This window comes from Leuresthes tenuis, unplaced genomic scaffold (genome assembly GCF_036924035.1).
Source record: "Leuresthes tenuis unplaced genomic scaffold, fLeuTen1.0.hap1 SCAF_21, whole genome shotgun sequence".
NCBI classification, from domain to species: Eukaryota; Metazoa; Chordata; class Actinopteri; order Atheriniformes; family Atherinopsidae; genus Leuresthes; species Leuresthes tenuis.
The window spans coordinates 17,073,196-17,143,448 of NW_027325375.1; the positions used below are offsets into that span (position 1 = coordinate 17,073,196).

General features: G+C 41.4%; 2 protein-coding genes, 3 non-coding genes and 1 pseudogene across 9 annotated transcripts; 1 reads left to right on the top strand and 5 right to left on the bottom strand.

Annotated features, from left to right (window-relative positions):
- Positions 1-7,136: 7,136 nt before the first annotated feature.
- LOC140280568 (U2 spliceosomal RNA) lies at positions 7,137-7,231 on the bottom strand (annotated as a pseudogene).
- Positions 7,232-7,538: 307 nt separating this feature from the next.
- LOC140280604 (U5 spliceosomal RNA) lies at positions 7,539-7,652 on the bottom strand. The gene has a single exon (XR_011909544.1). It is a non-coding gene; the product is annotated as a U5 spliceosomal RNA (small nuclear RNA).
- Positions 7,653-13,713: 6,061 nt separating this feature from the next.
- Positions 13,714-13,827, bottom strand: LOC140280627 (U5 spliceosomal RNA). Its single transcript, XR_011909566.1, has one exon. It is a non-coding gene; the product is annotated as a U5 spliceosomal RNA (small nuclear RNA).
- Positions 13,828-25,225: 11,398 nt separating this feature from the next.
- Positions 25,226-25,298, bottom strand: trnam-cau (transfer RNA methionine (anticodon CAU)). The gene has a single exon. It is a non-coding gene; the product is annotated as a tRNA-Met (tRNA).
- Positions 25,299-35,495: 10,197 nt separating this feature from the next.
- On the top strand, positions 35,496-38,280 carry exosc8 (exosome component 8). Of its 2 annotated transcripts, none has more exons than XM_072374366.1 (11): positions 35,496-35,540; positions 35,866-35,902; positions 36,035-36,098; positions 36,189-36,262; positions 36,534-36,579; positions 36,793-36,898; positions 37,011-37,056; positions 37,149-37,245; positions 37,406-37,526; positions 37,614-37,720; positions 38,057-38,280. In XM_072374366.1, the coding sequence occupies exons 1-11, from the start codon at positions 35,524-35,526 to the stop codon at positions 38,173-38,175; spliced, it is 834 nt and encodes a 277-aa protein (XP_072230467.1). In that variant the 5' UTR covers positions 35,496-35,523; the 3' UTR covers positions 38,176-38,280. The 2 variants fall into 2 exon arrangements, with proteins under 2 accessions (XP_072230467.1, XP_072230468.1); XM_072374367.1 differs by lacking the exon at positions 35,496-35,540 and adding an exon at positions 35,574-35,778.
- A 604-nt stretch (positions 38,281-38,884) lies between these two features.
- Positions 38,885-50,656, bottom strand: supt20 (SPT20 homolog, SAGA complex component). Of its 4 annotated transcripts, none has more exons than XM_072374363.1 (24): positions 50,536-50,656; positions 49,929-50,024; positions 49,733-49,768; positions 49,433-49,558; positions 48,679-48,805; positions 48,478-48,581; positions 48,196-48,312; positions 48,009-48,062; positions 47,746-47,885; positions 47,420-47,576; positions 46,853-46,909; positions 46,651-46,728; positions 45,610-45,779; positions 45,490-45,522; positions 45,267-45,378; positions 45,041-45,146; positions 44,629-44,787; positions 44,096-44,408; positions 43,899-44,014; positions 42,847-42,902; positions 42,109-42,219; positions 41,139-41,229; positions 40,378-40,466; positions 38,885-39,180 (listed from the first exon to the last, which is right to left on the bottom strand). In XM_072374363.1, the coding sequence occupies exons 2-24, from the start codon at positions 49,929-49,931 to the stop codon at positions 39,049-39,051; spliced, it is 2,487 nt and encodes an 828-aa protein (XP_072230464.1). In that variant the 5' UTR covers positions 49,932-50,024; positions 50,536-50,656; the 3' UTR covers positions 38,885-39,048. The 4 variants fall into 4 exon arrangements, with proteins under 4 accessions (XP_072230464.1, XP_072230463.1, XP_072230466.1 ...); XM_072374362.1 differs by having other exon boundaries at positions 38,885-39,195; XM_072374365.1 differs by lacking the exon at positions 40,378-40,466.
- Positions 50,657-70,253: the final 19,597 nt, after the last annotated feature.

The window sequence follows — 70,253 nt, forward strand, 5'->3', positions numbered from 1 at the left end:
ATCGACTTCAACAAAGTACAACGTTGGATTTTGCAGTAGAAGAAAGAGCAACACTGAAGGATCAGGAATCCGAGACTAAGCTTCTTTTCATACGCTCTGCATGATTTGGGATTTTATGGGTGGACATTCACACCTTCTTGAGGCTGAAAACCTCCACTCCTGCTTATGATCATGTGCGGTTTGATATTCAAAAATTTTCTTTCATGTTTTAAAGCAATTATTGATGGACATTCAGACCTTCTTGTAGCAGGACACATCCACTCCTGCTTTTGATGATGTATGGTTGGGCATTAGCACCCTTTTTTTTACTAATTTTTCAGGAATTATGGGTGGACATTCAGACCTTCTTGCAGCCGAAAACCTCCGCTCCCTCTTTTGATCATACATTGTCGGGCATTCGCACCTTGTCTTACCCGCTTTTTATAAACTTTAGTCGGATATTCACACCTTCTTGCAGCTTAACCACCTCCGCTTCCGCTTTTGGTGGTATATATTCGGGCATTCAAACCTTTTCTTACCCGCTTTTTACAAATCATGGTCGGACTTTCACACCTTCTTGTAGCCGAACAACTCCGCTCCCGCTATTGATTGTGTACAGTCGGGTATTTTCACCTTTTCTTACCCGCTTTTTACAAACTATGCTCGGACATTCAAACCTTCTTTTAGCCGAACACATCCACTTCTGCTTTTGATGATGTATGGTTGGGCATTCACACCTTTTTTTTACACATTTTTCAAGAATTATGGGTGGACATTCACACCTTCTTGCAGCTGAACACTTCCTCTCCCACTTATGATCATGTGCGGTTTGACATTCGAAAATTTTCTTTCATGTTTTCTAGCAATTATTGATGGACATTCAGACCTTCTTGCAGCTGAACACCTCTGCTCCCGCTTTTGATCATACATTGTTGGGCATTCGCACCTTGTCTAACCCGCTTTTTACAAACTTTAGTCGAACATACACACCTTTTTGCAGCCGAACACCACCTCTCCCGCTTTTGATGATGTATGGTCCGGCATTCTTACCTTTTCTAACACATTTTTCAGCAATTATGGTCGGAGATTCACACCTACTCACAGCCGAACACCTCCGCTCCCGCATTTGATGGTTTATAGTCGGGCATTCTCACCCTTTCTCATCAGCTTTTTGCAAGTTATGATCTGACATTCAAACCCGCTTTTTACAAACCATGGTCGGACTTTCACACCTTCTTGTAGCCGAACAACTCCGCTCCCGCTATTGATTGTGTACAGTCGGGTATTTTCACCTTTTCTTACCCGCTTTTTACAAACTATGGTCGGACATTCAAACCTTCTTGTAGCCGAACACATCCACTCCTGCTTTTGATGATGTATGGTTGGGCATTCATACATTTTCTTACCCATTTTTCAGTAATTATGGGTGGACATTCACACCTTCTTTCAGCTGAACACCTCCTCTCCCGCTGATGATGCTGTTTTTATAGTCGGACATTCAAACCTTCTTGTAGCCGAACACATCCACTCCTGCTTTTGATGATGTATGGTTGGGCATTCGAACCTACTTGTTGCCCGCTTTTCATTAATTATGGTTGGACATTCACACCTTGTCGCAGCCAAACACCTCCGCTCCCTGTTTTGATCATGTATGGTTTGACATTCGCACCTTTTCTCACCCGCTTTTTACTATGGTCGGCCATTCACAGCTTCCTCTCCACCATACTTGTATGGTGGGATATTCACACCCACTTGCATCCGAAGACCTCCGCCCCCACTTTTGTTGATATATTAGTCGGTCATTCGCACCTCTGATCTCGCTTTTGATGATGTAAGGTTAGGCATTCAGACCTTGCTTCACCTGCTTTTCACCAAATATAGTCGGACATTCACACCTTCTTGCAGCCGAACACTTCTGCTCCACCTTTTAGTGTTCTATGGGGCATTCAAACCTTTTTTTTCACCGCATTTTATAGATTATGGTTGGAAATTCTCACCCACTCTCATCCGAAGACCTCTCCTCCCGCTTTTGTTAATATATAGTCGGGCATTCGAACCTTTTCTTACCCGCTTTTTACAAATTATGGTCGGACATTCACACCTACTTGCAGCCGAATACTTCCGCTTCACCTTTTAGTGATGTATGGTTTGCATTTGCACCTTTTCTTACCCTCTTTTTATACTGATTGCTGAAGATTAAGTTGTTCTTTCTCAAACTACAAAATTTTTTTAATTATTGAAACTAGATTTGAAGTGGATAAATAAGGAGGACAAACAGTTTTAAGTCAGGCTGATATAAGGAATTAATTTTATGAGATGCTTATTGCTGAAGAAGTTTTCTCATTCTACAAAGTACAACGTTGTTTATCGTTGAAACTTCATTAGACATGAATGAATATGAAGGAAAAAGCAGTCTTAACTTGGTTTGAGTTAAGGAATTCGTTTTATAGGAGAATCCGAATTCGTGCATAACTCGTAAAATAGAGCTTATTTTCGAATTCCTGAAGAATGAGTCTGGTTCTTTCTCATATTACAAAGTTTGTTGTTTATTGTTGAAACTTCATCAGAAGTGAAGAAATAAGGACAAACCGTTTTAAGTCAGTTTGATAGAAGGATTTGATTTTATAGCAAAATCTGTATTTCTTCATATCTCCTCAAGAGAAGCTTTTTGCTGAAAATTAGGTCTGGTTCTTTTTCATGCTACAAAATACAGTGTTGTTTATTTTTTAAACTAGATTAGAAGTAGATAAATATGAAGGACAAAGCAGTTTGAACTTGGTTTGAGAGAAGGAATTAATTTTATTGCAAAATCCGAATTCATGCATAACTCGTCAAATAGATAGTGATGTGTCGTTCGTGAGCGATTCGTTCGATATGAACTAATTTTTTATATGACTCGGGAGTAACGAGTTTTCTCAGTGAGTGATTCATTCATTTTCATGCAGTACCCTTCCTCACCACATGGCAGGCGGCAGCTTCATAAGCTCAGTCAGCAGGACAGGAAACAGTATTGATTCGTTCACGACTCAACTCCTCGGGTGACGGGTCCTTGCACAGGAAACAGTATTGATTCGTTCATGACTTACCTCCTTGGCTGACGGGTCCTCGCACAGGAAACAGTATTGATTCGTTTACGACTCAACTCCTTGGGTCTTCGTTCATCTGTCACGTTTCAAATTCTACGTTTCATTTGACAGGCTGAAGAGCAGTAGGCACAACAGTTCGTTCACAAACCGGATCATTAATCTCATAGACTATTCTACCATCAACAACTTGGAAACCACAATCGACTCTCTAGATGCAGAAAAAGCATTTGATGGAGTGAACTAGAAATTTTTAAACGCAGCATTAAACAAATTCGGGTTTGGGTCACACTTCATCAACTGGATAAGGATATTATATAGCTCCCCAAATGCAAGTGTCAGGACAAATGATCAAACTTCTCCAAGCTTCAGTCTGCAGAGAGGTACAAGACAGGGTTGCCCACTTTCTCCCTCACTTTTTGCTATTTTCATCAAACCTTTAGCAGCTTCTATCAGACAAGATAGAAATATTAAAGGCATCCAATCCCAAAATATTGAGCATAAAATAAGTCTTTATGCTGATGATGTATTACTTTTCCTTCAGAACTCACAGACGTCTCTCACTCACACGATCACACTCATAAATAAATTCTCAGCACTTTCTGACTACTCTATCAACTGGTCTAAGACCACAGTTCTGCCCATTAACTGTAGGGTCCAGAATATACCTGCGATCACTTTACAGTCAGGAAATATTAGATATTTAGGCATAAACATTTCTTCCAGGCTCTCAGAGCTAACAAAGATAAATTATGTGCAATTATTAAAGAGAGTAGAGGACGATCTCTCGTTGGAAGTCCTTACCTATATCACTTATGGGGAGAGTTACAACCATTAAAATGATGATACTACCAAAAGTTAGCTATTTGTTCTCAATGATCCCCATAAAACCATCTGCTACTTGGTTTAAGTCACTAGATTCATGCATCTCCAAATTTCTGTGGAAAAACAAACCACCACGTATTAGTTTAAAAACCCTACAGAAGACCAAGGACAGTGGTGGATTAGATTTACCTCATTTTCAGCACTATTCCTTAGCCAATAAGTTACAATATATATCAAAATGGTTTAAACCTTGTTGTTGTCACAGTTCCCAGAGACGTTGTAATTGTTGAGCATTCTATATTCACCCCCTCATTAGAGGCACGTGTTGCAGATTGATGACACTGAATCTTCTTCTCTGTTCATTGCTAGCATCTTTCCCAGCATCGTAAGTGTTCGTGACATTGTTAGCCTCTTCTTCTGGATCTTGATATCAAGCATCCTTTTGTATTTCTGGTTTGTCAGTCCTTTCTCTTCGTTCACCGGAGTCTTTGTCTCTTTGTCCTTGAGTTTGGTGATTTTTTCTTCTTTTGATGCCTTGACACAGTGTGACAGGTGATACCACGTGGGAGATCTTTTAACTTGGACTGCTGTCCCTGTGCTGCGAAATGGCTGTGCTGCTAAGTTGGTCTCTCCTTCATCATATACACAGTTATTTATACATCACCTTCCACCATGAAGCATTGTCCCTTTTTGTTTCTCCCTTTGTTCTTAAAATGCTGTTATGCATGTCTAAACCAATCCATTAAATTAGATCATTTTGGCAGTAAAGCAATCTACAATGTGCTTGGTCGCAAAGCTGCTCATCTGTGGTAAACAGCTCTTCAGAAAGGCATTCTTCAATTGATTTCACTAACTTTATGTAATAATTTTGTGATTTCCTACAAAACTACACTTCTTCTTCCATCTGTCTGAGTATTTAATATTGTCTGGGTCCCGTTAAAACATGTATTTTTCCCATCTAATTCCTTGTTTGCTTTAAAACAAGTATTCCCCATTTTCTATCCCTTCAGTAGCCAACCAGTTTGTATGGAGTACACTGGAGCAACTTGACTGATCAGTAAAACACTGCTTTTGTTGTCACCGCAAGGCTTCCCCCGTCGGTTGTTTCACTGAGACACTACTGAGTAACTATAACTCAACACAGTTTATACACAAAACATTCATATACATACTAACAAACAAACAAACAATTATTTATCGCAATTTTCTCATCTCTGTTTGAACGTACACCCAGGTAAATATTCCTGTAGTTTTCTCATACCGACTATGGACCCATTCATTGTTTAACTTCACTGTTTTGCAAATCCTAATTGAATATTCCACATTGACATTGAACTTTACTGGATAAGCAGGTCTTCATTGCATTCAGCAGCCTATATGTGAGCATCTATGTGTAAGCTGTTCTTATTTGCATTTATCAGCAGCAAGCAATTCTTCATTGCACATGCAAAATAGTAAAACAATTCCAATGCGTTAGCGAAACCTTCTATATCAAGAGTGTCCATCATGATGCTGGGAATAGAACCTCTTTCCCAGAAGAGTTCAACCTTCATTACTCAACTGATCATAACCCCACAATGATCACATTTCAAAGTATCATTCCTCTACATGTATTCAAAAATCTATGTGTAAATGTTTAATATTTCTTATATTTGTTGATGTCATTCTGTGTGCATGTGGCCTAAACCCAATCTCTGTGTGGCAATTTTAATTTAAACAAGTTGAACTCTGCCTCTGATCATTTAAAAAAGGTGTGTACCAATATCAACCTTTCTCAGGTAATTACTGATCCTACAAAACCAAATTTAAGAGATCCTTCAAGGTTGTCCCTGATTGGCTCAATCTTAACTAATCAAAAGTAGAAAATCTGCAGTATCTGAACTTGGTGTTAGTTATCACTGCTCAATAGCCTGTATCAGAATTGCAAAAATGAAAACATTAGGTCCACGCTTGGTATCCAGATCCTGAAACATCTCCATGAGCAGGCTTTTTTTTTAACTGATCTGTTGAATAGTTATACTCATGACACTGTTAAAATCCCAGATGAAGATCTAGCACTTGACCATTTTTGTAAATCTTCTAATTCCATAGTTGATAAACACGCCCCTTTTAAAAAGTATAGAACTTAGAACAGGTCTAGTCCCTGGCTTTCGGCAGAACTGTCTTCTTTACTTAAAAAATGAATAAACCTTGGATGCTAGCTGGGCATATGAGGGACCCGGGTCATTGCCTTGCTTTTAGGAAGCTTAGAAATAAATGTACAGCAGAAATAAGAAAGGCCAAGTCTGATCATTACCTAAATTTGATTCCCAGAGCTTACTCAGATTTCACAAAAGTCTGTCCTACTGCTCCTGTTTTTAATTAGACTTCTATGCCTTCGCTGTCACAGATTTGTCACTCCTTTTAAGCTTATTGTATGTTCTAAATGTTGTTTTAATCGTGTCTTCCAAAGTTTTCTGTTTTTTCTGTCTCAGCTATTGTATATGAGATTATTTTCTCCATTTATCTCCAAGTTTAAATAAATGTTATTACTAGTGTGGCACTTTCTATGTCAAGGGGACAGTGGTGGTACTCTGTCCTGCATCATCTTTATTTCTGCTAATCCATGCTTCATACCATAAAATTGGGAATACTATAATAAGAGTAATGATTAATAATACACAGCTGGTTCCTCTTAACCCACAAAATCCTGGTAATCTGAATGGCTGCCACGGCCTTTGTCCATCCATCCATCTTATTTTAGTCACACCCTATGTTCTCATGTTAGCTGTTGTTTTCTTCACTGAGGTTGAGATGAACTCCCTCCTGTAGAGAGAATTCCCCTTTGTAGTCAGACTTTTGCCTCAGAAAACAGTGGTGGGTAACTAATCTTTCCCTACTTCTGAAGGTCGTGGTACAATGTGATAAGTGAATCCAAGAAGTCCTTCAGCTGCTGTGGGTGATGTAAGTAGTACCTGAAATGGACCTTCCCCCCTTGGGCTGGACCAGTTCTTTTTCTTTATCACTTTGATGATGATCCAGTCCCCGGGTTTTACTGTCTTCAGAGATTCCTTCACCGGTTCACCTGGAACAGACTAAACAGAAGAGATCTCTCTACTTGTTAATATTTGTATTCTGCTAAGGTTTCTTCTCTTTTTCTTTTTTTCTTCATCATGTCAGGTGATGACTGTTTTGACTGTGGGAGTACAAATGGTCTTCCATACCTTTTCTCAAATGGAGTTCATCTTGTGCTAGTTGGAGGATGCATTTTTAGGATGGTACACAGTAAACCCAATATTTCCCAGATATTAAACTGATAAGAACAGATACTACACTTGATCTCAGCCAAAAGGCAGAGAAGCGATAACTGTCCACTGGTTCACGTCCGAGGGCCCTTCCTGGCACAATGCGCACTTGTAGCGGTGTTCTTTTTATGGCCATAGGTGGACAGAGTGTCACTTTGCACCTCCGCCCACCCGCTGCACTGAGCACTCTTCAGTTCTTTTAAATGGTATAACTTTTCACTCCCGCACGCTCCAGCGAGCACCATTCAAGCAACAACTTTGCACTCCAGCTTCGAACATCGGCACAGTGCGACAAGTAAGGCGACTCTACTCAGAGAAGTCACTCTGCACAGTAATAAGATTTCTTTTGCACAGACAGAAAGGGCTTCACCCGCAAAGGTAAAGCCTGCCAAAAACAGAAACAACTCATTAGTGCTGCTCTCCACGGGAGTCTTTAGTAAAAGGCGAAAGACTTGTACGTTATGAAGAGAAACCAGAGTATGATTATCCGTCACTGCGGGAGCAGGGCATCAGGCTAGTTGGCATAGCCACCTTCCCCATGGTGAGCTTTGCTTGGTTGAGACGCTTGCTCCCCACCCTTGCTACTCGGCTGACCAAGTAGGAACAATCGGGCCCTATTCGATGGCTGCAACACCTGAAAGAGATATTGATGCGAGACCCGATCAAAAGCTTTTTCAAAGTCTAAATTTAAGATGACAAGCCGGGTGTTTCTGTCTCTAGCATAATCAATGATGTCTCGAATCAGTACGAGGCTGTCGGTGAGTTGTCTCCCTGAGATGGCACAAGCCTGGTCTGGGTGAATTACCTTCTCTTAAACAGAGGACATCCGTGTCGCTAAAACCTTGCTAAAAAGTTTACAGTCAAAGTTTAAAAGTGTGATGGGCCTCCAATTCTTTAGGTCAGTCTTATCATTTTTTTTATAAAGTAGAGTCACTATTCCCACTCTAAAACTGTCAGCAGTCGGTCGAGTTTTTCAAAATCTTTAAAAACATCTAAAATGTCTGATGATAAAAGGTCCCAAAAGGTCAGGAAGGGCAGGGCAGGAAGCCCGTCTAAACCCGGAGCTCGACTTGTCTTAAAACCTGTGAGGCATTTTTTTTAACTCTAAAGCAGTAAAATCCTGTGTCAAGTGTGCATTCTCTTTTACGATTTTGTCAACGAATTTTAAAATTTCTGCCGATGTTTCCAAGTGCACTGGTTTCTCTTTGTACATGTTACTATAAAAGGTATGTACAGTTTCAATCATCTCTTGTGTGGATTTTGTTAAAAACCCATCTTCTCTTATTAGATTTTGAATACACTCCTTTTTATTTATGACTTTCTTAAAAAAGTACTGCATTTTTCACCTTCCTCAATTTCCTGCTCCCTGCTTCTTACAAAAATTCCTTTAATCTTTACTTCTGCTAAAACTGACATTTCCTTTTTGACATCTTTGATTTCTTCATTAAAGTCTATGCCACACTGATTTAGTTTAAAGTAGCGCTGTAAGCGTTTCTGCAGTCCCATCATACATCTATTCTCTTTCCTTTTTTTATGTTTACCTTGCTGTTTAAAAAAAGTCTGGGTCGTTTCCTTCACCATTTCCCACCATTGTGCATGTGTTTTGTAGAGGTCTTGAAGGGTCTGCCACTCTTTATAACATTCCCTGTACTGACTGACTATGATTTCATCCTCCAACAGGGAACAGTTGAGTTTCCACAGATCACTTCCTACCGTCACACCAGAAGGGGGTGAAAGGGTGCAGGAGAGCATAAGGTGGTCTGAAAAGAAAACAGGGGTTAATCTAACATCAGTGGGTGGGCAATCTCTAGTAAAGAAATAATCAATGCGAGAGGCTCTGGTGCCATCATGACTAAACCAGGTGAAGCCCTCCGACGGGCTCACCACCCGTGGGAGGGGCCAAGGGGGTCGGGTGCGATGTGAGCTGGGTAGCAGCCAAAGGCAGAGGCCTTGGCGGTCTGATCCTCGGCTACTGAAGCTAGCTCTTGGGACGTGGAATGTCACCTCTCTGTTGGGGAAGGAGCCGGAGCTGGTGCGCGAGGCTGAGCGGTTCCGGCTAGATATAGTCGGACTCACCTCGACGCACGGCTTGGGCTCTGGAACCAGTCCTCTTGAGAGGGGTTGGACTCTCTTCCACTCTGGAGTTGCCCGTGGTGAGAGGCGCAGAGCAGGTGTGGGCATACTTATTGCCCCCCGGCTGTGTGCCAGTACATTGGGGTTTACCCCAGTGAACGAGAGGGTAGCCTCCCTCCGCCTTCGGGTGGGGGGACGAGTCCTGACTGTTGTTTGTGCCTATGCGCCAAACAGCAGTTCAGAGTACCCACCCTTTTTGGAGTCTCTGGGGGAGGCACTGGAGAGTGCTCCTACCGGAGACTCCCTCGTTCTGCTGGGGGACTTCAATGCTCACGTGGGCAATGACAGTGAGACCTGGAGGGGTGTGATTGGGAGGAACGGCCCCCCCGATCTGAACCAGAGTGGTGTTATGTTGTTGGACTTCTGTGCTGGTCATGGACTGTCCATAACGAACACCATGTTCAGACATAAGGGTGTCCATATGTGCACTTGGCACCAGGACACCCTTGGCCGCAGTTCGATGATCGACTTTGTGGTTGTATCATCGGACTTGCGGCCGTATGTCCTGGACACTCGGGTGAAGAGAGGGGCGGAGCTGTCAACTGATCACCACCTGGTGGTGAGTTGGCTCCGCTGGTGGGGGAGGATGCCGATCAGACCTGGCAGGCCCAAACGTATTGTGAGGGTCTGCTGGGAGCGTTTGTCAGAATCCCCCGTCAGAAGGAGCTTTAACTCCCACCTCCGGCAGAGCTTCAACCATATCCCGGGGGAGGTGGGGGACATTGAGTCCGAATGGGCCATGTTCCGTGACTCCATTGCCGAGGCAGCTGATCGGAGTTGTGGCCGTAAGGTGGTCGGTGCCTGTCGTGGCGGCAACCCTCGAACCTGCTGGTGGACACCAGTGGTGAGGGAAGCCGTCAAGCTGAAGAAGGAGTCCTATCGGGCCTTTTTGGCCAGTGGGACCCTGGAAGCAGCTGATAGGTACCGACAGGCCAGACGGGCTGCGGCTTCGGCGGTTGCTGAGGCAAAAACTCGGGCCTGGGAGGAGTTCGGTGAGACCATGGAGAACGATTTCCGGACGGCCTCGAAGAGATTCTGGTCCACCATCCGGCGTCTCAGGGGGGGGAAGCGGCTCACAGTCAACACTGTTTACAGTGGGGACGGGGCTTTGCTGACCTCAACTAGGGATGTTGTGAGTCGGTGGGGGGAGTACTTCGAGGAACTCCTCAATCCTACCAACACGTGCTCGGAAGAGGCAGAGTCGGAGAGCTCGGAGACGGGGCCTCCCATTTCTGGGGCTGAGGTTGCCGAGGTGGTCAAAAAGCTCCTCGGTGGCAAGGCCCCGGGGGTGGATGAGGTCCGTCCTGAGTTTCTCAAGGCTCTGGATGTTGTAGGGCTGTCTTGGCTGACACGCCTCTGCAGCATCGCGTGGACATCGGGGACAGTGCCTCTGGACTGGCAGATTGGGGTGGTGGTCCCCCTCTTTAAAAAGGGGGACCGGAGGGTGTGTTCCAACTATAGGGGTATCACACTCCTCAGCCTCCCTGGTAAGGTCTATTCGGGGGTATTGGAGAGGAGGATCCGTCGGATAATCGAGCCTCGGATTCAGGAGATGCAGTGTGGCTTTCGTCCTGGCCGTGGAACAGTGGACCAGCTCTATACCCTCGGCAGGATCCTGGAGGGTGCATGGGAGTTCGCCCAACCAGTCTACATGTGTTTTGTGGACTTGGAGAAAGCGTTCGACCGTGTCCCTCGTGGAGTCCTGTGGGGGGTGCTCCGGGAATATGGAGTGCCGGACCCCTTGATAGGGTCCGTTCGGTCTCTGTATGACCGGTGCCAGAGTTTGGTCCGCATTGCCGGCAGTAAGTCGGATACGTTTCCGGTGAGAGTTGGACTCCGTCAGGGCTGCCCTTTGTCACCGATTCTGTTCCTAACTTTTATGGACAGAATTTCTAGGCGCAGCCAGGGCGTTGAGGGTGTCCGATTTGGCGACCTCAGAATCGGGTCTCTGCTTTTTGCGGATGATGTGGTTCTGTTAGCGTCGTCAGGCCGTGACCTTCAGCTCTCACTGGAGCGATTCGCAGCCGAGTGTGAAGCGGCTGGGATGAGAATCAGCACCTCCAAATCCGAGACTATGGTTCTCAGCCGGAAAAGGGTGGAATGCGCTCTCCGGGTCGGGAATGAGATCCTTCCCCAAGTGGAGGAGTTCAAGTATCTCGGGGTCTTGTTCACGAGTGAGGGACGAATGGAGCGGGAGATTGACGGGCGGATCGGTGCGGCGTCTGCAGTGTTGCGGGCTCTGCACCGACCCGTCGTTGTGAAGAGGGAGCTGAGCCAGAAGGCGAAGCTCTCTACTTACTGGTCAATCTACGTTCCCATCCTCACCTATGGTCACGAGTTGTGGGTAGTGACCGAAAGAACAAGATCGCGAATACAAGCGGCCGAAATGGGTTTCCTCCGCAGGGTGTCTGGGCTCTCCCTTAGAGATAGGGTGAGAAGCTCAGTCATCTGGGAGGGGCTCGGAGTAGAACCGCTGCTCCTCCGCATTGAGAGGAGTCAGATGAGGTGGCTCGGGCATCTGGTTAGGATGCCCCCTGGGCGCCTCCCCGGGGAGGTGTTCCGGGCACGTCCCACTGGGAGGAGACCCCGGGGAAGACCCAGGACACGTTGGAGAGACTATGTCTCTCGGCTGGCCTGGGAACGCCTCGGGGTCCCCCCGGAAGAGCTGGAGGAAGTGGCCGGGGACAGAGACGTCTGGGTTTCTCTGCTCAAGCTGCTGCCCCCGCGACCCGACCCCCGGATAAGCGGCAGATGATGGATGGATGGAAGCCCTCCTCTCTGGGATGCATGGTTTTAAAACAGTCAGTAAGCTTAAAATCCCTGCATATGCCCTGAAGTAAAATCGAAGTCTTATCCACTTTAAAATCTCCCTCTGTTCTTTTTCTATCTTTCCTGCTCAAGATACAGTTAAAATCCCCTCCTACAACTAAAGGTACTTGCCCTAGCATGTAAAGCTGTATATCTTCTAAAACGTCATACCTGTCATTTTTTCCATTGAAACCATAAATATTTAAGAGGTTAAAGTCTTGCCCCATAAAATTCAAGTGTGCTAAAAGTGCCCGTCCGTCTCTCACCACTGTGCTACCTTTCACCAGAACATGCAGATTTTTAATTAGAATGGCCACACCATAATTTTTGTTTTGATTTGAGCCACTCCATATCGATAAATGGGGCCACATTTCCTCCCATTGTCTATGGTTTTTTTTAAAAAAGGTAGTCCACATTCTTGTAGTAAAAACACATCTGATTTTATGGAGTCTAAGAAGGATAAAATACTCTGGGCTCTTGTCTTTGATTTCACACTTCTCACATTTAGTGTTAAGATGGTGAGAACCATTAAAAGGATAAAGGAAAGTAGGTATGTCATTTTCTTTTTCTAAGTTATCAAAACAAATTACACACTCAGGTTATTTCTTGGGAAACTAGCTCTTCCTTCATTTCTTTAGGTGAAAAGTGAGTAGGGTGATCTATATTTCCTTTTCGGACTCTCGGTGTTGGCCTCTGACGCAATGTTGCATTTAACTTTGAGTCCCTGGGGGTTGATTGCAGAGCTAAAATTAAAAAGGAGACCTCATTTGGTGAGTCGGAGGGGAAGACTCTAGGTTCTTCCACTGAAGAACTGTCTGAAAGGGACCTAACCCTTCCCCTCTTCTCTGATACCACTGGGGAATCAGAGGACAACTCAGATGCCGTCCTCTTCGGCTGTTGACCTTCACTAGACTCACCTGTCTGCTCTTCCTCCTCATTTAGTGTAGCTCCACCCTCTGCCTGTGAATTCTCACAGACTTCAGCACTGAGTGGTGAGGCCTCTACAGGCCCCTCCCCTTTTTGCTCCTCACTTCCAATCCAAGCTTTTGGCGGGAAGTTGGAATTTAGTGGGTCAACCTCTTCACTTTGTTCACCAACTGCCACCTCTGGTCCTTCTCTTTGTTGGCTTGACTGTGGCTTTACCGTCTTTAATTTGTTGGCAAAAGATTTAAGGCAATCTCTGAAGAGGTGATTTAATTCTCCACAGAGATTACATTTCCTGCCATTTGGACACTCTCCAAAAGTGTGCCCCATTTCTCTGCACTTCCCACATATCACCTTGGTACAAGCCTCAACCAGGTGCCCATGCTCACCGCACTTGCGGCAGAGCTTGGGCTGCCCCTGGTAGTGGATGTAACCTCGGTTTTCGCGGTGGCCAGAGTGTCACTTTGCATCTCCGCCCACCCGCTGCACTGAGCACTCTTCAGCCCTTTTAAATGGTATAACTTTGCACTCCCGCACGCTCCAGCGAGCACCATTCAAGCAACAACTTTGCACTCCAGCTTCGAACATCGGCACAGTCGCAAGAAGTAAGGCGACTCTACTCAGAGAAGTCACTCTGCACAGTAACAAGATTTCTTTTGCACAGACAGAAAGGGCTTCACCCACAAAGGTAAAGCCTGCCAAAAATAGAAACAACTCATTTGTGCTGCTCTCCACGGAAATCTTTAGTAAAAGGCGAAAGACTTGTACGTTATGAAGAGAAACCAGAACACGATTATCCGTCACTGCGGGAGCAGGGCATCAGGCTTGTTGGCATAGCCACCTTCCCCATGGTGAGCTTTGCTTGGTTGAGATGCTTGCTCCCCCCCCTTGCTCCTCGGCTGACCAAGTAGGAACAATCGGGCCCTATTCGATGGCTGCCTTGTCTTTTACTCTGTGCAAAAGACAAGGCAGCCACAAACACCACGGGAACACCGTATTGAGGCTTTGTTCTGAACGCTCATTCGGTGTCGCGTTTCTTTCAAGCAATTCTCCCGGTTAGCCCGCACTCGGAATTCCTTCACTCAAACTATGTTAAAACTGCTTTGTCCTTCATATTTACCATGTCAAGAGAGAGCGGTTTTGTGTCCCCACAGTCCATAATGTAGAAAAGAGAGAAAAAAGCCTTTCTGATTTGGTGTGCGTGCTCACAGTGCAGAGTGTAGAGAAAAGAGAGAAAAGAAAGCCGTTTTGGTGTCACGGGTGTTGTGACTCACACACACACATTTCTGAATTGAGAAAGGAAATTATTTTAGAGGAAGCACTAGAGTTTAGATCCCACATTTGTTGATAGGCATTCATTTATTTCTTCACTTCTGATGAAGTTTCAACAATAAACAACAAACTTTGTATTATGAGAAAGAACCAGACTCATTCTACAGGAATCCGAAAATAAGCTCTATTTTACGAGTTATGCACGAATTCGGATTCTCCTATAAAACGAATTCCTTAACTCAAACCAAGTTAAGACTGCTTTGTCCTTCATATTTATTCATGTCTAATCAAGTTTCAACGATAAACAACGTTGTACTTTGTAGAATGAGAAAGAACTTCTTCAGCAATAAGCATCTCTCGACATATGACGAAGTACAGATTTTGCTATAAAATTAATTCCTTCTATCAGCCTGACTTAAAACTGTTTGTCCTCCTTATTTATCCACTTCAAATCAAGTTTCAACAATTAAAAAAAAGTTGTAGTAGAAAGAACAACTTAATCTTCAGCAATCAGTATAAAAAGAGGGTAAGAAAAGGTGCAAATGCCAACCATACATCACTAAAAGGTGGAGCGGAAGTATTCGGCTGCAAGTAGGTGTGAATGTCCGACCATAATTTGTAAAAAGCGGGTAAGAAAAGGTTCGAATGCCCGACTATATATTAACAAAAGCGGGAGGAGAGGTCTTCGGGTGAGAGTGGTTGAGAATTTCCAACCATAATCTATAAAATGCGGTGAAAAAAAAGGTGTGATAAAACACTAAAAGGTGTTCGGCTGCAAGAAGGTGTGAATGTCTGACTATATTTGGTGAAAAGCAGGTGAAGCAAGGTCTGAATGCCCAACCTTACATCATCAAAAGCGAGATCAGAGGTGTTTGGCTGCAAGAAGGCCATAGTTTGCCTATGCGAATGACCGACTAAATATCAACAACAGTGGGGGCGGAGGTCTTCCGATGCAAGTGGGTGGGAATATCCCATCTCTGCTGCCGACATTCACACCTACTTGCAGTCGAACACCTTCTCTCCCGCTTATGATCATGAGTTTGATATTCGAAAATTTTCTTTCATGTTTTTTAGCAATTATTGATGGACATTCAGACCGTCTTACAGCGGAGCTCCTCCGCTCCCTCTTTTGAATGGTGTATGTTCGGGCATTCGAACCTTTCCTTACCCGCTTTTTACAAACTATAGTCGGACATTCAAACCTTCTTGTAGCCGAAAACATCCAATCCTGCTTTTGATGATGTATGGTTGTGCATTCGCACCTTTTCTTACCCATTTTTCAGTAATTATGGGTGGACATTCAGACCTTCTTGCAGCCGAACACATCCTCTCCTGCTTTTTTATGATGTGTGGTGTGGTATTCGCACCTTTTTTTACCCATTTTTCAGGAATTATGGGTGGACATTCAGACCACCCATAATTCAGACATTCAGACCTTCTTGCAGCCGAAAACCTCCTGAAAACCTCATACATTGTCGGGCATTCGCACCCGCTTTTTACAAACTTTAGTCGGACATTCACACCTTCTTGCAGCTAAACCACCTCCGCTCCCTGTTTTGATCATACATGGTCTGACAATACTACCTTTTCTTACCCGTTTGTGAGTAATTATGGCTGGACATTCACAGCTTCTTGCAGCCGAACACCTCTCCCGCTTTTGATGATGAATGGTCCGGCATTCTTACCTTTTCTAACACATTTTTCAGCAATTATGGTCGGACATTCACACCTACTCACGGCCGAACAACTCCGCTCCCGCATTTGATTGTGTATAGTCGGGCATTCTCACCCTTTCTCATCAGCTTTTTGCAAATTATGATCTGACATTCACACCTACTTGCAGTCGAACAGCTCTGCTCCCGCTTTTGATTATGTTTGGTTAGATATTCGAACCTTTTCTTAACTGCTTTTTACAAACTTTGGTCGGACGTTCACACCTTCTTGCAGCCGAACAACTCCGCTCCCGCTATTGAATGTGTACAGTCGGGTATTTTAACCTTTTCTTACCCGCCTTTTACAAACTATGGTCGGACATTCAAACCGTCTTGTAGCCAAACACCTCCACTCCTGCTTTTGATGATGTATGGTTGGGCATTCGCACCTTTTTTTTACCCACTTTTCAGGAATTATTGGTGGACATTAACACCTTTTTGCAGCTGAACACCTCCTCTAACACTTATGATCATGTGCGGTTTGATTTTCCAAAATTTTCTTTCATGTTTTCTAGCAATTATTGATGGACATTCAGACCTTCTTGCAGCTGAACATCTCCGCTCCCACTTTTGATCATACATTGTCGGGCATTCACATCTTGTCTTACCCGCTTTTTACAAACTTTAGTCGAACATTCACACCTTCATGCAGCCGAACACCACCTCTCCCGCTTTTGATGATGTATGGTCCGGCATTCTTAACTTTTCTAACACATTTTTCAGCAAGTATGGTCGGAGATTCACCCCTACTCACAGCCGAACACCTCCGCTCTCGCATTTGATGGTGTATAGTCGGGCTTTTTCTCACCCCTTCTCATCAGCTTTTTGCAAATTATGATCTGACATTCACACCTGCTTTTGATGATATATGGTTGGGTATTTGCACCTTTTTTTTACCCATTTTTCAGGAATTATGGGTGGACATTCACACCTTCTTGCAGCTGAACACCTCCTCTCCCGCTTATGATCATGTGCGGTTTGATATTCGAAAATTTTCTTTCATGTTTTAAAGCAATTATTGATGGACATTCAGACCTTCTTGCAGCTGAACCCCTCTGATCCCTCTTTTGATGGTGTATAGTCGGGCATTTGAGCCTTTTCTTACCCGCTTTTTACAAACCATGGTCGGACTTTCACACCTTCTTGTAGCCGAACAACTCCGCTCCCGCTATTGATTTTGTACAGTCGGGTATTTTAACCTTTTCTTACCCGCTTTTTACCAACTATGGTCGGACATTCACACCTTCGTACAGCGGAACACCTCCGCTCCCTCTTTTGATGGTGTATGTTCGGGCATTCGAACCTTTTCTTACCCGCTTTTTACAAACCATGGTCGGACGTTCACACCTTCTTGTAGCCGAACAACTCCACTCCCGCTATTGATTTTGTACGGTCGGGTATTTTAACGTTTTCTTACCCGCTTTTTACCAACTATGGTCGGACATTCACACCTTCGTACAGCGGAACACCTCCGCTCCCTCTTTTGATGGTGTATGTTCGGGCATTCGAACCTTTTCTTACCCGCTTTTTACAAACTATGCTCGGACATTCAAACCTTCTTGTAGCCGAACACATCCACTCCTGCTTTTGATGATGTATGGTTGGGCATTCGCACCTTTTCTTACCCATTTTTCAGTAATTATGGGTGGACATTCACACCTTGCAGCTGAACATCTCCTCTCCCGCTTATGATCATGTGCGGTTTGATATTCGAAAATTTTCTTTCATGTTTTAAAGCAATTATTGATGGACATTCAAACCTTCTTGCAGCCGAACACATCCACTCCTACTTTTGATGATGTATGGTTGGGCATTAGCACCCTTTCTCATCAGCTTTTTGCAAATTATGATCTGACATTCACACCTACTTGCAGTCGAACAGCTCTGCTCCCGCTTTTGATTATGTTTGGTTGGATATTTTAAACTTTTCTTGACTGCTTTTTACAAACTTTGGTCGGTCGTTCACACCTTCTTGCAGCCGAACACCTCCGCTTCCGCTTTTGATTGTGTATAGTCCGGCATTCTCACCCTTTCTCATCAGCTTTTTGCAAATTATGATCTGACATTCACACCTACTTGCAGTCGAACAGCTCTGCTCCCGCTTTTGATTATGTTTGGTTAGATATTCGAACCTTTTCTTAACTGCTTTTTACAAACTTTGGTCGGACGTTCACACCTTCTTGCAGCCGAACAACTCCGCTCCCGCTATTGAATGTGTACAGTCGGGTATTTTAACCTTTTCTTACCCGCCTTTTACAAACTATGGTCGGACATTCAAACCGTCTTGTAGCCGAACACATCCACTCCTGCTTTTGATCATGTATGGTTGGGCATTCGCACCTTTTTTTTACCCACTTTTCAGGAATTATTGGTGGACATTAACACCTTTTTGCAGCTGAACACCTCCTCTAACACTTATGATCATGTGCGGTTTGATTTTCCAAAATTTTCTTTCATGTTTTCTAGCAATTATTGATGGACATTCACACCTTCTTGCAGCTGAACATCTCCGCTCCCACTTTTGATCATACATTGTCGGGCATTCACATCTTGTCTTACCCGCTTTTTACAAACTTTAGTCGAACATTCACACCTTCATGCAGCCGAACACCACCTCTCCCGCTTTTGATGATGTATGGTCCGGCATTCTTAACTTTTCTAACACATTTTTCAGCAAGTATGGTCGGAGATTCACCCCTACTCACAGCCGAACACCTCCGCTCTCGCATTTGATGGTGTATAGTCGGGCTTTTTCTCACCCCTTCTCATCAGCTTTTTGCAAATTATGATCTGACATTCACACCTGCTTTTGATGATATATGGTTGGGTATTTGCACCTTTTTTTTACCCATTTTTCAGGAATTATGGGTGGACATTCACACCTTCTTGCAGCTGAACACCTCCTCTCCCGCTTATGATCATGTGCGGTTTGATATTCGAAAATTTTCTTTCATGTTTTAAAGCAATTATTGATGGACATTCAGACCTTCTTGCAGCTGAACCCCTCTGATCCCTCTTTTGATGGTGTATAGTCGGGCATTTGAGCCTTTTCTTACCCGCTTTTTACAAACCATGGTCGGACTTTCACACCTTCTTGTAGCCGAACAACTCCGCTCCCGCTATTGATTTTGTACAGTCGGGTATTTTAACCTTTTCTTACCCGCTTTTTACCAACTATGGTCGGACATTCACACCTTCGTACAGCGGAACACCTCCGCTCCCTCTTTTGATGGTGTATGTTCGGGCATTCGAACCTTTTCTTACCCGCTTTTTACAAACCATGGTCGGACGTTCACACCTTCTTGTAGCCGAACAACTCCACTCCCGCTATTGATTTTGTACGGTCGGGTATTTTAACGTTTTCTTACCCGCTTTTTACCAACTATGGTCGGACATTCACACCTTCGTACAGCGGAACACCTCCGCTCCCTCTTTTGATGGTGTATGTTCGGGCATTCGAACCTTTTCTTACCCGCTTTTTACAAACTATGCTCGGACATTCAAACCTTCTTGTAGCCGAACACATCCACTCCTGCTTTTGATGATGTATGGTTGGGCATTCGCACCTTTTCTTACCCATTTTTCAGTAATTATGGGTGGACATTCACACCTTGCAGCTGAACATCTCCTCTCCCGCTTATGATCATGTGCGGTTTGATATTCGAAAATTTTCTTTCATGTTTTAAAGCAATTATTGATGGACATTCAAACCTTCTTGCAGCCGAACACATCCACTCCTACTTTTGATGATGTATGGTTGGGCATTAGCACCCTTTTTTTACCCATTTTTCAGTAATTATGGGTGGACATTCAGACCTTCTTGCAGCCGAAAACCTCCGCTCCTTCTTTTGATCATACATTGTCGGGCATTCGCACCTTGTCTTACCCGCTTTTTACAAACTTTAGTCGGACATTAGCACCTTCTTGCAGCTGAACCACCTCCGCTCCCTGTTTTGATCATGTATGGTCAGGCAATACTACCTTTTCTTACCCGTTTGTGAGTAATTATGGCTGGACATTCAAACCATCTTGTAGCCGAACACATCCACTCCTGCTTTTGATCATGTATGGTTGGGCATTCGCACCTTTTTTTTACCCACTTTTCAGGAATTATTGGTGGACATTAACACCTTTTTGCAGCTGAACACCTCCTCTAACACTTATGATCATATGCGGTTTGATTTTCCAAAATTTTCTTTCATGTTTTCTAGCAATTATTGATGGACATTCAGACCTTCTTGCAGCTGAACATCTCCGCTCCCACTTTTGATCATACATTGTCGGGCATTCACATCTTGTCTTACCCGCTTTTTACAAACTTTAGTCGAACATTCACACCTTCATGCAGCCGAACACCACCTCTCCCGCTTTTGATGATGTATGGTCCGGCATTCTTAACTTTTCTAACACATTTTTCAGCAAGTATGGTCGGAGATTCACCCCTACTCACAGCCGAACACCTCCGCTCTCGCATTTGATGGTGTATAGTCAGGCTTTTTCTCACCCCTTCTCATCAGCTTTTTGCAAATTATGATCTGACATTCACACCTGCTTTTGATGATATATGGTTGGGTATTTGCACCTTTTTTTTACCCATTTTTCAGGAATTATGGGTGGACATTCACACCTTCTTGCAGCTGAACACCTCCTCTCCCGCTTATGATCATGTGCGGTTTGATATTCGAAAATTTTCTTTCATGTTTTAAAGCAATTATTGATGGACATTCAGACCTTCTTGCAGCTGAACCCCTCTGATCCCTCTTTTGATGGTGTATAGTCGGGCATTTGAGCCTTTTCTTACCCGCTTTTTACCAACTATGGTCGGACATTCACACCTTCGTACAGCGGAACACCTCCGCTCACTCTTTTGATGGTGTATGTTCGGGCATTCGAACCTTTTCTTACCCGCTTTTTACAAACTATGCTCGGACATTCAAACCTTCTTGTAGCCAAACACATCCACTCCTGCTTTTGATGATGTATTGGTTGGGCATTCGCACCTTTTCTTACCCATTTTTCAGTAATTATGGGTGGACATTCACACCTTGCAGCTGAACATCTCCTCTCCCGCTTATGATCATGTGCGGTTTGATATTCGAAAATTTTCTTTCATGTTTTAAAGCAATTATTGATGGACATTCAAACCTTCTTGCAGCCGAACACATCCACTCCTACTTTTGATGATGTATGGTTGGGCATTAGCACCCTTTTTTTACCCATTTTTCAGTAATTATGGGTGGACATTCAGACCTTCTTGCAGCCGAAAACCTCCGCTCCTTCTTTTGATCATACATTGTCGGGCATTCGCACCTTGTCTTACCCGCTTTTTACAAACTTTAGTCGGACATTCACACCTTCTTGCAGCTGAACCACCTCCGCTCCCTGTTTTGATCATGTATGGTCAGGCAATACTACCTTTTCTTACCCGTTTGTGAGTAATTATGGCTGGACATTCACACCTACTTGCAGCCGAACACCACCTCTCTTGCTGTTGATGATGTATGGACCGGCATTCTTACCTTTTCTAACACATTTTTCAGCAATTATGGTTGGAGATTCACACCTACTCACAGCCGAACACCTCCGCTCCCGCATTTGATGGTGTATAGTCAGGCATTCTCACCCTTTCTGATCAGCTTTTTGCAAATTATGATCTGACATTCACACCTACTTGCAGTCGAACAGCTCCGCTTCCACTTTTGATGGTATATATTCGGGCATTCGAACCTTTTCTTACCCGCTTTTTACAAACCATGGTCGGACTTTCATACCTTCTTGTAGCTGAACAACTCCGCTCCCGCTATTGATTGTGTACAGTCGGGTATTTTAACGTTTTCTTACCCGCTTTTTACCAACTATGGTCGGACATTCACACCTTCGCACAGCGGAACACCTCCGCTCCCTCTTTTGATGGTGTATGTTCGGGCATTCGAACCTTTTCTTACCCGCTTTTTACAAACCATGGTCGGACTTTCAAACCTTCTTGTAGCCGAACACATCCACTCCTGCTTTTGATGATGTATGGTTGGGCATTCGCACCTTTTCTTACCCATTTTTCAGTAATTATGGGTGGACATTCACACCTTCTTGCAGCTGAACACCTATGATCATGTGCGGTTTGACATTCGAAAATTTTCTTTCATGTTTTCTAGCAATTATTGGTGGACATTCAGACCTTCTTGCAGCTGAACACCTCCGCTCCCGCTTTTGATGGTGTATAGTCGGGCTTTCAAGCCTTTTCTTCCCCGGTTTTTACATATTATGGTTGGACATTCAGACCTTCTTGCAGCCGAAAACCTCCGCTCCCTCTTTTGATCATACATGGTCAGGCATTCGCACCTTGTCTTACCCGCTTTTTACAAACCATGGTCGGACTTTCACACCTTTTCGTAGCCGAACAACTCCGCTCCCACCATTGATTGTGTACATTCGGGTATTTTAACCTTTTCTTACCCGCTTTTTACCAACTATGGTCGGACATTCACACCTTACAGCGGAACACCTCCGCTCTCTCTTTTGATGGTGTATGTTCGGGCATTCAAACCTATTCTTACCCCCTTTTTACAAACTATGCTCGGAGATTCACACCTACTCACAGCCAAACAACTCCGCTCCCGTAGTTGATGGTGTATAGTCGGGCATTCTCACCCTTTCTCATCAGCTTTTTGCAAATTATGATCTGACATTCACACCTACTTGCAGTCGAACAGCTCTGCTCTCGCTTTTGATTATGTTTGGTTGGATATTTTAAACTTTTCTTGACTGCTTTTTACAAACTTTGGTCGGTCGTTCACACCTTCTTGCAGCCGAACACCTCCGCTTCCGCTTTTGATTGTGTATAGTCCGGCATTCTCACCCTTTCTCATCAGCTTTTTGCAAATTATGATCTGACATTCACACCTACTTGCAGTCGAACAGCTCTGCTCCCGCTTTTGATTATGTTTGGTTAGATATTCTAACCTTTTCTTAACTGCTTTTTACAAACTTTGGTCGGACGTTCACACCTTCTTGCAGCCGAACAACTCCGCTCCCTCTATTGATTGTGTACAGTCGGGTATTTTAACCTTTTCTTACCCGCCTTTTACAAACTATGCTCGGACATTCAAACCATCTTGTAGCCGAACACCTCCACTCCTGCTTTTGATGATGTATGGTTGGGCATTCGCACCTTTTTTTTACCCATTTTTCAGGAATTATTGGTGGACATTCACACCTTCTTGCAGCTGAACACCTCCTCTCCCACTTATGATCATGTGCGGTTTGATTTTCGAAAATTTTCTTTCTTTTTTTACTAGCAATTATTGATGGACATTCAGACCTTCTTGCAGCTGAACATCTCCGCTCCCACTTTTGATCATACATTGTCGGGCATTCACACCTTGTCCTACCCACTTTTTACAAACTTTAGTCGAACATTCACACCTTCTTGCAACCGAACACCACCTCTCCCGCTTTTGATGATGTATGGTCCGGCATTCTTACCTTTTCTAACATATTTTTCAGCAATTATGGTCGGAGATTCACCCCTACTCACAGCCGAACACCTCCGCTCTCGCATTTGATGGTGTATAGTCGGGCATTCTCACCCTTTCTCATCAGCTTTTTGCAAATTATGATCTGACATTCACACCTGCTTTTGATGATATATGGTTGGGCATTCGCATCTTTTTTTTACCCATTTTTCAGGAATTATGGGTGGACATTCACACCTTCTTGCAGCTGAACACCTCCTCTCCCGCTTATGATGCTGTTTTTATAGTCGGACATTCAAACCTTCTTGTAGCCGAACACATCCACTCCGGCTTTTGATGATGTATGGTTGGGCATTCGAACCTACTTGTTGCCCGCTTTTCATTAATTATGGTTGGACATTCACACCTTGTCGCAGGTTTGATATTCGAAAATTTTCTTTCATGTTTTAAAGCAATTATTGATGGACATTCAGACTTTCTTGCAGCTGAACCCCTCTGCTCCCTCTTTTGATGGTGTATAGTCGGGCATTTGAGCCTTTTCTTACCCGCTTTTTAAAAACCATGGTCGGACTTTCACACCTTCTTGTAGCCGAACAACTCCGTTCCCGCTATTGATTTTGTACAGTCGGGTATTTTAACCTCTTACCCGCTTTTTACCAACTATGGTCGGACATTCACACCTTCGTACAGCGCAACACCTCCGCTTCCTCCTTTGATGGTGTATGTTCGGGCATTCGAACCTTTTCTTACCCGCTTTTTACAAACCATGGTCGGACTTTTAATGTCCTTCTAAGGTCTTGGACCATTTAAGGTCATATGTTGTGCAGTATGAGCAGAGTGGAAAAGTACCAGCTAGGAACATAGGTTATTTAGGAAAATACAGAATATGAATTTATAATGTCTAAGATCAAAGCCAATTATAACAAGATTATGCCACTGACTGCAAGGTCGCCTACTGCACATCAGTTAGATTGAATCCCCATAACTTGTGTTTGACACCAGATTGGAAGGCTTTTTTAAGAGAGTGATGTTTCGCATCCCCATAACTTTCATTTGACAGCTTCCACAGTTTGGAGTGATAGACCTTCCGAATGGGCTTTCTGCAGCCACCACAGAGACAAATTTTGGCTGTACATTGACTGTAAATCAGTGAGATTGCAAGGCTTTTCTTCAAGAGAGATGGTTTGAATCCCCATAACTTGTGTTTGAGATTGGAAGGTTTTTCTAAGAGAGTGATGTTTCGAATCCCCATAACTTGTATTTCACACCTTCCACAGATTGGAGTGATTGAGCTTCCAAGTTGACGTTCTGTAGATACAACAGAGAGCAATCAGAGCCACTTGTGCCCACCAAGTTTCCAGCTGTAAGAGAGGGGAAGCACTATGGACACCACATCAAAACATCTGCCCCGTGTGAGGGTCGAGCTCACAACCTTGAGATTATGCCACTGACATGCTGCTTACTGCACATCAGTCAGTCTGCAGCGCTTTTCCAATAAAGAGATGGTTCGAATCTCCATAAATGATGTTTGACAGTAAGTTGCAAGGTTTTTCTGAAGGAGAGATGGTTCGAATCCCCATAACTGGTGTTTGACACCTTCCACACTCTGAAGTGATTGACCTTCCCAGTGGGCTTTCTGCAGCTAACACAGAGAGCAACCGGAGGCACTTGTGGCCAGCAACTTTCCAGCTGTAACTGAGGGGAAGCGCTATTGACCCTATAATCAAAATCAATGCCCCGTATGAGGGTTGAACTCACGACCTTCAGATTATGAGACTGACGCGCTGCCTACTGCGCCAAAGAGGCCTGAAAAGGTTGAAAATACATGTATTGTGAGCCTAGACTCACTTTCCCACACTGATTCATTAGTCCTGCAGACTTTGTTAAAAGTATGTGATGACATGGCTTGTTAAGTACGTAGCTACTCCTTCAAATGACCTGTTGTTTAGACTAAAGGTTAAACACTCAACTCACAAGTTTCTTCATCTGGCTTTTCTTCTCATTTTGAAAGTTGATGGAATGTTGCAAAAGAGGTAGTTTCACGTTGGATAAACTTGACTGACTTGCCCCATGTCAGTCTATGTCAAGAGAAGGAGAGTCTGCAAAGGTGCTTTTGTCACACTGCGTATTCTATTATGACAGTAACGGCAAAACCCAAGGAAAACTTGTCTGACTTGACAAGTTTCAGCGGGTAATAAGGAGAGCAGAAACTGAAAGACGACAAAGATCTGATTGCAACGCTTTTCTTAAAGAGAGATGGCGTGAATCCCCATTACTTGTGTTTGACACCAGATTACAAGGTTCTTCTACGAGAATATCTTTTTCAATCTCCATAACTTGCATTTGACACCTTCCACACTTAGGTGTGATTGAGCTTCCAAGTTGATTTTCTGCATCCACAACAGAAATCAACCGGAGCCACTTGTGCCCACCATCTTTCAAGCTGTGACTGAGGTGAGGTGCGATAGACACCACATCAAAACATCTACCCCGTGTGAGGGTCGAGCTCACGACCTTGAGATTATGCCACTGACACGCTGCCAACGGCACATCAGTCAGATTACAATGCTGTTCTTCAAAAGCGATGGTTTGAATCCACATAAATTGTGTTTGACACCAGGTTGAAAGGCTTTTCTGAGGGAGTGATGTTTTTCGAATGCCCATAACTTGTATTTGACACCTTCCACAGTTGAGAGTGATTGAGCTTCAGAGTGGGCTTTCTGCAGCCACAACAGAGAGCAACCAGAGCAACTTGTACCCACCATCTTTACAGCTGTAACTGAGGTGAAGTGCTATAGACACCACATCAAAACATCTGCCCCGTGTGAGGGTGGAACTCACGACCTTGAGATGATACCACTGATATACTGCCTACTGCACATCAGTCAGGTTAAAACACTTTTCTAAAAGAGAGATGGTTCGAATCCCCAAAATGTGTGTTTGACACCAGATTGCAAGGTCGAACTCACGAGCTTGAGATTGTTAGCCCTCTTTGTGTTACATTTTCTTGTATGAAAAGTGTTATGAAAATAAAGTTTGATTGATTGATTGATTGATTGCACCAGATTAAACAACTTGGGTCATCTCCCGTGTAATTTCTCGAATGGACCAGAGCACATGATTAAAACTGTTCTCACAGAACATTTTATTCATCCCATTCATATCCTTTTCTTTAGACCAACATGTCATGACTGAGCACAGATTGGATTGTACATATTGTTTCTCAATAAATTGCAATTGAAGTGGATTGTTGCCATTTTTCAGAGATCTTTTAGTCACCTGGTGTGGAGTGGTGGGAAGAGAGGGTGTGTCCAGATTATTGTTGTAGGTCTTTGTCACTTGAGCTTTTAATGTCTGACTTGCACACCAGAGAGGTGTGAAAATTAGTTATTGTAACCATTATTGTTTCTGCTACTGTGGTTCTACAGTCTAGTCTCCACAGTAGTGTTTTCCTTTGGTTTCATTGTCAGTGGTCCGTTTAGTCTCTGATAGAGTTTTAGTCCCCGTGGTCTAGTCTTTGTCAGTAGGTGAGGTTCCTAAGTTAATGTTCTTTCGGCAGGATCTTGAGCCTGAGTACAGTGATCCTTGTGGATCCAGTTACTCATTCTATTCTCGGTCAACCATACCTTTACACAATGTGTTGTAGCTGTCCATATAGGAGAGGACCAGTTAAGTTTGTTCACTTTCCTGGTCCTGTTCCTTGGTGAGTATTTATGTAACCTGTTGAGATATCCTCATCACCGTGTTATTCAGTTGTTTCACATTCACACAAGTTTCCATACTGTAGTACAACAAGGGGTGAGCCTGTTGGTGCAGTTGTAAATGGACAGGGTGTTTCCTCCCTGTCATGACCTCATGTGGGACAACATGACAACATTCATGGTGACATTTGGAGTAAATATTAGGCTAACACAATACGTAGAACTTCAGCCCAGGTTAACTGTGTGTCTGCACAGACTTCTGTTCGGCCTTTTTGATGGTTCTATTTGCTCTTTTCACTAGTCCTTGTAAAGCTGGGTGAGAGACTGCACCGAGCTTATGTGTAATTCCAAACATCTTTTCTACTTCTCTTAGTTCTTCATTAGAAAAGTGAGTGAGTACCATTGTCTGATCTTATCACTTCTGGTACCCCAAATCTTGGAATAATTTCTCTTGTAAGCCATTTAATGACTTCTTTTCCTTTTTCGGTTTTAGTAGGTGTGGCTTCTACCCATCTAGAAAAGGGATCCACACCCACTAGAAGATATCGTTTACCTTCAGTCCTGTTTGCTGCTCCCATGTCAGTACAATCAATTACTATCTGCTTCCAAGGGGCATCGGGTACTGGGAAACTTGTCTAGTCCTGCTTTGAGATTGAACAGCTTGCAAATTTCACAAGATTGCACAAGATATTTTATTGTGTCTTTTAGGTGGGGGTGCCACCAGTGTTGTGAAATGAGCGCTGTTACTTTTGAGCTAGCACAGTGAGCTCTACTGTGTGCTTCTTGACATAGCAAATTTAGTAGTCCAGTTGGAGCTACTATTTTGCCTTCATGATTCCTCCAGAGTCTTGTGGAATCCTTTTTTATTTATTTTTTCGTTCCATGCTTGCTTTTCAGATGGTGCCGCTGCTTCGTGAAGTTCTTTAATGTTTTCTAAACATAATTCTCGTTGTGATTTTACCTCCAATGTTTTCTGAGACATCTGGTTAAATGCAGTATACCTTGCTTTTGTTTTTGCTGCATTGTTGCCTCTCGCTACTCTCCCATCTCCCTTTTGATGTCCTCTGCACTTGAATATAGCAACTTGTTTTGGTTCAAGTATGGCATAATATAGTTCGAGTAATTGATTCAAGTGTTTAACCGGGGTGCCTGCTGAGGTCACAAAGCCTTTCCTTTTCCAGTGACACATGTCTGGTATAGAGGCATGTCTTTAACTGTAAACACTGTTTTTGTTTTCATTTCACTAATTTATTCAATGTTTATTGTTAGATTAATTAATATTTATCTGCAGAGTTAGAATTTGCTAATAGTATTAATATAGTGTTCAGCTGTACAGCTCTCTGGTTGCTGTGGCTGTTTTTAAATGTGCCATGAAAACAAACCTTGACTTGACTTGTTATGAGTCAGACTTACTGCAGCGCAGCTGTCTTTAAATTTCTTTTAGAGTTTTCTTCTTTAAGAAACTCATTGGTGATATCTGACTCTCGTTGTGCCTTTTATTGCCGTGTTTTTGTTAATTTCCTAATAATCTAACTCACTTTAAACCTTTCTGTAAAGCACTTTGCTGCTCTGTTAAGATAACAGATCAATTGATTCATAGATCTGCTGCAGTTAAATAGTTAAATGGTTTAATGAGATCAAATATAAATACTGATGATGAATATTAACTCAGAATTGGTGAAAATAAGCAGAGGAGAAGTATTTAGATCAGCTAAATTTTAAGTCATGTTACTGTGATCTCTAACACAATAAAGGCTAACCTTTAATGCTTTAAGATGGTAAGAAACTGTCTGACACCTATCTGTCTGACCTTGCTGTTAAATCCTGATATTTTCTAATATGCCATATGGTCTGACTGTCCGGTCTCAGACCTGCTTCAGGTGGAAATCATAAAGTCTCAATTTGTAGAACATCTTTTGTTCAGGCAGTTTTTCCATTAAAGGATCAAAGATTTAAATGCTGTGTTTGTTTGTCTGACTTTAACTTTTTAAGAGAGCTGTTAAATCTTAATTCAACAACAAACTGGTTCTAATGTTTAGTTTTAAACAGTCTGTTCTTCCTCGATTTATTTTGGATTTTTTATTTTTTATTTTGTTATCTCTTCACTGTGATACTTGCATTGAAAAGCGGATTTCAGATTGTCCATTCAATTTGGTATTTCTCCCATTCATCCATCCATCCATTTTCTATACCGTCAGTCCGTTAATCGGGTAGCGGGGGGGGGGGGGGTACACCCTGGACAGGTCGCCAGTCCATCACAGGGCCACACATAGAGACAAACGAGACAAACAACCATGCATACTCACTCCTAAGGACAATTTAGAGTCACCAATTAACCTAACATGCATGGTTTTGGACGGTGGGAGGAAGCTGGAGAACCCGGAGAGAACCCATGCATACACGGGGAGAACATGCAAACTCCACACAGAAAGGCCCCAGGTGGGGATTAAACCTGGAACCCTCTTGCTGTGAGGCTATGGTGCTAATCACCACACCACCGTGCAGCCCCTTCTCCCATTCAAATTTATTTTAAAATAAATTAATTGTTGAATTGATGATAAATGCTCTAGTAAAAACTTCCATTATCATTGTAAATTTTTCGACTAAATAACTATATGTAACTCTGGTACTCTTTAAGTACAGGCCAATGATCAATCAGAATCTGTCCTCACTCTCAGGGCTGAATGGGGGAAGAAGGAAGCAGGGTTGGGATGAGATAATCTTAGGGTGAGAGCATTTATGACAAAGCTAAGGATATCTAACCTTGTCTTTTCCAATTACACATGTCCACATGTACAGCCTAAGCTGTTTATGCTGAATCTGTATAAATGGTCAGTTTTTTCTTTTGCTAAATGGCTTGCTTCTGTTATTGAGCATGCGTGATGTTGGGAAGAGGTGTCTTATCTTCTAGTGTAGTAGGATGTGTCCCTGGAAAAGATGACGTTGTGTCTGGCACATGCTGTGGTAGTGGTGCAGAGGACTGCGTCTGAATAGAGAATTTAACTTCTCCTAAAAATGCTGACAGTCTGCAAGAAATGTTTTTTTTTTTTTCGTCTTTATCTGCCCTTGCTTTCTGGAATAAACCTGCCTCCTTTAGCTTTGCTGTTGCTTGATTCCTACTGCCTGTTGCTTGTTTTAAAAACATGGAGAAATCCCTCAGTAGCGGTGGAGCACTTTCACCCCCCCCAAACATTCCTCTCTCTTGCATTTCTCTCGTCCAGTTCACAAATCTCTCAGTCCCTCCTTTTTCATCTTCTCTTCTAACCTTTTTTATCCATCTAGTCAAGGTGTTAAACAATACCGACCCCAATGAGCCGGGTTTACCTGTTTTCCACTTCTCAACTATGATTTGGGACATGTTTAAACACGTGTTAATCAGAATGGGTGAATGGCGCAATGCCCGAGTGTTGGACCCGACCAAGAAGCTTCTACACAGAATCTTTTACTCTGTGCGCTTGATCGCTGGGGGTTCTCCCAGTCCCTTCACTCGTTTTAATTCACCAATCTGTAACACCCTAACTAAATTCCCCTTTATTTTCTATTCCAATGCCCCCCTTTTACAGAACCACTTGAGATCTGTGTCAGTGTAGGAATTCTCGATCAGTCTCGACTGCTCGATACACTTCCACTAACACAGTAAAATATCAACCAAGTAGCAAACCACCCCACATTTTCATGAAAAATAACAAAACTTAGCCCTGTGTCCTTATGCAGAGATAAACCCTTAGTGTATCATCTATGCACAACAACTGCAGAACCACCGCCGATTGCGGAGAGAAAAAAACAAATACAGACCCACCGCCGATTGCAGATAGAGGTCCAAGCGCCCTTGTGCGCAGAAATTACCCACACAGTCTATTGTGAAGTAATACAGACCCACCGCCGATGGCAGATAAAGGTCCAAGTGCCTCTTGCACAGAAATTAATCACGCCGCCTATAGTACAGTAATACAGACCCTCCACCGATTGCAGATAAAGGTCCAAGTGTCTCTTGCACAGAAATTACTCACATCCGGTCGTGCAGTAATACCGAGATTACTCACACCGCGATAGCGGACTAATAGACCCCTGCCCATTGGCATCTAATTCCTATTCAGTTTAGAAGACAGAGATGAATTTATGTTATCTTAATTTATGTATTTTATTTGGCCAAATTGTACTAAACTAGGACACATATGACTCTCCCTATGTGAGACTATGTGTTTATACTTTACATGTGACCACCTAGTAAACCTGTAGACACAAATTTTGTGCTTTTGATTTAGTGATCGGAGGACATCCTAATTCAGACAATTTAGTTTAGAATGACCAATGTGCAGAAATTTCACATATCCTGATACAAGAGGTTTTCTGCTCACCTTGTGTTTTAGGCGCCTTGAATTGTCTGAAGAAGAGTCCCCTCCAACCAGCTCCGGAAGTCCTCGATCGGACACGGTCTCAGAGTCAGCCAATCCGGGTCACGGCACCAATTGTTAGCCCGATTTTTTCATTGGAAGCTCAAGAACAAGCTGGAGAAATCGTTTATTAAAAAAGTATTTATTAGTGGTCACAAGTAAAGTATATTGCAGCGCTGGACTCGGAGTGCCAGAGCTCCCGCAGGAAATCCGTCAGGCCGAGCCCCGTTATCCGGAAACATGTCATATTTATATTCAGCTTTATCTCACAGAAGTTGTTTTCACACTTGTCAGAGTATAATTGGCCAGTTTTGGGTGACATGCTCAGGCCAGCTGCTGTCCTTGTTGTGTTCTTTGGATGTGATAAACAATGTGTGTGTGTGTGTGTGTGAGTGCTATTTTAGGCGTGGATCTAATGTACCAGACCTATCTGCCCTAATAGAGATGTTTTGTCTGACCCAGTTGTTTATATCCTTCTAAGGTCTTGGACCATTTAAGGTCATCTGTTGTGCAGTATGAGCAGAGTGGAAAAGTACCAGCTAGGAACATAGGTTATTTAGGAAAATACAGAATATGAATTTATAATGTCTAAGATCAAAGCCAATTATAACAAGATTATGCCACTGACTGCAAGGTCGCCTACTGCACATCAGTTAGATTGAATCCCCATAACTTGTGTTTGACACCAGATTGGAAGGCTTTTTTAAGAGAGTGATGTTTCGCATCCCCATAACTTTCATTTGACAGCTTCCACAGTTTGGAGTGATAGACCTTCCGAATGGGCTTTCTGCAGCCACCACAGAGACAAATTTTGACTGTACATTGACTGTAAATCAGTGAGATTGCAAGGCTTTTCTTCAAGAGAGATGGTTTGAATCCCCATAACTTGTGTTTGAGATTGGAAGGTTTTTCTAAGAGAGTGATGTTTCGAATCCCCATAACTTGTATTTCACACCTTCCACAGATTGGAGTGATTGAGCTTCCAAGTTGACGTTCTGTAGATACAACAGAGAGCAATCAGAGCCACTTGTGCCCACCAAGTTTCCAGCTGTAAGTGAGGGGAAGCGCTATGGACACCACATCAAAACATCTGCCCCGTGTGAGGGTCGAGCTCACAACCTTGAGATTATGCCACTGACATGCTGCTTACTGCACATCAGTCAGTCTGCAGCGCTTTTCCAATAAAGAGATGGTTCGAATCTCCATAAATGATGTTTGACAGTAAGTTGCAAGGTTTTTCTGAAGGAGAGATGGTTCGAATCCCCATAACTTGTGTTTGACACCTTCCACATTCTGGAGTGATTGACCTTCCCAGTGGGCTTTCTGCAGCTAACACAGAGAGCAACCGGAGGCACTTGTGGCCAGCAACTTTCCAGCTGTAACTGAGGGGAAGCGCTATTGACCCTATAATCAAAATCAATGTCCCGTATGAGGGTTGAACTCACAACCTTCAGATTATGAGACTGACGCGCTGCCTACTGCGCCAAAAAGACCTGAAAAGGTTGAAAATACATGTATTGTGAGCCCAGACTCACTTTCCCACACTGATTCATTAGTCCTGCAGACTTTGTTAAAAGTATGTGATGACATGGCTTGTTAAGTACGTAGCTACTCCTTCAAATGACCTGTTGTTTAGACTAAAGGTTAAACACTCAACTCACAAGTTTCTTCATCTGGCTTTTCTTCTCATTTTGAAAGTTGATGGAAAGTTGCAAAAGAGGTAGTTTCACGTTGGATAAACTTGACTGACTTGCCCCATGTCAGTCTATGTCAAGAGAAGGAGAGTCTGCAAAGGTGCTTTTGTCACACTGCGTATTCTATTATGACAGTAACGGCAAAACCCAAGGAAAATTTGTCTGACTTGACAAGTTTCAGCGGATAATAAGGAGAGCAGAAACTGAAAGACGACAAAGATCTGATTGCAACGCTTTTCTTAAAGAGAGATGGCGTGAATCCCCATTACTTGTGTTTGACACCAGATTACAAGGTTCTTCTACGAGAATATCTTTTTGAATCTCCATAACTTGTATTTGACACCTTCCACACTTAGGCGTGATTGAGCTTCCAAGTTGATTTTCTGCATCCACAACAGAGAGCAACCAGAGCAACTTGTACCCACCAACTTTACAGCCGTAACTGAGGTGAAGTGCTATAGACACCACATCAAAACATCTGCCCCGTGTGAGGGTCGAGCTCACGACCTTAAGGGAGTGATGTTTTTCGAATCCCCATAACTTGTATTTAACACCTTCCACAGTTGAGAGTGATTGAGCTTCAGATTGGGCTTTCTGCAGCCACCACAGAGACAAATTTTGGCTGTACATTGACTCAAGATATTCAGATTATGCCACTGCCAACTGCACATCGGTCAGATTGCAATGCTTTTCTTAAAGAGAGATGGTTTGAATCCACATAACTTGTGTTCGACACCAGGTTGCAAGTTTTTTCTAAAGGAGAGATGGTTCAAATCCCCATAAATTGTACTTCACACCTTCCACAGTTTGGAGTGATTGAGCTTCTGAGTGGGCTTTCTGCAGCCACCACAGAGAGCAACCGGAGCCACCTGTGCCCACCAAATTTGCTATAGACACTCATAATCTGTCTGACACTTTTCGGGGGGTGTGAACGGCAAAAACAAAGGAAGATGTGTCTGACTTGACAAGTTTCAGAAGAAATTAAAGAGAACATCTGCCACGTGTCAGGGTCGAACTTCATGACCTTCAGATTATGAGATTATGAGACTGACACGCTGCCTACTTTACCACTTTTCCAAAAGTGATCCATTGGCCATGCAGACTTTGCTAAAAGTATGTGATGACGTGATTTGTTGAGCACATAGCTTTTCAAAAGACCTGTTGTGTAGACTAGAGGTTTCACTTGCGATAAACTTGACTGAGTAGTCCCATTTCAGTCTATATCAAGAGACTAATTGTGCCGGACCAACTCATTGATCATGCAGACTTGTCTAAAAGTATGTGATGAACGTTCATATGTTTTAAGATAGTATTTGTTATTTCACTGATTTCAGGAATCCTAAAATGAATGAAGAGCTGAAATGAAATTTGTTGTGCTATCATTTTGCTTAAAAAATAAGAAAAAGAATAGTTGAATGAATTTATGAATGTCCAACTTTACCATGACGTTCGTTTCCAATATGAGAAATGAGTGACAGATTTTAATTGTGCTATGACTAAATCTCTGTTGGTTTTCTCTGGGTGCTCCAGCTTCCTCTCAGATGCAGTGGATTCCTCCTACTTTACAAAAAAAGTGTTTTTGTTAGAAAGCTGAAATTCCATCCATCCAATTTCTATACCCGCTTAATCCATCGCGGGGGGAGCGCTGGAGACTCTCACAGCGGTCATCGGGCGAGAGGCGGGGTACACCCTCCCATCACAGGACTATACAGAGACAAACAACCATGAACGCTCACACTCACTCCTAAGGACAATTTTATCTAGTCATCTAACATGCATGTTTTTGGACGGTGGTAGGAAGCCCGAGTATCCGGAGAGAACCCACGCATACACGGGGAGAACATGCAAACTCCACACAGTAAGGTCCCAGGTGGGGATCGAACCTGAAACCCTTTCGCTGTGAGGCGGCGGTGCTAAGTACCACACAGTCCCCAAACTGTAATTATCCATTATATTAATTTGAATGTACAGCACCGAAGCAGCTGTTGATTTGTTCTCAAACTGGTTTTCTATTCAAGACTAATTTAACATTACTTAATCAAAATATGAATTTTGAACATCATTGTGGAAACAACAAAAAGATAAGTGAATAAAAGTGAACTCAGTAAGCTGCAGCTGAAAAAGAATTTCCCCTTGGAGATGAATAAATTGCTTCTGAAACTGAATGACATTAACATTTGGTCCAGCGTACTTCATCCTACCGGCCACCGTACTAGAAACCCACGTGGTTAACCAAAACATCATGGCGGCTGGTTTCAAGTAAGATCGTTCACAAACTGTACAGTTTTAGTGATCTTTTCGTTTGATTCATTTTCATTTACACAAGTACCTCAACAGAAGCACAATATTAGTTCTGATTGTTGTCAGATCGTTTCTGTTAGAAATACAGAACGTGGTGCGTTTAGTGAATCACGCAGCTCTGCAAGTTCGTGTTACATCTCTGGTGTTGGAATTTAGAATTACTATGTATCATTCACCTTCAAATATCCGCTGAATAGTCAGTAACTAGCAGATTGTGTGACTTTGCTGTGTTGTGTTTGTTCACACGTGTTTGCAGCTAATCAGCCCCTTTTCTGTTTTCCAGGACTGCGGAGCCTCTGGAGTATCACAGGAGCTTTCTGGTTTGTGAAATGACCAAAACCTTTCTCCATCGTCGGGCTGTCATCGAATTTTTCTGACGGGCCAATTGACATTAATTTCCGTTCGTTATTGATAGCAGTGTCATTTAACCTGAAAACTGCTCCTTTTTCCAGAAAGAAAACTGTCGACCTGATGGACGGGAGCTGTTCGAGTTCAGAACCACAACACTGAACATCGGTGAGACGAGAAAAAGCTGGCTCTGATGCAGTGTTCAACATTTGCTAGAGTGCAGTTTTCAGTCTAGTTTTTCTTTTTCTCTCTGTTCAGGGTCCATATCCACGGCAGATGGCTCAGCCCTGGTGAAGATGGGAAACACCACCATCATCTGTGGCATCAAAGTGGTACATAACCACATTCATTCAAAACATCACATTACTGAATCTGATCAGAAAATCGCCAATATAAGATATACATTAGGAAAGGAAGGGTAGAAAATCCTTGATAACTTGAGGAATCCTGTCTCACCGCCCCTTTCATTTCTCTTGTTTGGTAATCCTTAATCCATCATTACATTCCATTTTAATGCCCGTTACTTAGCAACCATACAGCCTCTTGTCTATGTGGCAATTAGTTTCTCTTTAAAATATGCTAACTCTGACTTTTCATCTGCAGGAGTTGGCAAACCCCACAGTGGAGGCACCTGGTAAAGGTTACATTGGTATGTACACCGAGAAGGTCTAAAGTATTGATTTAAGACAGGGCGCACCCTTTTTTCTGTGGTTCCATTCTTATATCTGACAACAGTATCATATACATCATACATGTATAAACTTAAAACAGATAAATGGAAACATCTTCTCAGTTGCACTCCTTACATTGTTAGTGTAGGGATTAAACTAACTAGTTTCTCCACTCTCTGTGCCCTTGTTAGTACCCAATGTGGATCTGCCCCCTCTGTGTTCCTCTCGGTTTCGGCCGGGTCCGCCGGGAGAACAGGCCCAGGCTGCCAGTCAGTTCATCGCTGATGTCATTGAAAGGTGTGACAGATTTTGAAGCCCCATTTTCTTTCTTTTTGGTTTTTATCATGTGTGAATACTGTTTATATACCTGTCCCCTGCTTCCTCTAAGTCATTTATGTGTGTTTTACAGCTCTGAAGTGATCAAAACAGAGGATTTGTGCATTGACAGAGGAAAGGTAAAGCCAGAACTGTGCACACAGACTGCCGCTGATTATGGCTGGTGTAAATGTGGAGTCATCAACACTAATTCTGCCGATTCTTGCTGCAGCTCTGCTGGGTGCTGTACTGTGACATCATGTGCCTGGACTATGATGGGAACATCTTGGATGCATGTATCATCGCCCTGTTGGCTGCTCTGAAGAATAGTATGTGCTGTTAAAGTGGATGTAATGAACCTCACTGTTACTGGAACTAGAATAGGAGTGATTTTTAACATGTAGTGATTTTTATCAGCAATCTGTGCCGGTTATGCAGTTTTATGCACTTTAGTCTTTTCCACGAATTACATTTTTGCATTCTTCACAGCACAACTCCCTGAGGTCACCATCAACAAAGACACATCCACACCAGAAGTGAATTTAGAAAAGAGACACAGGCTGCATGTTCACAGACATCCAGTCGGTGCCTCTTTTTGTGTCTTCGATGAGTAAGTTTGTCTTTGTTGTTTGAATACATTCCCAATCCTGTGTCTACACTGTGCATCTGTACCAGTCCTCGCCCGCTCTCTGTGCAGCTCCATACTGATCGTAGACCCCACAGCTGAAGAGGAGAGTCTGTCCACTGCGCACCTCACTGTGGTGACGGATGAGGGGGATCGACTGTGCTCAATACACAAACCAGGTGAGAATTCTCAATTGTTAAAAATATTGGGGTAGGGAAATATATGCTATTAATTGCATGCAAGTTTCTAAGATTGATTTGGATATCAAAATCTCACGCTGCTTTTGGAGGTAGCAGTGTGAACAGGCACCTTTATGGACAGCATTCCACTGTGGAGTACAAGGGATGGTTGCCTAAGCATAAATAATGCATGAAGCTATTGTAGCTTTGACTTGTGTGGCAGAATAACAAAAATGAGGCGCGAATCCCGGTGATCCTGCAGTTTTTACAGGCTTTCGTAGCAAGTCTTATAAATTATTGTGGGGTTAATAGAATAAAAAGCTCTATGTGGCTCAGGTGGGACGTCGCTGTCAGCAGAGAAGCTGCAGGAGTGTATCAACCGGGCAACAGCACGACAGCGAGAGATCCAGAAACTCACTGACAAAGTTATACACAGTGTAAAGACGGTGCAATGAAGACACTCAGACGACGCCTTTTATCTAAAAGCTGTATTTTCCACTGTCAATATATATTCTTTTAATAACAATAAAACTGCTGACAAAGACTGCTTAAAAAAATTATTTCTCAGTGTCCAGAAATGCTTCACACACACGCTCAGCTGATGTCTCATAAGAATACGCTCATGGCTCCTGAACTAAATAAAAGGAACTGCCTTTCAAAAATGTTCTGTACAAAAGCCGGCACACCGTCTTGCATGTTGATCTTGAGTCCTCGAGTGAGCCCTGTGCCGGGACTGCTAACAGAAGAAAGACTTCCAACAGGCTGAGAGGTAGAGAGCTGCCCCCAGGCACTACTCCAAGATCATATTTGCATTTTCACATGTCATGGTTATATGGAGGATTTGGTGTCAAACAACTCAGCCAAATTTCGTGCTTAAAGGGCAGTTTCTACCGGGTTCAACCAAGCAGAGGCAGGAGGATCAGGCAGCCTCGTGCGGAATCCTCTGAGAATGTGCATTCGTGATCCTCTCAGTCCACAGGGCCTCCACAGAGAAAAGTTCCTGAAGTGGAAATGTGTTATTGTGGAAGCCCACTACCTATGAGAACCGTCTTCTGGCTCATCTCGAAAAATATCACTCGGGTTCTTTTAAGTTTAGGGCTTCCTGTTGTAAATAAAAACCCATCCTCTACAGTGGACACAGTTCAATTTTTCCAAAACCTCTGAGAACCATTACATAGAAATTTGTCAGCTAGAAAAAGACAAACAACAAACAAGTCTTTTTTTTTTTTTTTGTCTGCTGTCTCCACAGTGAGGCAGACAAAGAGCACAGTATGGATCATTCATGTCCTTATGAAGATGGGGAAGGGTTTTAGTGTGATTTTAGTCTGTCATGACTTAGGGAGGGGCTGCGGGGTGCTTCTCTTCCTTTTACTTCTTGGCTGGCTGGCGGTATGTTGCCGCGCTGCTCCCCCCTGAGGAGGTGCTGCTCCCATAGCCATTTGCTGCTGCTGCATTTGGTGCTGCAAGAATTGCAACTGTTCAATAAAAAAAAGGAAACATGGAAAAAAAAAACAAAAAAAAAACAAGGAATAAAATCAGGAGATTTTCAATATGTTACTACGACCTGCATAGTTACAACAGAGACTTTCAGTTAATCTAACGTATATGTAAGCATCTCCTGGTCATGGTTGAATGTTAACGTCCGCACAGAAAACGGGAATCGCATCATCTTCAGAAAGCTTTGTGTCACAGCGGCATGGGTTAGTGCAGCTGAACCAAAGCATGGTACGTACAACATAAAAGAAAAGGGTGTGAAGAAATATAGAGCAGAGGTTAATGGGTTGCAGAGGGGAGGATGAGGAAGTGTTGGGAAGTGAGGCAGGATACAGTCAAGCAGCACCAGTGTCATACGGAGACACAAATTATTGGCTGTGATCCCAGCAAAAACAAACATGCAGCTTAGCGACCGTGCTTTCTGCTCAGAGAGTAACTTCGACTAAGGGAAAGATAAATACATAAATAACACCTTCAAAATCCTAATTCATGCTCACAGTGAACAGCTTGTCATCTCTGTCATGATGCAACCAGCAACCCTGCAACAGTGTTTCAGATAACTGGCGCTAAGTTCTGTGGAACAACATGCCTGCCTCCCTGTTCGGCACGCTGTTAGTTGCTGCAACTGAAAGTGCCACAAGCTCTGGTGTGCAGATTGCCGCAGTGCGGGGACCACTCTAGTCTCATTCAAACAGCATATGACACCAACCAAACACACAACACAAAATGGAGTGGATCTTTCACCATAAAAGAAAGAAGAAAAAAAAAGTGGCGGAGAAGGATTTGGATGAAGATCTGAAGTTTTGTCAGATACCGCTTATTATTTTTTACTGTATAGAAAGTGGAATTAAACATTTCTTTTGGGCTATAACACTATGTCATGCAGCTCAGATTTGTTTTGGAGAATATTTTTTAAAACCAACTGCCACCTTTGATGAACAGAGTAAACTCATATGTGATGGCAGATTAGGAAATTCTAGTCTGCTTTATTACTTGGAAACATTTCAAAATCAATTTGCCCTATTCTCTAACAGTTTAGAGTAAAACACAACAAACACCTGCCTGCTAAACAAAGGCATGGAGAGTTGGCTGGTGAGTCATCTGAACGTTTGGCTGCTACAAACTTTATTAAGTGTATATGGATGTTAATGTTGCTGTATTACTTGGATCTGTGGCTGGTGCTGCTGCTGAAGCCTTGGGGAAGGCAGCGGGGGCCCAGACCCGTCCAGCCCACAGCCCAACTGGGACAGCACTAAGGGGAGGGGGAGGAGGGAGAGAGGGAGCCCCGGAGGGAAGGGTGTGATGGCAAGAGGGAGAGAAGCAAAACAAGGTATGGAGTAAAGTATGAGGAGTGAATATGCACAAGAGGGCAAGAGGATGAAGGGGGTAAGATGTGGGGATGTGGTTTCAGTGAGATCATAACCACACGAGTGGAGATTAAACAAAAGAGGGAACAAATGGGGAGGACAGTGGCAAAGGGAAAATACCGTGGGGGTGGATTATGGGAAAATAGCATGAATAAGGTGTAGATAAAATGTTTAAGTCAACAGGGCAGGTTGAGATAAGGAAAAGGAATATAGCACAGGAGGAAAAGGAATAAAGGTGGGGACAAAGAAAAAAAAAAGTAGCAGAGAAGAAGGGGAAGTTGAGTCTCTCCTGTCAGTTGTTACATGCTCAAATGAGAGGAACAATGACTAACTTAAGTAAAATGAACAAATGATTATGTGTGATTACACTCAGTATTCACGAACAGTAATTACAATGACGAAAACATTAGTAAGATTATCACTGTTATTCGTGCTCGTCAGTGGGATGGTGTCACTTGTGTGGAAAACGGGGGTTAAAGGAGTGAATGGAGAAAAATGTTCAGAGAAATGCGTGTGTGTGGCTGTAGGGTGCATTTCTGTAAGTGTGCGGCTCATACCTGCCGCCTGCGGAGACATGAAGCTTCCGACCCCCAGGTTGATGACAGCAGTTTGCTGGTTTCCTAAACTCTGATCTGACCCCTGGTCACTCTTAAGAAAAAGTCAAAAGACCACGTAAGATGAGACGTTTACACACAACTGCCACTGATAACGGAAACATGTGCACCACAAAGACTTGAGTAGGAATGCTACACTAATTTCTGGAACAGATATTGCATCTGATTGAGACAGCAAAGTGAGATGTTAGTTTTGTTCAAGGCATACAATGCAGGAAACCTCTAAACTAAACAAGACATTCACTCATACGAAAGTCATTTCTCTTAGTCATGTCTTAAGACCCAGAGAGGAAAATGTAAGTCATTTTCCCTCAAGACACAAAGTCCATTTAAGGTATTTCCCTCGTTTATTCTTCCTTTGCTGTATATTTGGGCACTTCTGGGTTGGAGCTTTTGACTGGAGGACCACAGTCCAAACCACAGTCTGTCTCACACTTCCTAGTCGCTGAGCCTCATTCAGTGGCAACTGAAGGACACGCCAAAGTTCAGGAACAAGTTCGACGGTCCAACTTTGAAAAGCTGGATTTACAACCAGCAGCCAGTCTGTCGTGAGGTTCAACAAAGCTGCTCACCTCAGCCGTGCAAACCCTTTCTTCTGTTCTCAGACAGAAACTGAAACTAATCTACTCTTGACTTTTTTAATCTGAGGCTTTTTTTTCTTGCTGAGGGAGTATTTACACTAAATCTACTAAAATAAAAACGTACAGATCGATTGTTCATTTAGATCATTTTGAAAAGCTTAAACAGACGTGATCATATATTAAGACGTGTTTATATGGATACTTCAAACTCAAATTTTTTATCAAACACATTTTGCACAGCCTGATCTTGGCCCATCTTATAATCATTAAATGAATATGGACCTTTTGACTATGCAGTCTATACTTTTTCCATGTGGATGCAAAGGTCTCACCGTCTCCCCTTGTTGTTGAGGGCTGGATGTTGCTGACTGACTCTGCTGAGGCGAGAACTGGGGCAGTTGCTGCTGCTGCAGAGAATTAAAGATGAGAGGACCAGTGGGGATCTGGAGATGAACAACATGGACACACCAACAAACAAAAAGTGGAGGAGTAAAACACAGGGAGATGAGGATGAAGGGAGGGTAGGATATAGGAGGACGAAAGGCAGAGGGGAAAGAAATTATGTATGTGTAATTGAAAGGGGAGGAAGAAGGAAATGGGAGAGTTAACAAGGCACTCAATGAAGACCTTTCCCATTATCAGCTAATCAGAACTACAAAGGAATCTAAAAGGGAATGGCACACGCTCTGTCTGCTTTCAGATTTTCCCATTTAGTTGTTCTGCCACTATTCAATCTGCAAATACCATTCTTAAGAGGTTCTCAGCAGTTCAAGAGGCAGAGGGTGGTAATAATGTCAGAATGAGGAGTCAAGTTCCAGTGAGGAATGACATACAAAAGATGCATGCCATTGTGGGACTAGACCACTTTCATCTGTGATGCTCACTACACTGCCTATGCAAAAAGGCTGAAGAGAAGGAAGCATGAGGAAATCTAAGCTGTGCCACAGATTCACATGTAACTGTTGAGGGTGAGTTAACACAGGTAAGGATCAGGACAGACTCATTATGCCAGACAAACACCAGGTGCATGCTCTATACAGCCATACAGACTAATTGGCACAGACGAGTACCTGTAGCAGGTTCAGGGGTCTCAACCCAGCACTGTTGTTCAACCCAAAATGACTCCCTGGAACACAAAAAAAAAAATCACATCAAGCAGAGTCTAAAAGGAAGGAAATTTCCTCACCTCTTGACATGAACTTAACTCGAATGTTTTTCATTCAACTAGTTTTAGACAGGGTTGTTTTATTGGACTGATACTCCCAAGGAGTGTAAAAAAACGTATAAACCAAAGTTGTATTTACTGTAGAAAACAAGTCAAACGTTAAAAGTGAGATATTCTACAAAAGGGAACATATGTTGCTCTAAAACGTGTATATACCTTTCATTGCTGGTGCCTTTCCAAATGCGTAACTCGCTAATTCCAAAGGCACTAACGCACTGATAAGGGGTGCTGATAATTTCAGACAATCCCTCTCTTATTTAGTCTGGCGGATGCAGCTCCCATGATTTCCAAAACGATTGTTCACATTTGGATTCCTCTGACCAGAGAACCATTTGCCACTTTTCCTCAGCCCATTTTCAAATGGTGAAGTTTGGTAACTGGGGTTGTAAGAATTTCGTTCAAACCAAAATGCTTGATCATCTTTGTGAAAGCCTGAGAAAGTCTATGATTGCCTTTCTTAGAGCAGCGTTTATTCTGTGCGATTTCAAACATGATTCCGGTCACATGCTCCTACTTGGAAAAAAAATGGCTGATCTCTCTTTGAATTGCTTTATCCATGGTCAAATCCTAGATTTTAGAATAAATGTCAAGAAGAAAATAAGTGGAGGGAGTTCTCAGGCAGCCGGTGAACACAATGTGCTGGTCAACCACAAATTGTTGATGCTGTTTTGCAGAACTGAGTCATGGTGTCCACAGAGATGCTAGACTTCACATTCTTTTAGCTGAAATTTTGGTATTTGTTCATAGAGATGTCCGTAGAGCAGATACAGATAGGTAGTTACTTAAAGGGTTTTAATGCTAAGTACACTCCCTCACTTGGCTGTAGCACGTTTGTCTGTGTGTCATATTGAAAGTGCTAAAATACAGCAATTAAGAGAGGGCAATGGCATCTCTTACCGGCCTGGGCTGCAGACTGCATGGTCGACATCAACCCTCCAGGTGGCAAGATTCCACTCAGGTTAAGCCCTGGACCCAGCATGGGGTTGGAGCCACTCATCAGAGTCTGAGGACTGCTACAGAAACAGTACAAGACCAATGTGAAAAGACAGTGACTGGCAAGTGACGGTGTGGCATTGGACTATCTATTTTCTTACCAAACAGAGCTGACCACGTTGATGAAATTGAGCCCAGCTGGATTGGTCATGACCTGCGACGAGGTGGTTCCTGTGGTGATGGACGTGCCCATGGTGGGCAGGGGAATGGTCATGACAGGAAGGGGCTGGCTGAGAGCTAATTGCTGCTGGGCAAAAGGTGTGAGGAGGGCAGGCTGCGACTGACTCTGAACCATGGTAGGGTCTGTAGGGGTGGGGGTCACCGAGAGGGGAGCAGAGAGGGAGTCTGTGGGATGCGGGGTCGAGCACGGTGTGTTGGTTGGTGTTGGGGTTGATGGCTTTGGGGTTCCTGATCCTAAAGGGGGGAAAGTGGGTCAAAACATAAATACAGCTTTGAAGGACATTTACTTCAATGATTAATTGTTAATGCAAGATCACATGTGCTTATAGATTCTGATTTGTCAAAAATAAATTCACAACTGGAAAACTTGGGAGCTGTTAAGAGAGGCTGATGCAAGACATTGCAGTAGAGCTTATTGTCAGCCCAACGGTGAGTCAGACTTGGCTGTACTCACTCTGTGTTGAGCCCATTGGGGAGAGGGCAGCAGGCGACAGCAGGCCCACCTGGCCCAGCTCCGTGGAGTGCTTTCTGTTCAGAGACTGGCTTCTGGCTGGAGGTGGTGGCGTAGGACACTTGAGTAGACCACTTATGGTTTGTGAACTATATGGATTACCTGAAAACACGTTGAAATAACAAGTGTTTACAGTACTCCTTATAAAAAAAAATCCCCTTTTAAATATCAAGACTTTTGATACAATGGGGATTGTTTGCCCCATCTTTCTGCTATCCTCTATTATCTGGAGTGTGTGAAATCTAAGATATCTGCTAGGATGAAGAGTAATTAGATCTTTCTGTATCTGCTTTTTCTACAACACTCAGGACTCACGTGGGACCACCACATCATTGCACTTCTTTGTCAGATGTACCTGAGGAGCTACTGCCCGGTCCTGAAGGCAGTTTTATGGGAGGTGGTCTATGCTTCACGCCTTTTCCTAACACAGACGTTTGGACCAGTGGAGACATACCATCGCCCTGGAGATGACACGAATGCAGAGAGCACTATAAATATGAGTCCAATGATGGCAGCTGAATCAATAAGGTTGAGCGACTACCTCGACTTTTCCCTACACCAAAGAAAAATTAGGTACTTACTTCATCTTTGCTGGGGGAGGGAGGCCCCTGTCCCACATTGCCTGAGTTATGAGACATCTTGACCTGACATTTCACATCTCTTTCATACACTCCTTTGTACTGAGTAAGAAACCTGTGACACGGACAAAAAAATAAATATAATGATCCCCAAGATCATCTCGCAAAAAAACCAGGGCATTCGACTGGATTAGAGACTGAGCAAGAAGCCAAAAACAGGACTCACCTTTCTGCATCTATCTTTGACCCTATGAGGAAACTGTAAATGAGAGAAGATAGTAAAATGAGTGCATTCAGGCCTTTCAAACCCTGTCATGAATACTGAATCAGTCTCGAGCGTCCTTACGGAGGATGTATGAGCTTTAGATCAGTGTTGTCCTCCTCTGCTTTTGGTTCTTTAGCACAGTAGATCTTCCCGTACACCAGTGGGTCTCCCATTGATTGGAAGATGGACACCTTGGTCTTTTGAGCTTGCCCCCCCACTTCACACTCAAATGTGTAGTCATCGACAACTTCCTGTTAGAAAGAGAACCGGTGTTAACAGGCCAGCAAGCAAACAAGTCTCAGACGACCCAGAGCAGAGAAAGAAGCGTAAAAAACAAGAGCTCTCATTCATATATTTCTCTTTCTTTTGTCAGACAGCTAAACAGGTCAGAAATATCAGCCCATACTTACTTACTTGCTCAAAGCATTTCTATATTGCTCTGCTCTAATAAAACCCTGATTTATAACCACAGTGTCATGTGACAAAATCACCATTCAAATAACTTAAAGACAACATCTGTATGGTGAATATGTGCAATGTAAGTGCAATTTTTTTATTTATCTTCAGCTTTTTCGACTTGTGGTCGTCATAAAAGAGGTTAAAAAATAGTTTTGACTTCCAACTATAATAAAATATTTGAAAACAGGAAGGCAGACATGGATGAGGGAACAGAAGAGGGGTGAATACAGTTTAAGATGATTTAATGTGAAGCTGTAGGACTAAGCATCCATATAGTGTCACCATTCATTTCAGTAACTTTGCAAAAAATAAAATGAAACATGCCAGAAATATGTGGGGGACAAAGCTCCAGCGAGCTCCAATCATGGATCAAGAACGGGCCTGAGACAGCCCACTGACAATCCAGTAGGATCTTTCTTTTCAAGAATAGTAGAAATGGGTGTGAAATCAGATGTGTCTCACTTCTATTGGAGACTGTAGTTTGCTTGGATTGTTATCCTCTCTGTATTTTTCAAAACAAAGAGGCTCTGTGGTCACTGTGCACAATGTAGCAGGCCAAAAAATTTATTTTTTACTTAGTTTCTAATGTATCATTCCAGACAAGCCAAACATCCATCACTGATCTGTACGCTCAGGGAGTATAAATGCTCCTGCCAAACTTACCTCAGCAGGCCAGATCACAGTGGTGGGCTGAGAGTCTTTCAACTGCAAGGATTTCTCAACGACAGCATACTTTTCCACCTAAGGAAAAAAATATATAAAATAATAATCACACAAAACAAAAAGGTCAGATAGGGTCTACACTTGAATTACTAAACAAGAAACTCAGTGGTTGGTTTTTAAGCAGCGTTTCGGTGACACTTACATCAATCTCCTTCGGTACAGTGAGTTGGCAGTTGTTTTGCTTCCACATGTCTACACACTGGAAATGTTGAGAGGGAAAAGAAAGCAGCAGAGAAAAAAAAAAGAAGAAGAAGGCATTAAAAAAATACAACATTTCAACTCTCGGGGGGTGAAAAGATAACGACGGGGGAAGAGAAAGTCTGGTATGCACGCAGTGAACAGAAAGCAAAAATATAGTCTTTGTCTTTTTAAAACAAAGGTCTGATGAGATTTCCACTCTCTCTAGACTGAAGCAACACTGCCCCAAACTGGATCGGTTGTATCCAAAATAAAACTCCACAACCAGATCAATACATTGTGCATTGTTGATGTCATTGTGGAGGTTGACTCATACTACAGCAAGATAACCAGCACAAAACACCCCTCAAAGCTGTGCAAAAACTACTTGAAGCCCAACAACCACGACTGACTTGACTCTCCACAGCAAGACCACGTAGATTTAATTTGAAACAAGTGCAAAACACATGTATCTTCACTGATCTTTTCTGATGAGGATTCTAGCCAAGATGAGTAAATGTTGATTACTTACATTTCCAACCTTTGAGATCTTCAGGTCTATGACAGGAGCAGGTTTCCTCTCCTTCCTCCTCTGTAGGTAGTCATATAGTCGTAACTGTGGTGGAATGGGCAGATGAGACAGCTCCTGCTGCCTGTTGAGTGCAGCTCGCGAGTGCCTCTTGAAACACCTATGATGCAAATAAGCATGTTTGTAATCAATGGTTTGCTTCATCCATCTACCTTTTCCCTTTTCATAGCATAAAAGCAGCAATTTTACTGTTTGCGTGCCCGAGAAGAAAAACAAAACAAAACAATTTTCCCACCAGAAGTCGATGAGTTTATGGGGGCATTCAGTACCGTTTCATGGAGTGAGTGTTCATTTTCTGTTTGTTGTAGAGCAGGCGGTTGGCTGTGCAAGTAACAGAAATGGAGGGATCCAGGCACAGAGGTTCAGCTGTGGCCAAAATCAACTGGCTCTCCAGTTGTAATTTGTCATCCTAAAGCAAGGAAGCAAGGGGAGAAAACACCTACCAATGAGCTGATAAAGACACAGACATGCACGACAGGATAGGCATCTTAAAAAAATAGAGTAAAAAAGTGGGTGAATTAGGGGGACAAACCTGTGTCCATTTGTGATGGTCACTGGTCATGGCGTGGACATCGCAGATTAGAGTCTATGAAGCAAAAACATATATAAACAGGGTAAAAAAAAAAAAGAAAAAAAGGGGCTTATTTTTTAATGTTCAGACGTAGGTTAATACTTTACCCCTCATTTGGTATCACACTCTTTAACTTCATTAATATTACCTGCATGGTTGGCCGCAGTAGGACATGCCTGCTCTGGTAGGTGGGAATCTTGGTATTACCAGCTTGCCTGTAGTCTCTCACCTCTACTACTACACAGCCACAGTGGAAGATGTTCACCTGAGACACAACGCACGTATCAGATGTCAGCCAACAGGCAGTTACAAATGAGGGAGATTACTGAACAAGCAAAAGTATTTTAGGACATCAAGAGCTGAAACCCTGCGTGACACTACTCTCCTGACGGGTTATAGATTGATATAAATGTGAAACTGCTGCTACTACCTGTGATTTTTCCAACAGATCCACCAGAATGGGAGGTAACTCCTCTGCATCCAGGTACTCCAGCAGCTCTCTTTCTTCATATGGCAGACGGATGGTTTCAGAGTCTTGCCAGCAACACAAACATGAATTTTACAGATGAGACCACTGTGTTGCACAGATTGGAAAAAGCAAAGGTCTCCGAGTTTGTTTAACTACTCCTACCGGATCCATTTTTGCCCCTGAGCATTAGAGAATAGCCTTCATTCCCAGGGTACAGATTGACCACCAGACATGACACAGACTCCTGAGACACCAGCTTCTCGAGTAGATTCACATTTCTCCTCAAATTCTTTAGAAAGAGACAGCAAACAACACACAAAGGAATGAAATCCTTCATATTAAAAACAGAAATGTTAGGTCACCTTGGCTTGGTAATGTTTCTTTATATATATATATTTTTTTGTACAATGTACAAAAGCCTGAACCTACCACTTAGTGTATTGCAATGTAACAACATTACATTTGTTTTTAATAACATTTGAGCAGACTGCAATCATCTTGAATTATTGTTAGAATCATTTTCTAATCCCCTGTCTGAGAATACCTAGATGAAACTAACTGAAATGTTATATTTCTATCAAAATTTCTAGATCATTTTACAGCATGTCTTCTTCTGCTTTGGTATTAATGGCACACATTGTTTAATCGGAGGAATCTAACCCCTAGTATTCATCTCACTGCTTTTAAATGTGCATGTTTTAGTTGCAAAGCCGATAAACAAGTGGCATATGGTGAACTGAAGGAATCAGTTAAACTGCAATAATTTTTTGTCACAACACATCGCTGACTAAAAATGTTGTGATTCTGACAGACCTAATTAACACCGTCCACTGTCAAAATGAATATGGATTTAAAGCATGCGTGCAAGCTCCTTACTATCCAGTTGTAGGTCAGTGAGAAGTTGCAAAACACAAACCTTTAACTCTGGCTCTTTCTCACATTCCTCGATGTACAGCTCATAGAGCTTCTGATACAAACTCTTCCTCCCACCAGATGAAATTCTTCTTTTGGCTGGTCGTTGACGAGCACTTTCAACGATGTACTGAGCAACAGGTGCATAATACAGCGTATTAATTAATGACTGAGTTGAGTAGACTGGCTAACAGGTAATTAATGCTTTATGTATTCGGTGCTCAGAAAGACAAAAGCTGCACGCTATTAATGTCTTATTCTGCACACATACAGGTGAGTTAGCCTGAAAATAACAGCATTTTACCTCGGCTCGATCCAATGCATATTCCAAAACTTGTTGCTTTGAGGAGGAAAAATGAAAGGGATGAGGCACACATGGAAATAAAGAACAGAACATGAGCAATGTTTCTTGATTGATCTCCTCTATCTGATATGATCTAAAACTGTGGAACCCAACTGAATACGTGGGGATAAATGATTTGATAAAAGATTTAACCTACCATTGTGGTCCACCGCCAGCTGCAAGGCGAGTGACAGTATATGATGCTGTCCTTTCTGCCCCACACTGTCACCTTCCTAGAGTGACCATTCACACCCTGCACAGGAAAACAGCAGATGTAGTGCAAGCAGAAGCGATACAAAACAAACTTAAATGTTAGACCAATAGAGTGAGATTCCCTCTGTCTGGCTGGCAGACTGCTTAGACTATGCTGTTGCCAAACAGTGAGGCTGGCAGTCAATCAGATGCCATACACAAACAGCTATGAAGACTGGCGAGCGAAATTGTTTCTTCTAAGTTGTTTAATCCCTTAACTATAATTAGAATCTTAGGAGAAAGTAAACATAAGCACAAACTAGCTTAGAGTCTATACAAACAGGATATATATGGTCAGTAAAACACTAAGGACAGAGAGCCAAGTCCAGAGAGAGGCAGAATAGCAACAAGCTCGTTGATGCCTGACCGTTGAGGCTAACATAGCTAACGTTAGCGTGCTAGCCTGTTCCGAGTGGGAAAGCTGCAAGTTACTAGCTACGCTAACGGTCTTCCGTCGTCTGAGACACAACCCGATGCAACGATGTCAGTCTCAACAAACAGGATCGACTTGCCTTCGAGATTGCATAGCGGTCGACAGTAGCTCCAATGCAAGAAAACAAAATGAAATTGAAATATCAGTGTCTTCATTGAAAAAAAGTCGGAGCAGCAGCCATTTTCTTCCAGTGTGACAACAACAGCTAAACTTCCGGTTTGAACAGATGTGGGCGGAGCCACACTTAGCGCTGGCGCCCACACAACTATGTACGATACTATACCTGATCAATGACAAATAACTTTGCTCAGCTTGGTAAACCACCGTGTTAAGTGCTCCTGAGTAGAGGCTGATCCTAATTTTAAAACAAATCAATAAAGAACAGACAGTACAAAACTATGTATATACTCATAAAAACTTGCAAATAATAACATTTTAAAGAATCACCCATTTCCTGATGCTCATCCAAGTCATAAAATGTGTTTTCGTGTTTAACAAAATTATCATAATGTTACCTAACAAAGAAAATAAAAAATATTAGATAAGCAATAGTTAGTATTGATAAAAATGTAGAATTTTTTTGGAAAACAAGCATCCTTGTTTTCACACTCAGATATTGCACGGCATGCTTTCCAATTCTGCCCCTCAAAAAATCAGTGTTTGTCTGCAGATATGTTCTGCTTCACTTCAGATCTGTGTTCTTGCTCTCAAATACAGAGTTGTGCATGCAGATGTCCCCTTTGCACGTAGATTTTTAATACAGACATCCAGAGCTGTGAAAAGACAAAAACACTCTAAACCCCTTTCTTACCCAGCTTCTCTCATGTTATTTATTTACCAATTCATTAATTTATTTGTTTGGTTTTTTTTGGCCCTAAAGTGTTACCACTATCAGACTAGGCCCAACAAATCCGTGTAGCATGTGCCTGCTGCTGTATGTGTTATGCAGCCTCTCCATATCTACTTTCTGTTGATTCAGTGATTTCTTTCTCCCCCACTGTGATAACTACTCACAAGGCTGACTAATCAAGATAAAGCTTCAAAGTGACTTTGTCTCAGTAAATAACATCAAAACCAGGATGCCACGACTAAAGCACAACAGAGCTGATGGTCATATTCTTAAATGAGCTAATTTGCACATGTGTGCAAGTTTTGATAACTGCTTGATTCTGTTGATACAAACTATGAGTTAAGCTGGATCTTACGACACTTTTTTTTAGGAGAATTTACGGTCAATGATGCAAGATCCAGGTGAAGTATCAAGTTAAGCATCAAAGAGCTTTTCACCACAAACCACATAAGCAATCATGCAACACTTTTTTTATTCTAAACATTGAGCACATTTCTCTGGTGCATACACACTCACACCAATTAACATGTGGGGGTATTTGTTGAGCCTGGCACTTCACCCAAAGACACTTCCTCTGAAACAGCGGACTAGGGTGAAGTTACATTTTACATGTAACCTATAGAATTTGCGATCTCTACACAATGGTAGATTGAAATTCCATAAATGCTCAGTAGGGGGAAGAGCAGGATAGCAGATTCAATAGACTTAATAGAGGTTAGAAGGGTTTGTATTTGAAATGTGGACCACTTTCAACTCATTTCTAATGAAAGTGCTTATAATATGCACTTTAAATTATGTATCAAAGTTTAGTAAAAAAAGTTTTTAACTTTTTTACTGCATCAAACTGTAAAAATATTTTTTTCTTAACAATTGGATGCTATTGCATCATGCTCTTAAAGTGCTTAGATTTTACAGAAAAGTTACATAATTGTTTCATAACTACTACTGTTTTCAGACTCAGAACAAAGATCTCTTGTCCTGAGAAGGTTTACCTTGGATGACATTTATGCTTCTGCAGTGCTTTTCTAGTTATCTGGACATCAGTGTCTCACCACTGTACATAACCATGTTATGAGAGCGACCCAGGTAGGAATAGTTGAACTATTATACATCCCACTGCAAGTTTATTCTTTATGTCCTCATCATTGAATAATGTAGTTCATTGGAATTTAACATGAATCATCATATAATACTGAATCGTTGGAGAGTAGGACATTGTACTGAAGACAAAAGGTATTAAAAGCTTTTTGGGTATAGGTCAGACTGTCAAATACAAGATATGAGATATAATTATATTTATATAAATACAATATCAGCTATCTATCTTTTACAGAGTTGCCGTTTTAATCTATTAATCCTATTAGACGATCATGTGGTCACGTTACTCAGTTATGTTAAATGAATAAAAGAAATACAATGCTAATTTGCTATCCAACTCTCACACACTACAATAGAAACTGGGTAATCCTGCTAACATTTAACCAGGCTACGAACATGAGAGGCTGAGTGGTGGTCCTTTTTATATGAATACCTGGCAGTATTAGCCTCTGATATAAACTGTTAAGGTTTGATGAGAAGCCAACTTTCAGGGTAGAAAAGAACCAAACGACTTTTAGAATTCCTGGCATATGCTGGATGTTTTAGTTAAAGGAGCTTTTGAATTCAAAAAGTGCTGCTGCGTGATAGCTCACTCACCACATAAAATCCTTACACAATAAGAAACATGCTGTTTTGTTTATAGAAAGAACAGAAGAGCATTGTCTAAATGCACTGATATTGAATGTCATTATTTTAGTAATCTTTTTCCAATTCAAGATGAGATCCAAGTTAAATTGGAAAAATAGAATAGAATAAAGCAATCTACTGACAGAGGGAGAACACTTTATGATATGCCTGCATATTACGAAACCTAGAGTAGAGTTGTGTGTCCACATGGCACAGACAAACATGTGTCCTGCAAGAATGGCAGCAACAAAAACATCTTCTCTTGTTCGCTTTCACTCTGCTCTCCATTATCCTGTGATTCTCTCACCTTGGTAGGCGTGTGACCTGAAAACTGTGGGAGAGAAGCCTGTTCTTTTTTCTTTTGAGGGAGGAGATGAGTACTGCAGCTGTGCGGGAATTTACGATATCAACCTTGGCCAAAAAAAGATGTTTTTCAAAAGCAGATTCTCGGATAAAATGATTCCCTGGGGGATTGCACGTTTTAAGTATATGATACAAAACATGAATGATAAAAAATTTATAATGAGTTAGCACATGCTCTGAAAAATGTCCTGTTATATAGATTCTTTGGATATGATACGATCTTTAGATTCAGTTTCCACCACTAGCTCTGAGTGGCTTTTTTATTTATTACCTGAAACTGTGAAATTCCCTTCTTGTCATATCTTATGCTGACCTTGGATGGAACGATTGAGCGTTCAAATCCTGTTGTAGAAAGCATGGGCTACATACTTCATGAATTTGGAAAATTTTGCAGCTCTAATATCTAGTTCTCGCTACATTATAGGGTCTATTTGTGGGCTTTAGGGGATTACAGCTGTCTATCTGTTCCCTGCAGGCTATGAGCTTGTGACTCAGCTTTTGTTACAAACAATGAGCCATTTGGTCATGTTTTAGGATTAGGATTACACAGCTGACGGAAAAAACTCAGAACTGCAGGTAGTTGGCAGGTAGCAACAGTGAGACAAATGATTAAATAATCTCTTTATATAGTGCAAATATAGTCTATATGTTTTATTTGTGCCGATACGAATCCACAGCAGCATAGTTTTAATTTAAAGTCTAGCTTGATTTTTCTTTTGGTTAAATATTTACTTCAGTGTTTTAATTAGTGCATTCAAACTGAGATGTTGATAAATTCAGATAAAGTAGTACATTGGTGGGTTGTAATTATGCGCCAAATGGTGAATCTAAGGGAGGAAATGAGCAGCTTTTAAAAAGACTGTCTTCAATTATTTTAGTTTATTCTCAGTTCAAAGACCTCCATTCCAGTGGCATTCTCTAAACACGTGCAAGAATCATCTCAGTTTTAAAATAAAATCTTTCCTCAGTAATGACTTTCACCCTGTGAGGTCTACACTGACCTCATCCATCAGTCAGAGCAGAGCTGGAGAGGCATAGATGGAGAGAAAATAAAATTAATTTGTTCAAGTTCAGTGTTAAACTTACAAAAAGAAGTACACGTTTTAGTCGCTCTGAAATCACAGTTAGTATCTCTTTTGTCACATATATGTATTTAGTCCTACATATTTTTTACTACAATTGTGATAATCAAAGACCCTGGGGGTTTGTTCAAAGTTTTCAGGAAAATTTGCCAAATTCATTGAGGCCATCTACTTCTTTGCTCCAGATCTGTTGTCTTTGCTGTTTTTTTCCAGTAGACAGTCCAGTTATCTTTGCAGCTTTAACAGTAATTCATAGTAGTTGACATTAGGAATATTATACGACAGTGCAATAACACAAGCAGACAGACAATCATGTCCCAAAGTGTAGACTTCAGTCTGCAATGAAATCCCCCCCAAATGCGTGAATAAGTTTAACATACCACTAGCTGCCTCCCATTGTTGTATAAAAAAGCCTAATTGTTAAGCCGGGTTCCCCGCCAGCAACCCACCCCCCCACACAGGATATTCTACAGGCCAGCAACTCTGATGTGCCCTTCTGTAAGAATTAGTGGCCATAAAAGTCCCATAACAAAGGCACATAACCAAAATATTTGCCATTTTTCCACTATAACATTTGTAACAAAAAACATGTTGGCATTTGACAGGGGCATAAGACAAATTGTATAAACTGAGAAATAACTTCTTTCAAGTTGACTACGTGGGTTTGATTATAGCTGAAGTGCCCTTTTGTGAGACTTAATGGGCATACAATTTAGATTCGATGAAGGAAGGGAGCCGAAGGCAGTGTCGTAAAAGGTGTGAATGTTGTAGGCGAGAAACAACCATAAATAGGGAATGCCTGGCACGCAGACTCAGACTTCACAATGTCACGAACAAGGCAACCAAGAAGGATCAGTGCTCAGGAGGCTTTAGCAATTCTACAGAGCATGTCGGACAGTGAATCTGATGGGGGAGATTCAGAATGAAAATGTTGTCATCGATTCGTCAAGTGATGTGGACATGACTGCTCTTGCACCTCCATTCCAAAGACGCACCAGGAGACGGGTGGTCAAGTATGTCATTGAGCAGGACAGTTCAGACACAGAGGCCACATCAGATGAGGAGGAAGGCACAACGCATGTCAACCCCCCTCATAATAAAACACAAAAAGTTGCAGATGTGGGCATGACACCTTGATCCACAGAGAAAGCGAAAGATGGCACTGTGTGGTTCCACCACAAAGTTGGAGACCTTTCTGCTCATGAAACTCCACAGACACCATTCAGTGGATCTAGAGGCCCAACAGAGTTCGCAACATGCAAAATCACGGGTCGCCTTCAAAGCTTCCTGTGTTTATTGGATATCAGCATGTTGTTGACCATCAGAGACTGCACAGTCCAGGAGGGCCATAGAACAAATCCCAGCTGGGGTTCTTCAAGCTGATGTTCCTCGCAATCCTAAAATTTTGCAGGGCTGCCAAGGGCTACATTGGTGCCATGCGACTCATGTGGTCCAAAAGATTCATCAACCCAGATATCAAAGCCATAGTGCCCTGTAACCGCTTTCTTGAAATAAAGTGGTACCTTCGCTTCGACAACAAGGACAGCCGCAAGGAACGCAGCAATTTCAGACATCTGGCAGCGGTTTGTTCAGAATTGTGTGTTGTCCTACAGTCCAGGGCAACATGTTACCGTGGATGAGCAGTTATTTCCTTCAAAGGTTCGTTGTCCCTTTCTGCAGTACACTGCATCAAAGCCTGACAAGTTTAGATTTAAGTTTTAAGTTTTGGATTGCAGCAGATCTGGACACAAAATATATGTGTAATGCCATCCCTTACTTGGGAAAAGATCCCACTCGTCCAATGGGAGAGAGGCTGTCAGAGAATATTGTTTAGAAATTGATGGAGCCATGTATGGACTAAGGGAAGGACTGTAACTATGGACAATTTCCTCACCTCTTCAACGAAAAACAACTGTGCTTGGCACCATCAACAAAAATTGCCGGAAGCTACCAGCAACTGCAAAGAAAAGCTTGGGGCTCCAGTTGTACTCCACATAGGTGTTCACATCTGGAAGTGCCTTACTGACGGTGTTTGCAACAAAAAAAAAATAAAAATCCGTTTATCTTCTGAGCACCATGCATCAGAAAGTGGAAATTGTGGACACCCAAAAACAAAAACCTAACACTGTTGTTGATTACAACCTTTTCAAATGCGGCGCATGCAGGAACACCGAGATGGCCCATGGCTGTGTTTTATAACCTGCTTGACATGGCTGTCACAAGGATGTATGTACAGGATCCAAAGAAAGTCGCCAATTGTTGATGCTGGAGCTTGCGGAGGAACTTCAAAACAGGCTTTTGCAGGAAAAGGCACAAGAGGAAGAACACAAACAGCAGCGTCATGAGACGAGAGTTTCTCAGAAGAAAAAGACACAGTGCCAGGTGCACATACTCTGCAATAATAACAGAAGCACCAAACTTTGTGTACGCTGCCGCAAGTACACCTGTGGCAAATGTAGGAAAGATTCACCGTGGGAATGTGTAAACTGCTAGATGGGATGATACATTTCTGTGCTTTGTATAGCCTCCACATGTAGTGAGCCTGCTTTTCTTAATGTGAAATAAACATCCATTTTCTTCCTGAAGTTATACTGTCTGTTTGTAGTTTTTTTCCAAGCTGAAATTGTGTTTTTTGGGACACTAATTCCAGTCTTCTGTCCTCTGACATTGTGAGCTTGGCAGAGTAAATTGTCATTGAAATTGCTGTGTAACCTACAACCAAATTACTTTTCATGAAGAATTTAGTATGTCCCTTCCTAAAAGGACAGGTCATTGTTAACATAAGTGTTTTTATGACAAATAGAAAGCATCAACTGACAAAATAAGGTGAATGTGTAAATCTGTTTGTTGGCTAAATGAAATATAAAATGAAAAATGGTTACTCTTAGAACAACACACAACTCAACACACAGTATGTTGGGCTGATCAGAGTTCATTCAAACAGCAGCAACTTCAGTGGGGGGTGGAGTGGCAGTACAATGGAGACAGTTAGCACCTTGAGAGGAATACACAATTTTTGCAGAGGGGAGGGGGCATGCAGCAGAAGTGAAAATCTCTGGGCCTGCTATAGAGACCTGTCTTACTGTAGCAACAAATACATATTAAAATTCCCATGTAAAGAAAATAAACGCACATACTTCTCTCAAACCAAACCCAGTTAAGACAGATTAAAGTAAAGTGGAAACTAGTAATGTAATAATAATAGTAATGATGTAGTAATAATAATCTTGGATGCTGTATACTTCTGTTTGATCAGGAGAGTGATGCTTAACAGGACAAAGGTGGTATAAATGGTGGATGGCTGGAGGGATGGATAGAAGCACAACTGAAAGTGGGAATGGTTTAGGCTCAATATTAAGTTAATTTCAACTCTGATAACGTTGTTTGTTCCTCCAGATATTAAGGCAAAAACAATGGGCTTGTTTACAACCTGCTGATTATAGGGCCTTATGTTTCTTGCCCAATTAGACATTTTTGCAGCAATGATGTTAATTCCCAGAGCTATAGGTAAATAACAACCCTAGAAAATAAAATATTAAGTTCTTTGGCACTGTCCCATATTACATTAAAGTTAGTGCCTGGTTGTCTGTGCGTATATTTACATGTGGAACCAGAAGGTTTTTGGAGATGAGCTTTGGAAAGGGCAGCAGCTGTGGGTTTCTCCTCTAAGGTACTAAAAATGAATAAGAACAATTATATTACAGTGAGTTACAACACACAATGATTAAAAAAAGAAGGACATTTGAATTTAGTTATTTATATGATGGCAGACTGTGTGCCTACATTTAAATAATGTGACCTTTTCTGACTCTCTTTATGCTCTGTGGTTGATGGCAGCAGAGTCCAAAGTCTATGTGCCAAGATGGGGTGATTCACTTCTGGAGAAGTAGCACAAGAGCTGCTGGATAAGTGAGAGTGAACGTCAGTATTGGAGGTCATCCCAAAACAGCAAGAGGAACCAAGGAATATGTGAGGAGGGGTGCGGTATGAGTGTTAGAGGTTGAGAGAGGAACAGATTGAGAAACAGATGACGTCCAAACAAACAAAAACTGTTTGGTTTTAGTTGGGTTAGCATGTTGTGGTTATTAGTCTTGGATGTATTTCCTCTTTGGAGGTACAACAAACAGATGCCTTTTACCATTTACTGTAATGAGCTACTCATCGAGTAAAGGACGCTGTTTTTTTTAAAGTGTTTTTCACTTTGAGTTTTATAGGGTATCCTGTAAGAATAAGAGGGAGTAAGTAACAGAAGTATTGTGATAATATTTGGGTGAAAACTTTTAAAAAGTCATTAACATAACTTCACTGTACACCTGTGATATACAGTAATGTTCTAATAAACAGTTTAAAACATCTCTGTGTTAAGCATACTGATCAAGGAATTACTCATATAAAAAACAGAATGAAACTATTTGAACCTAGTTAAAGTAATTTGTTACTTTTCATCATTGCTTAGAACGCCAACTCTTCTCTCTTTGTGTGAAAATTAGTCCAAAATGTTGGTAATTATCTCCAGAGAATAAACTGCCCACAAGGACATTACCAGGGTTTGACCAGATAAGATTTCACTCCTCTCTCCTGTCACAGATCTAAGACTCTAAGCGATTTTGTTAGGGATGTACATGCGTGTTTTTGTCACATTTCTATTTTTTTTTTGTAGCTGACTCATTCTTTCTCCCTTACTTTTAGCTACAAGGCTCACAGGGACTCACAGGGACAAAAAGGACACACAGCACAAACACACATATGGCATTCCTGTTTCTTCTCTCAGATAAGCAGCTGGATGGTTGTTCCATGGCTGGAGCAGGGAGTATCTGGGAACCTACAGGATCAAAGTTATCATGCATGCATAAACAGCCATCCATGGTGGAAACACATGTACAGAGTAACACAGACAAACATGAAAATAAGGTTAGACGTCATGCAGAGGGGTGATGGACGTACTGAAAAATGTCCCACAAAATACAAAATACAGGCAAGAGAAACAGGTGGGTGGGCTAAGAATAATTTAGGTTCAAGTGCAGAAGGAGAAATAATCCCTTAAGAATCAATTGTGACTAATGCACACAGATGTTTAACTGGGCCTGTTTAGAATTAAGTGTAATACAATGAAATTAGATTAATTTTGTTTTATGTGTAGGTACATTATCTATATGTTTATTGTGAAACATATCTTTACCAGCTCATCATGCACTGGTGCTTGGTAAGGAGTCAGTTTACTAAGTAGTTCTATTGTTATTACACTTTCATTTTAACTTCTTTTCATTCTTTTCACACTTTAAATTGTTGTTTTCATGTGCTTTTTTAAAGGCTAAGCCAACACAGAGTCTGCAATAAACTTGATATAATATATATATATTAAAAAGAATATATATATTCTTTTTAATATATATTATATCAAGTTTATTGCAGACTCTGTGTTGGCTTAGCCTTTGTATGTATGATATATGTATGATAATAATATGATAATAATATATATTATTTTTTATATATTATTTTTATTAGATAAATAATAACTTTAGGTAGAATAAGTTCATAGCTTGCAATCAACCACTATGAGAAGACCAGCAATAGTGATGACACCAATAAAGTACATTAGCCTGAAGTCTCATGGTGTTGTTTTCAGTTGTTGAATGAATACCTTGTATGTTGAAAGCTGACATCCTGAGGCCTTGAACAAGCATCCAAATGTGATGAGCTGAGAGTGAGGTTAGCCTGAGATATGGGCCCCATCCGGCCCCTTCTCCTACTCTGTCATGATTTTATCTCTGTGTAAATCACTGTTGTGGCTGTGGCGTGTCACTCAATGAAGGGATAGTGTGGAAATGCAGCAGCAGGTAGCCTTAATTCTTCCATGACGAAAAAAAGAACTGCTAGTCTGTGCACACCATAGGTGACTAATGGTGCTGTCCAAATACTTTTGAAATTTGAATCCTCTCAGTTCTACTGTAAATAGACAGACTTTTTAAAAAGAATGCGCGACAGTAGTTTCAGGAAAATTGTACATGTTTAAAAGCTTACTTCAATCTGTGGTTGCTTTAATTGTTACATTGGCAAGCGATAAATTATGTGAGGTTAACCAGTAAAGAGATAGGGGAGACAAACAACCATGCACAAGTACTTTCACTCCTCGGGTCAATTCAAAATCACCAATCAACCAAACATGCTGCTGGACTGTTCGAGGAAATGGACGTACAGGGAGAGAACTCATGTATGCACAAGGACATTGTGCAAACTCCACAAAGAAAGGCCCTGGCCATAATCTGAACTTTCTTGCTGTGATGCAGTCGTTTCACAAAAGCCATTTAATTTTATTTATCACTGAGGCTGTCCCGAAATCACCAACAAATGACTTCCATGATCGGGAGAGTGATCATGGAAGTATGTCTATACACAAACAAACATTTCACTTGTGAGGAGTGTGGTTGGTGATCTGCACTGATGAACTCTGATGGTAGTAGGCTCTATAATACACTTTTTGTCCAGGCTTGTTAAATTAGAACAGCTAACAAAATGGCAAATGCTCCAGGGAATGGTAAAAAGGTGTGGGATGTGTTCTCGCCAGACTGAAATTGGACTGCTTGGACTTGTAAAGCTCTACCAAACACAAACAAGGAAAGCAGAAAGGCCTGTGAACAAAAAATGAGACAAACAACAAAACCACAGTTTAAACTACTGAATTACATTGGTGTTGACATAACAATAACCCTTTTTTTGACATGTACTTTTGTTACTTCTTCATTATTACTATTATTTCTGAGATACTGACTAGAGATAAACAATTTTGACACAATGTGAAAAATAGAGATCTAATGTTTACCTTTAACACCCAGAATAAGCAACTGGAAATAAATAGATGGAAATGGTGGTACATGGTTAACCTCCTTTTAATATTTTTTATATTTATTTAATATTTGCCTACACGGAAAAAACAAGTTATTTCTGGCATCACTTTGATGAGTCATTAGCAGTAGATTATGTTGAAAGCTTGTGGGATATAAAGAGTAGCCGATATATAAAAAAAGCACAGGAGACAAGCAGGGAATTACTCTCAACAAATGTGTTAACTCTGTGTTATATCCACTTTGTTAAAAACATCTTTCTGATCAGATGTCGACACCTAATAAGTACAAAAACTGGAAAAGGATTATAGTATGAAAAATACTAAACCGCTCGACTGTGTAATGATTCAACTCAATCAAATATAGCAGTAAAACATGAAGCAACTATGAGCTGTTTCATTTCCCTTGGATTGTCTTTCATTTAATCTGCCCCCCAGGCACAACTGTATGACAAAGACACACAATGAAAGCTGCAAGTCGAGGCAAACTGCATATTTACTCACCGTAGGGGAGGAAAATCTGTCAAGTTGTCAGAGTTGGCAACAGTGTTATTTCAGTCTTGGTTGACAGAACCTTTAGATCATAAAATGTGATTCAAACTGGTCTTCAAGGGTTTGTGATAAAGTGAAACTTTATGCACATTAAACAGGTGAGCAAATCTTTTTCTTTTAAGGTGCATGTATGGAAATGCCAGACTCAGCAAGTTTTACATGAATTATTAGTGTGAGCTAATATCTAATAAGTAGCAGTGCTTTATATGACCATAGATGTAAAGCACTGTCCTGGAAATTTTGTCTTTGCCTGTCGTCTACTTCTGATTCAATCTCTGTGTGGCCAAATCAACCGTTGTATCAACATACTGCAGCACTTCCCCACACTGAAAAGGAAACAGAGCCAATCCAAGTATGTGAGACTGTCGGTGTGTGTTCAACCAATAGCAACGGAATGTTAGAGGGGATGAGAGAAAGCCAGGAATAATTTCAGACAGGAATGGCCTTGAGGGACAACACAGCATAAAGTCTTGGCCAAAGGAAACACAGAGCTGGCCAATGAGTGAATACATGTCCTCTGTTTTCCAAGGCAGTGACAAGTTTACTCCATTACTCTTCTGGCCAATTTCCTACCACAATTGTCTTAGAAAATCAACTGGACATTTAGTCCATATGTAGAACAAGTGTCTCAAATTCAGCAATGGAAAGTCTTGTCATCAAGTCAGTGAAATGGCAGTGAGCACCAGAGTATTAGCTTCTATGAGTAGAAAAGTTAAATCATCATTTATACCCTTTTTTAAAAAAATGTGACCATTCATTGGTCATAAGAAGCTTTACAGCTAAAAAGGAAATCTATTACACAACATTTATGCCCAGGTATATCATGGCCCAGATCAGAGCTATAGAGTAATAGTGGGATGTGTTTTCATAAAAGTGTTTTTTCTAATAACAGACCAGTTGGAAAAAAATGTTCAGAAGTAAATCACATATAAATGGCTTTGTAAAGTTAGAACAAGAGTTGCGTTCCTAAGCTTCTTTTGAGATTTATTTTAGGAAATATGTATATTTTTTGGCAACAGTACTTAGGTTCCTTGATAAGAGTTAAAAAGTTGTTTTTGCTGATATGAATTTGCATTTGCTTCAATTATTGCATCATTTCATCTTCTGGTGACTTTTCCATGAACACTATTTAATTGGAGGTCCAATCCATCTGTGATTATCATATCATATATCATTCCATAATTTTTATGACTATGATCCCTGGTTGGACCAAAATATAATGAGCTTACTTTGTTTATGCTCCACCAAGTTTTATACAATCTGGCTAGATAGTTCTTGCTTAATATCAAACATGTAGACCAACAAATGCCAGTAATCTTATACCTCCACTTTGGCCCTCGCCCTGGTGGAGGATAAAAACTTTCCCATTACGAAAAATGTGTCGCACTTAGTTGAAAACAAATGACATTCTTAGCTCATTCTATGCATATTTAGCTTTTAACATTTCTCTTTACTTTCACAATCTTTATTTGTTTTTGTTAGTGAGTGTTAAACAACGCAAAACCTACATAAAACAGTATACAGTTAAAAAAAACTACAACAAAGACCTTCAGAGAATCATTGAGTCCATTTTCTGGCTTTTCACGCTGTTTTGAGTGGCAAACAATATCATGTGAAAGTCTAGGTTTTTGACAAATGTTTTAAAAATATATTAGTGTCTCAGACTTAAAAAACAACATGTTCATCGAAGAGTGTGCGTGCAAACATTACTGTAATTTCTTGGCTAAAAACACATATAGCAACATAATACTACCAATAAAAGCTGAAATGCTTCTGTTCCTAAAATTTTATTGGGCTTTAGGTAACCCTGTCCTAAGAAACTCCATCTATCACAGCTGCTGGGCTCAGCCTTTTTGAGCCAGTTTTGTGCTTAAGATTCATTTGAGGAAAACTCCAGGTGGAGGGGGAAGGTTTTTTTGTTTTCTTCCCCTCCGTGATATGTGGGACAGGTCTTATTAAAAGACTAATCTCCAGCAGCCTCAGGCCACTGGAAGACCATCAGTTTTTCTCACCTAAACTTCACAACTCTCTGCTCTGTGAAATCCCTGCTTTGACCTTTCTCTCATCATGAGTTGTTCCTTTCATGTCTTGCCAAGGAATACTGCTGACTTGTTGATTTATGCCAATTTGATAAGATCGAGAATCTGAAGGTGGTGTAGACATCTCTGAAGTGAATGAATTACATTTACAGTGACATTTACACATTATTATGGCATTTAGTATCACAAGTTTATTTGGAGAGAGAAAATTGCTTTCAGCTCTTGAGATTGAGAAAAAAAGTCATTCAAAACAATCCTCCTAAATTTTGTAGTTGTCTGCGTGCAAAACTAATGCCATTAATCCATGCTGGACAGCATAATACAATAAATGCCTTGGGAGGTGATAAAAGTACAGTCAGTTGCCGAATCACATTGTCAAAAGCAAAGTAAGCCAGGTCCTATAAATTACCAACACTTTTTATTTGTATAGTTTGATATTTCAAAATGTGTGTCCCCAATAATCTTTTGATGGCCTTGGGTGTGGTGTTCTTCTGCATGAATGATGGAAGTAGTAGCCAAGTTTCCAGTGTGGGATTTGAATATGTTTGGCATTGGGTCAAAGTTGGTTTCAACTTCTGTCTCAGAGAATGTGTTAAAGCGATAGAATGACACTCGTGCATGCATGACTTTACCCCCATGGTCTGTCCAAACATGCATATTCACTTGGACGTAAAACATGTATGCATTACAGTGCATGTCAAACCCACTGTCAGGGTCTATGAGTGTCTGCGACTTTGTATTGGAAAAGTGTCAAATACAAATTGAGAGATTGAACTGATCTAAACAGTGGATTGCCTTTAATTGCTTGTGGGAATTAAATAATGAAACTGGGAAATCTTCTGTTGACTTATGACTGAATGTCAAGTGTAAATGCACTGGTTATAATAAACCACTGACATCAGTCAGATGAAGGGTCCACATACAGATGGAATTACCTCAATGCATGCTTTAATTACTGTTCCTTTGATGATGAGATAAAGATAAAGCTCATCTCAGATGGGAACATTTGTGGAATTAAGACATTGCTTCAACACATTCATTAAATTAAACAAGAATAGGCAAAATATCTGTAAGATGTATTCGAATGAATGAAGCAACACCTGCTGAAAATAGTTTTATATTTGATTCATCGTTATATTTTCTGGTACTGTATTAGTGATAGTGCTTCATGGTTTCCTCCACTAGAAAGGAGATATGCTGGTGTTGGTAAGCTTTTATAACACGTTCAGTAACATAATGAGAAGCTGTCAGTGCAGGTAATAATATTCTCACCAGCCCCTACTTTGCTCTACACACATGTCCAGTTAAACGGGCATGGGAGTGTCTTCCAAAATGTGTGATTAGCATTTCACTGTTGATAAGACAGAAAAAAAGCTTCTTAGGTCTGTGAGTTTTGCTGCATGTGAATGACTGAATGACTATTTAGAATAGATAGGATGAGCATAAAAACACATTTGCATGCACTGAGACAATGTCAAAAAGACATTTAGCATTTAGCAGTTAGAAAATATAATTTACCCTGGCCCTAACGGTAGTCCAGTCGACTTCTCCGGGAGTTTCATGTTTAAAGTGCTCTCTTTCTGGCATAGCCTAATATGTTAGGTCCAATGGGACAAGGGCCACATGGAAGAAAAAGAAGAAAAAGAAGAAGAAAAAGTATGCAAACATGAAAAAAACAAAAAACTTTGTAATCAAAAATTAAAAGCAGGACATTTTGGCGCTGCTTGTTGCATGAATCTAATTTACTGTTACTACACAAGGATGCATTGTTTCTTGCATCATTTGCTGGAGGGGGTCTTATTTATTACTGACAGCATGGATAATGGCTTCAGTGCCTTCATTTTAGAAAGCCATAACGGTGGGTTGGGTCATAAAGCTGATACACAAAATATTGCTCAGGCAGGGAGGAATAGTTAGCATTTCAACTGGGAGCAAAAGTAATAATTGCCATATGAATTATTCTTCTGTGAAGCACCAAAAAAAAGAAAAAAGAAAAAGACAAGTAGGCATAAAATCATAATTTGCTTGAATACAGACAATACTGTTTATTGTATCCAGAGCTCTGGCTTTTAAATATAAATTGAAACATCATGACATTCCAGCGAGCTAAAGTCAGGGCCTTCCACATCACAATACTCAGCACTTCAGTGATTATGACGATGTGGTAACCTCAATTGTTTTTCATCTGTTTCTTGTTAGTTGATAGTTGGTATATAAAAATTGGCAGGAATTCAAATACAATCAGTGAGACGACCCATGTACAGCCTGATGTTTTGTGGGGTGTAAAAATGAATAAGTGTGAGTGATTAGAACACTGCTGACGGAGCCATTCAAACTGTAAGAGACAGAGTTCATTTGAAAAACACATTTTTTCCATGCACATTCATACACACTCACAGTAACATGAACTCGGATGGGGAAAGGCACAGGTGCTCAGAGATGATAGAAATCCTCAGGTTCCCAACAGTGTCGTTCACGTCTTATACACCCTTGCATTTGAACTCTGTAACCCCCACTTAGCATTCCAAGTTTTCTGTAACTCTCTGTTGCCAAACATAAATCTTCTCCAAGTTTGTGTTTGAGAAAGAACGAGCTCAGACATGAAATCCAACCTGCAGGTGTCTTGTGTTTAGGACGATGACAAAAAGCCACTCTCTATTTTTAAAGTTGCGCTGGGATAACTTTGGATGACCAATGTGACAATTGAAGCTGTCTTTTACATCCTTTTAGCACAGGTCTTCTGGAACTGTGTCAAAGTTTTTTAAAACAGGTGTTATATGGTATTGGTATCTTGACAGATGAAGGATGGAAACATCCTGAGCAAAAGCTGAAAACGTTTTCTTGTAAAAAAACCCTGAAGAAAACAGTAAAAGCTCGAAGCACATTTAAAAGAAAATGTTAAGTAAAAGTAACTGAAATGGGTGTTTGTCTCTGTCTCATCTTGCTGTTTTTGCAACACAGCACTCATAACATCAAACATTAAAAACATGCTGTAGTAATGAGAAAGCTCTGTTTGCACTGTTTTGTTGTCAAAACTCAATCTTGGGTGATATTTGGATGTCGCTGTTTAAATTCAGCTTGGCATGAAATATGCAAACAGCGGGAACATATATCTTGGTTAAGTACAACAGGAACCATTTTCTTTCTACTAGCAGCTCTAAAGTTACCATATTACCATATTGCATGTTTTTTTTTTCTTGTAGTGTTGACATGTAATTAATCAGTGGAACATTTTAGCTTTGTAAAACCTGTGTACCCAGAATGTGATGAATAGCTTCAATTTGGGGCAAATGGAATCAACTTGTCATTTGAATTTCTAAAACAAATACATGTACATGTCTACATAAATTAGTCTCTAAAAGAGAATACTTACAGATCTGTTCCACTTGATTGATTTATAGAAAACATGCTCATACTAGAGAGCTTATGGTAAGAAAATGGAAATTAATAAAACTCCTCCCAGAAGATAATTAAACCCACAAAAGACGGCAACAGATGAAACATGAAACATAAAAAGATGTGTGGCTGAAGAAAACAAGAAAATTTCCACAGTCACTGATGATGTGGGGTTTGACGTTAGATAAAGGACCATGGGAGATAGCAGTCAGTTCCTTGACAGTAAAGTCACAGGTGACATTTTTCTCATTCCATCAATCATAAGGAGATCGGATGATGTAATTTTTCAGGATGATAATGCATTTTACCACAGAGAAAAAAGTTTTTCCTGAAAAGACATATCAGTTCAATGACACGGCCGGAAAATTGTTTGCATCTTAATCTGGGTTACAAAAAAAATTGGTCAATCACAAAGCTCCATCCTGCAAAGTTGATCTGTCTATTGCTTTACAAGAAAGTTGAAATCTGATAAATGAAGAATAGTTTTCTCAATTAACACAATCCATACTTTGAGGAATCAAAGCTGTAATAAAAGCTAGAGGAGATGCACAGAAGGAACAGATTCTTTTGGTTTAACGATTCCATAATCATGTTCTCATGTTTAAATAAAAAACAGCCCTTTTAATTATTTTAGATATGTTTAAAGCTGGTAGATTGAATGCCAACGGTTGGAGATTTATTGACTCTTTGGCATTTTCTCCTTATAGACAGTATAGCTTTTGTAAATTGTGTAATTGTCAATGCAAAGAGAGATGTGTAAGCAGTCGGCTGCTAAGATTGTTTACTTGGTCATGAATATAAGTTAACCCTCTGTGTGTCAGTATACACACTGTGATGTGAGATGCTATTTAGAGAAGTTGTTGATTTGAACTGTTTTTTTTTTCAAGTACACAGTTACTAATCAGACTTATTTAACCCAACCATTTGACAGAACACAAATATGCAGCAGCACATAAATAGAAGCTTGATTCTTTGTCAGAATTCATGTGTATGACCACAAGTTAAGGGGTTACATGACAAGGCAATTACAATGAAGATATGAACATCTGTTAGTGTTTTTTGCTTTAAAAAGTAAGTATCACAAGGTGATACATTATCCATCCACACCAATAAGACTGCTACTCTGTCAACTGTTATTTTCAAACTCTAAACACATGACAAATACGGCGTCTGGCAAACATTTGCAGTCATGATGAAACAGCCCTCAATATTCACTAGTGACGAGTGAAACCACATTTTTCTCTTTAGATACAAACCTACCCATGATCTTTACAAAATACTATTGAGCAAGAACAAAACAAACGGACAAAAAAAAGTTATTTGATAAATACAGCATGAGATGAACAACAATATGTGTCAGATTGCAACATGTCATTATTATTTTCACTGAAAGATAAACCAAAATACAAAAGCGGTGTAAACAAAACTAAGTAAGCCACATGATTCAATAGCCTATGGGCTTTTTCACTTGCTTGCACATCAGTAAAAATATTTACCAACATCCACTCTGAAAAAATTAAGATTAAAATAATTAAGATGTTTTTTCTTTAGTTATGGTCAATGCTTGGCTGACCACTTTTGAGAACATATGTACATTGCCAAGCTCCTGTTATATATTCAGCCGGGTGTCATGAAATGGTTTGAGAAGAACGCATCAACTTAGGGTGCTTGTCCTTAAAGGGGGCATATTATAAAAAGCAAAAAGGAAAAAAAAAATTCTGTTCCAGAGAACACATATTTGAGTGAAGTCACTACTAACTGAAAAACCGACACTTGTTTCGTACCCCTCATGTTTGAAAAAATATCCCATAGTGATCGATTCAAAATCAAAACTTGCCCCTGCCTCCCCTCTCACTTCGCTTTACTCTGCCCTTGCTTTCTTGATGGCTAGAATGTTTACCTGCTATAACAATGAAGCCAGCTTTACACAGAAATGTTTTGTTGTCAGCTGTAATAACAGAATACATCATACATCAGCCCCTGTCTCAGAGGATATAAAATATGTGTGTACACAAGCTATGTTCCAGCAAGAGTTAGCTGACTGTGTATGTGCAGCAACCACTTTTTAACAGGCTGTTTAATCAACTTGGGCCTGGTCTAGCAAAGAAATGTTGTGCCTCAAATAGCGATAATTTCCAACTCTCCATCATCGAACTTCAGACAACGGAAAAGTAATTATTTGATAAAAAAAAAAGGCTGTTTTTTTCCAATTCTTTTTTTTTTTTTTATAGCTTAGCAATTGCTTCAGATAACAACTCAGGGAATACATTTGATGTACAAATTCAATTTCTGTTGACAAGAAAGCATTACTTACAGCCACCTCTGGCTTAGCACGCTTGAGCTAAACAATTTCCCTCATAGGATCTACAGAGTAACTATCCATCCATCCATCCATCCATCCATCCATCCATCCATCCATCCATCCATCCATCCATCCATCCATCCATCCATCCATCCATCCATCCATCCATCCATCCATCCATCCATCCATTTTCTATACCCACTTGATCCAATTAAGGGACCGGAGCCTATCCCAGCTGCTCCTGGGCAATAGGCAGGATATAGCAGGATATACCAGGGCACAGAGCACCGGTAATTGTCTATATCAACAGTGAGAGCTTGATTGTTATTTGAGTTGCTGGAGGATTGCGTTCATTATGTTTACTGCATTAAATGGCACACCAGTGTTTTTGTTAATGTAGGTAATGTACTGATACACACCATATGATAGAAACTTGAGTCGCTTGCAGTTGGTTGAACAACACCCAGCATGATAGTGTATCCTCTGCCAACATTCAAACAAATAAAAACTAACCATTCAACAAAGTCCTGTTAAAGCCTTGATGATCATTCTTTGAGAGCGCCATCTCGTTCGGGATCTGAGTCCATTTCAAACGGATGTGGCTGCACGTTTCAGGCAGACACAATTGCATTTTGTTTGGTAAGCTG

What these genes read in the sequence shown, in the direction of transcription:
- exosc8 (XM_072374366.1), top strand. An exon ending in AGTATCACAGGAGCTTTCTG is followed by an intron (nt 35,903 to 36,034) that starts GTTTGTGAAATG and finishes TCCTTTTTCCAG; the next exon opens with AAAGAAAACTGTCGACCTGA. An exon ending in GTGCTCAATACACAAACCAG is followed by an intron (nt 37,721 to 38,056) that starts GTGAGAATTCTC and finishes TATGTGGCTCAG; the next exon opens with GTGGGACGTCGCTGTCAGCA.
- supt20 (XM_072374362.1), bottom strand. An exon ending in ACCATCACAAATGGACACAG is followed by an intron (nt 47,886 to 48,008) that starts GTTTGTCCCCCT and finishes TCCTTGCTTTAG; the next exon opens with GATGACAAATTACAACTGGA. An exon ending in CTAAAGCTCATACATCCTCC is followed by an intron (nt 45,523 to 45,609) that starts GTAAGGACGCTC and finishes TCTCATTTACAG; the next exon opens with TTTCCTCATAGGGTCAAAGA.